This window comes from Emydura macquarii, unplaced genomic scaffold (assembly GCF_026122565.2).
Source record: "Emydura macquarii macquarii isolate MOO-44397 ecotype Brisbane River unplaced genomic scaffold, CSIRO-AGI_Emac_v2 contig_2734, whole genome shotgun sequence".
In the NCBI taxonomy this organism is placed as follows: Eukaryota; Metazoa; Chordata; order Testudines; family Chelidae; genus Emydura; species Emydura macquarii.
In genome coordinates, this window is record NW_027132871.1 from 4,054,835 (window position 1) to 4,126,923 (window position 72,089).

Genomic DNA, 72,089 nt, shown 5'->3' on the forward strand with positions numbered 1-72,089 from the left:
CTGAAGTGCAACTCAATCTTGAAGGAATCATCCTAGGGAATTCTAGCCTTGGGAGATTGATTTGTTGGCTGGCTGAATCTCAAGTGAAACATACATGTAGCCTGTTATATATGTGCTGGCTAGGGGGTGTGTTCCGCTCTCCTGCCAAATAGCATGTCTGCTGTGGCACTCCAGCCAGGAGCTCATCCAGTAAGAAGGAACAGTTCCGGGCATGCCCCTATGCCTGCCTCATGGAATCCCGCTTGAACAGTGGATGATGTATCTGTCAACATCTCTGCTCTCCTAAAAGCATTGACCAGAAATGTGTGCAACCTGCAGGTTTTATAGGCCAGAGATTCAGTTGATGTAAGTCAGCATTGCTTCATCAAAATCAGTGAGTTCCTATGAGATTTCCTGCTTCTGGAAATATAAGTATTAATTATTTGTATTACAGTAGCATCTAGCAGCCCCCGTTGTGCTAGGCACTGTATATATACAGAGTGAACAACAGTGTAGCCCCTGAAGAGCTTACAGTTTAAATAGAAAAGACCAAGAAGGGACGGGGAAAGAGAGGTGAAGAGACACACCCAAGGTCACACAGTTGGTCAGTAGAAGAGCCAGGAATAGAATTCAGGCCACCTGCCTCTCAGGCCAGTGCCATATCCACTGGACCACATGGCCTCCCTGAGAAACGGCTCTACAACAGCCTCTTTTCTTCTGTTTCTGCGTTTCTTCTTCCACTTACATCTAGGACCAGGAAGTGCAGAGACAAGCAAAGATAACAAATGCGAGACGTGTCATTTGAATGTTTTGGAATCTCAAAAAATGGTTCAATGCAAGATGTTTCAGTTCAGATGCAGTTAGAATCTGGATGCAGGGATACTTTTGTTTTATCCAAGTCAGCTAGCCATCTTTAGTCTTAGCACACTTTGTATTACAGTCGATCTTCCTGGGGAAAGTAGATTTGCGTTCCTGGAGCAGGGGACAGTCAACTCTAAAAACTAATAGTTTCCTCACCGTTATTGCCTCCTTCGGGGGCCCAGATAACAAACAAGACTTAATGTACAGTAATGCTTGCTGTGAACCGGGTTTAATTGGGGGGGGGGGGCGGGGGGGCGGATGGCGTAGCTTTGGAAGTTATTTTCAGGCAACATCTGCACCTATCAGGAGTTCTTTATTAGCAAAAACAATTAAGAAAGGCCCCGGCAGAGGAGGCTCAATCATACAGATGGAACATAAATGGGAATGTAAGGTCCAGAGGAACAAAAGGGAAGTGTGCTCTTTTAATGGAAGTGAGTTAGTTGACACAGTACATTTATCACATACGGTCACCATGGCGGGGGAAGGAATAAGTGATCAAAAAGAAGATTACAAATGGCAAATACTTTCAGATGTGAAAAGTGGTTAGCTAAGAAATGTAGCCATGCTAGTGCAGGAGTAATTTTTCCATAGGTATATGCAGTATGTTTTTTTAATGATTCTAGATGAGGTCAATGTGCATATTGCTGTTGTTCAATGAAATTTCATCCCTAAGGCTATCTGTGGGGAACCAGGAATGCCCTAGTGAGGCTGCTGGCTCAGGGCCAGGAGACCTGCGTGACAGTGGAAAAAACTGCTTCTGCTTCAAAAATGCTCTAGGTAGAAAGACTGTTCCCAGCGCTTCATCCAATTATAAAACCAGACAGCAGAAAGACCTTTCCCCCTTGGGATACCGTTACTGAAACCAGGCACAGTGAGTGAAGTGTGTGACTATTGCATTTCAAAGGGAAGTTTTACGTGCAAGGGTAGGAGAGCAACCCCAGGGCCTCCAGGTGCAGGGCTGTTCCAAGGTCAAATGAGCCGCTGCAAACATCAGGCCCAGGCGCTGCCTCAGAACACACAGACTCTGCACACATTAGGTCTCCTGCCAGTGAGAGCTCACGGAGTGCTGGGAGGGCTTGCTGCAGTTCCAGGGGCCAGAGTTGACTAGTCCAGGTAAATTAGAAACCACAGTGAATAAAGTGAAGTGTTTGGACTCTGTGATCTTGTTTGTGTTGTTGTATTTGACACACTATTCTAGGCGAATTCGACTAGTCTCCTGATACATATGGAAGAATTAATTAACAAAAATATTTTGTCTGTGACAGTCACAGGCAAAATCTAAATTAGATTTGTGAGTGACTTGAACAGACTCTAAGAACATACCATCTTATTATAGTTCCTATACAGAAATACTACGATTTTACGAGAAAATAGGAGAGATGAATACATGAAGACTGACTTTAAGGATGTAATTGAAATATAGCTGATACTCTGTATGATAATTAAGGTCCTTTGTATCCCATGATTCTGTGGCTATGGAATTTGCTACAGATCCAGGTGAAGACAGCCTGAAAAGACAGCTCTGAGAGCTGTGAACTGTCCAATGCATCTTGATGGGATTAACTCTTAAACCTAAATATATCAGTTTAAATTGAAACATATTTAACTACTTCAGTGCTGTTTATTTTAACAGAAGCATCCAGCTTATCTAAAGTGATCAGATGTCTTGATTTTATAGGGACAGTCCCGGTATTCAGGGCTTTGCCTTATGTAGGCACCTATTACCCTCCACCCCCATGCTGATTATTCACACTGGCGATTTGGTCACACTAAGCTTATCCCACAATACCAAGTGCCTCTCATGTCTGCCCAGCTGTTCCTAAGCTCAGCTGCATTGACCTCCACCTGGCAACATCCACCAGGCAACTTCAATACAGCAATGTCTTGTTAATACAAAAATCTGTGGCACAATGAAAACCAAAAATGTGGGGCAGTATCGAATATGTGGACGTTAATATCAGGAAAAGTAACACAGAGGCCATGGCATTGCATTACATTTTCCTGTCTATTTGTTTTTAATGGCATCTTTACAAAGAGCAGAATTTCCATGTTGCTACTCTGCAAACATCCAGTGACCTTGCCACAGAATTTAGATCCAGCTTGGCACAGGGTACACAGAGCCTATCAACTGTAGCTAACAGATGGAGATCACAGCCTCTTCCTTCAAAGTGTTTCAGATAGGGAACTGTTCAGGGGAGTATGCCGTTGTAGTCTATGTGATCAGACCAACTGGTCATTTAAATGTAAAAAGCCATTAAAAATCAAGCAATAGCTAAGTACAGTAAATGAATATTTAACTCACTCAACATTTAATTCACTTTCTAATCAGAACATGAAATATTCTCTATAGAACAAAGAAAGCATAAAATAAATAAAAGATAACAGTGAATTTGATGGCTATAGTCCCATCAAGAGGGTCTGCCCGTCCTCCTTTTTCCTTTCTCCAACAGCTGCCTCTCCATTCTTCTTAAACTACCACTAGAATACAGTAGCTTTACTATCCTGCTTTGGCAGTATTTCCCTCACCTCTCATAATGGTGGCTCTCCTTCTCCACTGAAGTGTTCTTTAACTTCTTCAGTAACCTCTCTGCTGCTAGAACAGCTCTTGCTTTGTTCTCTAGTGGCTCTTCATTAATTGGAGGAATCACATAATTTCTGGATGAAATTACAAGTGTTTTCTCCTTGTGCTTAACAGTGTAATCCATTTATTAGGCTGTGTTTATATACTGTGCAAATTTCTAAAGCACCCTGGGATGGTTTCTGTACATGTCAGACTCGATTGCCTGAGAATCAGGTCTTCATGTTTTGCTAAAAACTTTTTCATTGTCCTGACTGAAGTGGATTTTCCTAGAATACCTTATTACAGCACGACTTCCCAGAAGCAAAGCCTAGGTATAGTAGCCCACAAAGTGGCAGTTTTGTGGATGTGAGAGTAACATTCTGGTGACAGTGTTTCTGGGACAATGTCTCAGCTCAACGTATCTATGAGTATATGCCTGGAATTTCAATCCAGTTAATAGTGATAGAAAAGCATCATGCTGGAAGACAATAAACTTCTTCTATGAAACTGTTTTCCAGGGGCAAAGCACATCCGACGGTTTGGGGAGGACCACAAGATGGGCACAATGCTTGTTGAACCAATGGAACCCCTTGCAATGGCTAATTTTATTTAGAAAGAAGAAAAACTTTATCACAGAGCTTGTCCAAACTCTAAACTGACCACTGTAAGCGTAAATATCACTTATAGCACACTGCATGTTGGACATGTGCATATTTTAATTAGGCACAATGTCACTGTATCCAGATTTAGAGATTTTCCCCTGCCATATTATTTCTTTTGTCTGTTTGCCAAAAAGCAGACAAAATTCTGCCCTGGGCTCTGAGAACACTGCCATCTATTCAGAGGGCACAGGACATACAGTTCAACGAAATTACCGCCAGATACATTTAGCAAGGGCATCCAGCAACTTCCATCTTCTACCGTATTTCAGGCGACGGAGGCAAGGGTCTGCGACTCAGGCTCCTTGGTGGCATCCATGTGCTGGGGGGTTCTCCACCGAGTTTGGCATGCAGCTCGTTGTAAAAGCGGCAGGCCTGTGGCTCAGTGCCAGATGTGTTGTTGCACACCCGTGGATCATCATTGGTGATGTTGAAATGCCAATAGTGATGCTGGGGGACCCTGCCTACCCCTTGCTCATGAAGCCATACTCCTTGACAGCACCAAGGAAAGATTCAGCTACAACCTCATCAAGTGCATTATGAGAGCTGAATGTGCTTTTGGTAGATTTAAAGGACAATGGTGTTTACTCACAAGATTAGATCTCCATGACAAAAATATCCCAATGGTTATAGCTGCCTGCTGTGGCCTGCATAATATCTGTGAGGCAAGGGGAGAAAAGTTGATGCTGGGGGTGTAACATGGTATGGCTGTCTGCTGAGTTTGAACAGCCGGACACAAGGACCATTAGAAAAGCTCCACGGGGAGCAATGTGGTTGAAGGAAGCCTTGAAAGAGCACTTCTAACATGAGCCACAATGTTGCATTGTCGTGGACTGTGCCCTACATGGCCCTTAAGTTTTGGGGCCTGTTTGGAATTGTGCAGTGCTTGGTGCACATATATGACGATAACACTGTCACTGCACTTATTAATTTTGTGGTGCTTGCTGTACATTTCTGATGATTACGCGGTGTGTGTCACTGATCCTATGGGTTCTGTCACACTATACAATAACAAGTAAATGGGTGATTTAAGTACTTGTAGGCATTCTGCAGCATATGTTGGGAAATCAAGATGAATTATTTTTTTAAAAAACCCAAAATTTTATTGAGTAACAAAACCAGTGCAAGAAATCTGACATTTAAAAGCAAATATATTAAAAACACTTAATTAATGAATGGAACAGAATTTAATGTGCGTTTTGACTGCACATACACTAGCCATGGCTCCTACAGGTCAGTGTATGTGAAACTGTGGTTGTCCTTACTGTCACCCAGCATGGAGTGGTGAGGATAAGGGCACAGCCCCTGATGTCATGTGGAATATTGAGGGGGAGATTGTAAGGAGGTGCTAAAATGGAGTTCTCCACGGACTGGAAAGGGGGGCCACTCCATGACTGTTGAACCTGTAGGTCTGAAAGAGACTGCAGCATCTGTGTTTGCTGATAGAGAATCCCCATTATGGCTGGTGCATCTCTCTCTCCTCTTCTTACTGGGACTCCTGGGCCTTTCTCCTGTCCACTCTTTCCTTCTCCATGTCGTCTGAAACATTCACCCTCCAGCCCTCTGCTCATGGTCTGATGCAGCCCTGGCTTGCACGGTCTCGGTGATATGTCATCCCAAGTCCTCCTCTTTCTCCTCCTTATCTGGGTCAGATATTCCACGGGTATGGAGAGAGAGACCCTCAAGGCTGCCATGGGAGCAGCTGCGGATAAAACACAGAGATCTTAGTACTTTGAACATGTCTCAATGCCATTTGGGGAAGCAAACACATGCACAGCTAGGTCAAAGCCAGGCTGCTTACATCAACCTAACTTTGTAGGCCTTGGATGTGTTGAAGCCATATGGCCTACCCTTGCGGGTCTGGCACACTGCAGGAGTACATCAAAGGCACTGTTTAAAAGCCAGGACATAGCACAGATCCTGTGGATCTGTGACAAATGCACTTAAAGGTAAGCCCATGTTCAATGGGTTTGCTGAATCAGCGTTCAAGAACTTCTCTCCTGAATTCCTAACATGAGGGTATAGGCCCATGAAAGCTCATTTTGTTCCCCATATTAAGTTTATCTCATGAAGGCACAAGTAGTATTGAGATTAGATAAAGATCAATGAGAGGTAGAATGTGTTGCAGGCTAGCAAGATCTGTTAGAGGGCTGCAGGGACAGTGGAAGAGCCATTTTGGGACCCTCAGTCTTTTTTCTCCTCGGTGGGGTGTATATTCATAACCAAACTCTGTCTTCAACAGACATCTAATTCAAACCACAGGAAAGGGTTCAGGTTAATTTATATTGTAGCTGAATATGTTTACCCATCCCTGATTACAAACTGCACAGCATGAATCACAGCATTGCTGAGAGCAGGATCCAGAATTTGACATTGATCAATGACAATCATCTCTTGCAGAAATGCCTATCTAATGTTTTCATGCTCCACTGGTGAGACACCTGTCACACAGTGTATCAAATGATTTCTTATGTCAGAAACATGGTTTACATAGAGAACCATTTCTCTCACACCCACAGGAAAATAGAACCAAGATCATCTGCTTTTTGTTTCTTAGGGTGTACATTAAAGAAAATCTGGGGTGCCTAGAGCCTGGGATAGGTGACTTTTTAGTTTCTTAAAAAACAAAATAATAAAAGAATTATTTAAGCTGAATGGAATGTTGAAGGAGAATTCAGTCAGCAGGATTAGTTAATATACCGTAACGGACATTAGTTCTGCACAATACATATATGCACTTCCCTATACACACCTACAGGAATTGTTTCACCCATTTAAAATATAATACGTCTGTTTGTTTTTTTCCTCCAATTCCAGCTAGCAGCAAAAATGACCTCAGATCTTTGCATTTCCTGAGAATGAAGAGCAGATATGCACGAACCAGTGGCCTCTTCAAATATGGGAGATTAGTGTCATGAAGGAAGACCTGAGGTATTATAAGACCTAGCAGCTCTTGATCCCAGCTCTTGAATTGTTAAGGCAATGAACACCTCTGCATTGCCACCCAGATGCAGCAGTAGCCACAGTTTGTGGTCCACTACCAATGACCCACTGCAGACACAGACCATGGGAAGTTCCACCTCAAGGGGTCTGACAGACAGTAGCCTCATGGCTCCTGATTGGCTCCCTGCCCTATTTAAACCCCAGGGGATTTCTAGGAAGTGTCATGCAACAGTATGGCCCTTCTGTAACTGCCATGATTATTTCTGCTCTTAAAATCCTGGCTTTCACGTTGGCTTGATTTGGACCTCACCTCCTGACCTGACCCTTGAAACCGGACTTGAACTCTGATTCTTGAACTTGACTCAGCCTGGAACTTGACTATGAACTCCTCCACTACTCTCAGCCTCAGGTTTGACCCTACTCTGGCCATTGGTCCTGACTTCCCCCATCAGGACCCTTACAGGTATATTCTCTAAAGAGCTGCCACCATAAGTAAGAGAAAAGTCCTGCAACTGGATTCAGAGGTGGTGTTGTTGTTACTTATCATTTATTTGTTTTACCCTAGAGCCCTTGTTGTGGACCCAGGACCTCATTGTGCTAGGCACTGTACAAACCAAACAAAAAGATGGTCTCTGCTCCAAAGATAGGCACAATCTAGTGGATGTAGGGAAAGGACAATATATTTCTGTAAGATATGCTTTAGTTTTAGTTCATCCACAAGTTATTGGGCTTGTTGGTGTTCACTTGTATCATAGCAAAGACTAATTCCCTCCACTGTGGGAAAGACATGGTGAATTTCTATGACTTGGAATTATGCAGTCAGACTAAATGATCATAATGGTCCCTTCTGGCCTTAAAAATCTATGACTCTGTGAACAACAGGGTGCTTTCGGTGTACACAGCACTGGAGGAGAGGCCTGGCAACTGTCAGTACAAGCTCTGGGAAAGGGACTCCAAAACTTGAGACATTCAGAAAAGCAGCTGAATTTCCAACCCCTCTGAGGGGGACCCTTCGGTTATTGCTTGTAATGTCAGTTGCTAAGCGTGTGCCCACTAGCTGAGTAAATGATTGTAGAAGGTGTATATACATGGCCACTCACTCCCCTTCCCCCATTTACAACACAAGGGAGGGAGGATCCTGAGATCAGCAGGCATGCCATTTCTTTTCTAAATATAGAAATGTTACAGACAATCAGAAAGGAGCCAGACAACTGCTTCCTTTGTAATGAACCTTAAACAATTAAACAACTAGATTAATTACTTGGGGATTTCCACAAGGCTGTTGCTAAGGTAACATGAGAAGGTGTGTTTAAGGCTGAATGTACCATATGCTCTTGGGTCTGTCTTGCGACTTAAACGGCAGCCTGCGTTGTGGGTGTCATATATTACAAAGGCTGAAAAAGTGGGGAGTGTGAGAGAGAGTAGGAACCACTGAGCACGAGGGAGTCCCTGGAGACATTCTGGTTGGCTCAGACAAAATTCTGCCTTGGATTCTGAGAACACCAATACTGCCAGCTGTTCAAAGGGTACAGGGCACACTTCTCCCCTGTCTACCCCACCCCCACCTCATAGCTGTGCTGGCTGATTTAAAATGGATTCCACCCACACCCACCACCTCTGGGGACTCTACTACCACCCCAAAGCTAGCCTCACATAGTCCTTGTGCTCTCTGTGGGAGTGTGTTCAGAGGGGTAAGATGAAAAGTCTCAATGCATATTGTCTTCCCCCTTGCACAGGTACATAGTGCCGGCCACAACCTGCCTTTACCTGCAGAGTGACAGAGTATTTGTGTGCTGATACAGTACAGTGAGCTAAGATGCTGTAAGTAGTCTTGGCTGTTCCATCCTCCATAAAGGTAACTTGTTTTCTGTTCAGAATGTGCATGACATTGAATAATACAATGCAGGACAAATTAAGAACCCATTCTGTTAAAGGCCACACATCTTCCTAGGAATCTATGGAAAAACTTTGATTGCAGGGGAGAACAATGATCTTGTGTGATTTGTAAGCCAAAGATATAATAATGTTAACATCCAAGCTGGTAAACATGTATGATGGCGGGGAGCAGGGGGAGACTTTCATCCAGTCTTCTGAGTCAATCACCTTTGGCTTTACCACTGGAGATGAGTCTGAACCAAAACAAAGCAAGCAAACAAACAAACAAACAAACAACAACAAAAAACCCTGAGTTTACAGGGCTGGTTTAGAATAGGAACCCAGATCTGGTTCTGAATTTAATGCCTGGCCCTAACTTTCATAATGGCCTGAACCATCTCGCCATCTGGGAGGTCGTAGTTTTTAGTTCTGTTGAGCTCATGTTATTTCTAGTTTCTCTTGCAGTTTCTTAGCATTCTCGTCATATATACCCACCTCTAACAAGAGACACTCTCCTGATCTCTTCAATTACTCAGCTCTAAATCTGAGTTTGACTTCTGAGTCTGTAAGGCGTCATGGTGACTTGGTTATTTTTTTTTTTTTATTTGGGGCTTTCCTTTGCCTTTTATCAGGCCCCTGACAGAGACCAGAGTACAACCCTGAATAGAAACTATCAAGTTTCCAAAAGGAACCATTCAAAACCACTAGATAAAAGCAAAATAAAAGAGAGTATAGTCTGAGAAGGGATGTTGCAATGGCAGGGAATGGACTAGATAACCTTCTACTTCCTTCTATCATTACTTTCTATGAAACAGAAGTTGCTCCAGTACTTGCTCCAGTGACATCATTGCCTGAGGAATAGGCCTCACAAGGTTCTGAGGCACGTGGGGCAGAAGTAGAAGGAGCTATTTTCTGTGAGAGTCTCCCATACTGAGACAGCTGATATCTACATGTAAGATTGTGCCTGCACTGCACAGTCAACCTGGTGATTGGCACCGGGCCTGGTGTAGTCCGGGTGTGAGTGTCTCCAGGGCAAAGCCCCACCCATGTCCTCACTGTTTCAGCACTCGCCCATGTAGGTCTGGGTGCCATGGTTCTGTGTGCTGAGACACTCTGGGATTCTTTCACAGTTGAGGAAGAACTTTTGTCTGTCCTTTATGGGGAATTGTGGGAAGTCACTGGAGGGCTATCAGTGCCCAAGTAATTTAGCCTGCATATTTCTCACAGCAAAGTGGGCAGGTTCCAGCCCAAGTTAAAATGAAGCCTGTATTCTAACCTTTCCCCGCACATGGATACAGTAGCCTGGGCTTAATCCACCTCCAAACCAGCTCAGTGATTTTTTCTGTGTGGATGGTAGGGAGATTTAAGACTAAAACCCGATTAAGAGCCTGATTTAAGTATGCAGTGTAGACATTATCTTGTCAAACACCACTAACTCCACAGAACCAGGCAATGCTACCTTTCTTAATGTGCATGGCTCCTCAGAAATCACTTTACTTGTTGGACCAGTCTCTGAAAAGCTGTCTTTGAGATAGCCCTGTTTCAGACGGTTAATGACCTGTTTAAAGGTCATTGCCTCCTCTCTTAGGCTATGTATTCACTGCCAAAAAGGTGTTTTTTAACAGCATGATGACTAACAGGAAATAGTTATCTCACTGTGAAATCCTAGTGGAGGGGCTTATCTTCATTGATAATAAAGGTGTTTTTTTTTTTTAACACAGGACACAATTTAGTTTTATTGGAAGGTAAACTAGGTGAGGTCATCCCCAGGGTGGGTACAGACTAGTGCTGACCTCACCTTGCTACCTCACACAAACACTGCAGGTGCCATGTCTCCACTTAGGATTTTACAGCAAGATAATTCTTGCATTTGCTATCTCACTGTAAACAAACAAACAAACAAAACAAAACACCTTTTAAAACACTGACAGAAAAGCCAGAGACAAGGCATCTGTCCTTCTTAGCCTCAGATAGCTAGGCAAGGTCAGTGTTATACCTCCCTACACGCACACACACGTAGGGTTGACCTCACTGTAAAACTACCACCTTGTCTCCACTAGCTTTTCTCAGTAGGGTAGCTAGTGTATGTTACACATTCTTTGGCAAAAAACAACTTTTTAGCATTGAAGACAAAAGCTTTGGCTTTGGCAGCAAGTCCAAAATGTTACTGTGGGTAAAAGTACCAGGGAAACCTGATCTGAAGAACTAAGACCTTGTCTACACAGAACATCTATACAGATTTAATTTTAGTGGTATGGTATTTATGCTGGTACAGTTAAAGTGGGACAATTCTCTGCTAGGTTGGGTGTAGTTATACCATACTGTTTGAGAAGCACATAAGGCACCCTTATCCAACATGAAGGTATTCACATTAGGGTTGTACCCATATAACTAACTTGGGTCTTGTCTACACTAGAAAGTTTTGTTGACGCAGGTTACAGAGATGATAAAAAAGCATGGTAATTTGAACTCTTGTGCCTCTTCACACAGCACACATTGTGTCATCAAAGCACATCCGCAGTTGGTGCTCTAGCATCGACACTGAGAACAGTGCACTGTGGGCAGCTATCCCACTGTGCAACTTGCTACCTTGTGCTGTGAGGAATTGTGAGAAGGCAGAGAGGATCGCAGTGTATCATGGGTGCAGGCTTAACGTCCCATGATGCAGTGATTTCTGTCCTGTCATTCCATGTGTTTCTGACTGCGTTTCACAGCATTTTCCAATGGCCCCAGTTTCCTGAGCACCCAGTTTCTCTATCTGAAAGGATGGATCCTGCACTGCTTGCCATTTTTGTTGTCAGTGTTCTGAACACACTGATGTTTACTGCCTAAACTTTAGCCCTGGAGAGTATCCCATATGATCTTAGCCCTATTGGGTTGCTTGAGTGCCGCTCGTTGAGTTGGGTTGGCGGGGATGGATTGCGGTGTGTAGACCACCATTGTTTTGGTGCAAAAAGTTGACTTTGGTCAACAAAAGTCTCTAGTGTAGACCAGGCTTTACTTGACAAACAAGAATAATTGGCCAGAATCCAAAGAATCAATTGGATGGAATTGAGAAATTGCTTTCTTTTGGTTTGCTCATAGAGCATCACCTTTTCTTCATGAACCCCTTGAAATCCTCCACTTTTCATTTAAAGTACAAATAAATGTCCAGCCATTCCAGTTGTGTCTATGAAGTGAGGTAGCACTGTCTTCCTGTGTCTAGGTTAAACAATGACTCAAAGGGCAAATGCTGCCTTGGTTTGTGTGGACAGTTACTATGATGAGCACAGTCAGAGCCGGATTTACCTTATATGCCCCTAGGCACAGCATTTTCAGCACCTCCCGTGCCTATTGCTTACCTTCATGTTTTCCATGTGTGAGGGGGAGAGGGTGGCAGGGGAGAAAGGGACTGGCTGGACAAGCTCCGGGAGGAGGGCGGGGTCTGGGGTGACTGGCTCAGCTAGCTCTGGGCAGGGGGAATATGCTCACCCCTGCTCCAGCTTTTGGCCTGACCAGGAGGCAAGACCTCAGGGAGAAGAGAGGGAGCAGGGCAGTGGGGTCCTGGGAGAGAAGAGGAGGAGCATGAGGTGGGGCCAGAGTTCCGGCGCTTGTGCAGGGCACCCAAATAGGCTGGAGTGGACCCCTGGGCACGGGTCCCATTGGCCCATGTGATAATTTTACTGTTTAGGTGCTCCTAGACATGTGCCTACTGTGCCAGTTTGGAAATCCGACCCTGAGCACAGTTTAAAAAAATATCATGCCCCTAACCTAGACTGGGCCTTACATGATGTGAAACATGTCTGGGAAGGAGTGGAGACGCAGGGAGAAGAGAGATCTCTGGAGGCAGTGAAGAAATGTTCTCTCGCTCACTGGAGTCAGCTTGGAGTTGGAACCCTGGCAGTAGAGTTGGAACCAGAGTCTGGGGTTTTTTGGAACATGTACACGTTTCCTTTCTATAACTTAAACTAGGCAAGGCAGTCTCCACTTATTTTATGCAAACTGGGGATTTTTTTTTGTTGGTTTGTTTTTACTCCATTTTCTCTCTACTTTTAATTAACATTTTTATTAAGAAATCTGCTGTGGATGTGGGGAAGGCTCACCCAGTCTGTCCTCAAAGAAGGAAAGGCACTCTGCAACCCTCTCTGTCAATAAGTTATGAGCAAAAGTGCCCTCTCCCAACGTTGCAAAGACTGTGGCAGCCAAACTCCTTGTGAGACACCAACAAGACCAAGGAAGAGAAGAGAGTTGACAGTGAGGTCAGGTACATAATTTTCAACATTAAAAGTATGTAACTTAAGTAACTTTAGGACTAAAATAGGTGTCTCTCAAAATGAGAAACAGTTAAGAGAGATGTTAGGCTGATGTTTACTGTTTAAGCTTTACCCCTACAGAATATCCCGTATGACCTTTGCCCTGTTGGGTTACTTGAGACCAAAAAGGAGAGAGAGGAGGGCATTTTTGTGTTGGTGCAGCAGCAGAAAATTCAAACAAGCAGACTGATACGCCACTTTGTATGCAATTATTTTGTTTGTTTTCATTTATTCAGGATTTATTTTTGTGCTCTATGAATTAACTTCCTTGGGAATTGACAAATAACTTCCTGGAATATTTTTCATCCCTTCAAGAACTTGTCTTACTGTAATAAGCTCCCAGAGAACTCAAGATGGTCAGAAGGACTTTTTTTTTTCTTCCTATCCTCCCACAGAGAATATCTTGGATTTGGATCATGACCAGAAAATCTAATAAGAGGCTAAATGAAGGAGGAAGAAAAGTAGAATTGCTCTTCCTTAGAAAGATGTCTTTTTATAGCCCATGAATATAGCACTGCTACAAGTCACAGCTTACCAGGAGAAACAGAAAACAGTCTAACCATTTGACTGCTGCTGGAATTTTCACCCAAATCTAGGGACATACAGCTGATTATATCAGGTGCATCCCAATGTCCCACTGATTTTAAAGGGAAATTGATGGGCAAAGGTAGCACAACAGCAGCAAAAGAGCTAAGCCAGGAACTACTTGTAGTGCTGCTTCTGAGGCTACTTCATGACTTTTAATAACCTTGTAAACTGAAAATCAAGATCTATAACTAAAATTATAGATGGAAAATCATTGCTGCAAACAGTAATAAATATGGATTTTTCTTTGATTTGTGCAGAACTGATTCAGTACTCTTCAATTATTACTCTCTATTCCACCCCCTCTCCCTGCATTTCTCTCTCTCTCTCATAATTGGCTTTCAAATGTTCTTCATAGAATTAAGATGAAAAATAATGAAAATGATCTTGGTAAAGGATAATTTCTATAGCCTTTCATTTTTGGAAATAAAATGTATTAACTTCAATAGGTTAGTGCTAACCTCATAGATTTATCAGACTCTGGACAGTTCTTTCACTATTTCATCTGTGTCAGAACATTCACTTTCAAATATTGATATTAGATACTATTATTGCAATTGGCAGCAATCTAGACCCATATATATGGTTTTTTAAAAAAAAACCTGTTTTCTTTATGGTAGAAACTATGAAGAGAATTGATAAGAGGAGGTATCATAAAGTCTGAACTGATGGATGAGCAAGAGCAGCAATGGCCATGCAGGTTTCTTCCTATTGATCCCACCAATGTGCCTCAATTCTGACCTGGAGGGACTTCAGTGATAGGTCAGCATTAATCTGTCAATAACTCATATTAGAGAGACAAGGGGGTGAAGCGGTATCTTACCGGACCATCTTCTGTTGCTAAGAGAGAAAAGCTTTTGACAAGCTGTCTATCTCACCATCAGAAGTTGGTCCAATGAAAAATATTACCTCACCCACCTTGCCTCTCTAAACATTCTGGTATCGACGTGGCTACAAGAACACTGCAATAAGTGACATGAGCTAGAGTAGGATTAAATTGAGGGATTTACAAGAAAAATTATAATGTCTGTCTTTCTTTGAAGGCAGACTGAGCCAGATTCAGGTTGATACCCCCTGCCAGAACAATTAATATGCCCAAGCATGGTCATTGGGATAGAACAAAGAGCAGATAACCCATGGCATGAATGACATTGAGAAAATAGGTAGTGGACGTATCAGGCGGACACAGGGCAATCTTCTCCCCTGCAAAGGCACGAGAGTACACCAGTGGTGGGGATGGTACTGTTGCTTTGTGAAGGCTGGATGGTCACTGGTAAACCCACCATCATAGCCCTTGGGAGAGAAAAGGACAGTAATTGCTGAACTAAACTCAGGCTGCTTGCTAAAGTGATCACAGTGAGTTGTAGGAAGAAGTTGCAGTCAAAACCCCTGGCTTGATGATAAACTTCCTTTTAATTTAACATAAGTGATGTTGAATGTAGTAACTGTAACCCACTGTTACCCACCGTTGACTACCTGTGTGGCGTAACTAAACTTGCACCTGTGTAGACATGGCTAGGTCGATGGAAGAATTCTTCCGTTAACCTATCTTCCGTCAACCTAGCTACTGCCTCTTGGAGAGGTGGATTTACTACAGTGGTGTAGACTGTGAAATTCAAGCTAGGCTGGGCCTACTTATAAAATTAAGTTACCAAATATTACTAATAAGAAGCATTTTGAAAAAGTACGGTAGTGGCTGGAATCCCATTTTGAAAAGAAGTGATTACTTCTTATTGCATCATACATGTGCTGTTTTCCTCTTTAATCACATCTGGTATTTCATCAGGGTAATTGCCTTTCCTATGATTAATGGCTCCTGTTGACTGATCAGCCTCCTTAATTAAATTATCTTCTGTAATTAATTAATCATCTATAAGTCAGTAGCTCTGTATTTTTCAAAGATACCCTTTGATCCTATCTTTTGAGGGGTACCACCCTCAGGTATACTCAGATTTCATCTGAGCAAACCGCAAACCCCTTTTGTTAGGAAAGGGTGAAACTTTGTGACAAACAAGTGCTGGATTGTTGATTAAACAAAATTCAGGTGGCTAACACCTTCTTATAAACATGTACGTCTTTCCCCTGTTGTTTTTGTTTGGATTTCCTTTGTTCTCTCATGTAATTACCAAAAATGCTTTGAAAAAATAAACTTAAGAGTATAAAAAGGGAAGCAATCCCACTAGCAAGGGCGCTTCAAGACTGAGAAATCATTCCAGATGAAGAACTGTCATCTTGCCCAGCTTTCTTCTGAGTCTACGGATCCAAGCTCTTGGAGAAGCTGTCAAGAATTGAAACCACCACCTCTTGCCTGTCAGGGCTGAAAGTATAGAAATAGAGGTCTGAACATGTGATCACAGGTAACAAGGATTGTGATTACTTGCTCAAATGGTGCTGGGAGGAAGCTGGCCAAAGCCATTGTGGTCATGGGGAAAGCCAAACTAACTAATAATGCTCTGCTTGATTACAAAGAATATGGAGAAGGCTGCATCTTACTTCACAAATAGTGCTAGAAAACAGCTTGTGTTGCCACTGACGGTACTGAGAGAATCTACTGAACTGGAAGGTACCAGACTCTATCACATCCTTATCATTGTCTTGTTGCTTTTATCCATTTAAATGGCTACCCTTTTCATATTCTCTAACTTATTTTATTTTATTTTATTTTATTATTCTGATAGCATACAAAGGCCTCAATCATTATCAGAATCCTTTTGTGCTAGGTACTGTACAAACACATCTGAGGACACAGACTCTTCCCCAAAGAGCCTGCAGTCTAGTTTAAGACCACACAAAACATGTGAGTGTATCAGACAGGGAACAGAAATAAGAACACATTTCCACAGACTATGTGTAAGCTTTGTTCAGAATTATTTAATATATTTCAGTGATCGACACAGTCATTATCAGCTGGCCTCTTCCTGTAGTTGCCATGACAGAGGTAAGAGTTGAGGAGAGCTTTAAAAAAGGAGTGGATATTGGTTATACAAACTAGTTGGGGGAAGATATTCTATGCCTAATGGATGAAGTAGGAGGAATCATGAAAATGCTTGTGAAAGTAGACATGTGAGTGGGGTTTGTGCATGTTAAGTAGAAACCTTCAAAAATGGTGGTCACAAATATTCATTCATTTGAATGTTCAATAGATTTTTGGTTGAACCATGATTGTGCCTCCTTGTTTTCACTGTTCGAGTGGATGGGTTTTAATTCCCTTGGGTGGCTGAAGAATGGCTATTCTTCATATCAATATCTATATTCACATGTGAGCAAGCATATATGCAAGTAAAGGAGGAGTATCTGCTATTTCTCACTTGCTGTTTATTCGTTTTCCTGTTCAAAATATTAAGCATCCAGTCAGGGAACAGAAACAATTCTATGAGACTCGTATCGCAAATGAGCAAATAGTCAAATAGCAACAATGGTCAAAGTGAAAAGTGTATGAGCAGCCAATAGGCTGAAGACAGTTCATTTAAAATATTAGGAAAATATATATGAGTAACAAATACATTTGGATAAATCAAAGTCTAAGCATGAACATAAAAAAGGTCAAAATCTGTTGGATGGTTCATATTTGATGAAAATTTGAACCAAGAATAAAGTTAGGAGTGAAATTCACCAAAAAATGTGCACAAATTGTGTACTCATAATTATATATACAGGTATTACAATTGCCTGGGCAAATGGGGTAAGAGCATGGCAAATGATTAATTAGGCATCTAAATAGCAATTTTCATGCTATTGAATCTAGGCTGAGCAGGAAGTTTTGGTAATTTCATGTGTACATTGTGAGTATACTTTTGCATCCATTGTGTGTGGACCTTGGACTTCAAATATTGGCACATTTATTTTGATCAGTTAATAAATACTGAGTTATTCAGCCTTATGCTGAAATATCAAGAGTGTATCTCTGCTGGCAAGGAATACAGCAGCTCCATTGGACAAAGTATAAGTATTGTACTGGAAGAGCTATCTAATGAAATGGCACATGAATAGGATATTCTCTTCAATGTATTTGGCTACTCCAACACATCCTGTTTATGTTTTAATCACTTTCTCTGGCAGCAAATTGACACTCCCTCTTGCTGGCTTTCTTCCAGACAGATTTTAATAACCAATTGTTGCATCTGTAAGCACTTTCCTGGCTCTTAGTAATTGCTCTTTGTAATACTTAAACATGTGACAATGTCAAATCCTCATCTGCTTAGAAATTATTTTTAAATAGAACTGACCTTTTGAGGTTTCTCTTAACTTGCTATCTTCTTTGCACCCCAATTTTTTTCTTGTTCATTTCAAACCCTCCTTCCTTTATATGCAACAGGCTTTATCTTCTGGCCCTTACTTATCTCTTCCCAACCCCAGGATAGGCTTACACCAAGGCAGAAAAGATATAAGTAAAATGAGAATCAGAAATATTGGGCTAAATCTTAATAGGCCCTAGAGGACTGGCATACTGGAACTCTACCCCACTACCTGCCTGCCCCGACACATCCCCTCCCACTCTCAACTCACCTACTATACTGGGAGGGGCAGGTTAGAAACACAGGACATGCTCTTGCACACTTGTGCAAGCTGGGTGTTTCCCCCCCGTGGAATTCTCTACTGGACAAGATTATGACCCTTTTATGCCTACTGAGTGGCAAAAGGGCTTCAAACTGTGTAGAAAATATGGCCTATTGACTTCAGGCTCTGATTCCTCTGGAATAGAGAATGGATGAGATTATAGATCTTGGTGTTAAGGAAACTGGCAGTCTTTACTTTGGTGCCTTTACTGATTTTTGTTTCAATAGGATGCTGCCATCACAGGTCTAGCATTCCTTCTGCATTCATTTGCTAAGTGATATTCAGAAATTTCCACCTGCTTTCACTGGCATTTAGAGTGGTATACCGAGAGGATACTCAATAATTCCCCTGATACACAAATCTTCAATCTCCTTATACAGAATGGTGCTGTATCCTCCAGAGCCAGTATAAACCAGCTTGATTCCCATCATAGCCTATCAATTTTTATGCCAGTATAACAATATATTTAATCTTTCATAATAAAATAAAATCAATCCCCAGAATTAACCTAAATTACCCAAACCTATTACCAATCCAATTTTTATAATAACTTATTTACAAAGGCCTCTGTTTTTTATTATGCTATTACATGACATTATCGTCACACATTAAAGTGCTGCTAGTATTTTAACAGATTACCACGACAACCAAGAGGGAAGGAAACATCATATGGCAAACAGACATATATTACACTGCGGTTTGCTGAAAATTGTGATGCTGTTCAAGAAAGTTATACTAAGTAGATAGTATAGCACAGTGTTCAGCCTGAATAATCTGAAAGAGACAGACTGAAGTCTTTGTAGGGTTATAAGAGGAAATAATTTTGAAATACCCCTCTATTTTAGGGTTTTTTTTCTAGCACCCATTTTGGTAGTATATAACCATTGTTATATTCTCCAGCTTGCTCCCGTGGAGAGGCAAACAATTTGTCCTCCAGAAAAAATTTTGAGCCCCAGAGATACGTTCTTTCTGGCAGAGATGATTCAGTATTTTCCAGAGATGGAATGACTCCATCAGAGGTAAGGAAATCACCCCCAACATTCCCTTAATTTTGGTGGCAGAATTTTTAAGGCCACTTTAGCACACCACTGATTTCCAGAAATATAAGACCACCTCTGACTAGTAAGAGTTGGAAAATGAACTTCAGTTGTTGGCTACTGAGGAAAGAGCAGCCTCTTCTAAAAAAACATATAAAACCCTGTCCCTTTACCAACCACTCTAAAATGAGTATATTCTCAGAGAATGTTCCACCAATGAGAGCATGCTCCTAGCTTGTCATGCTCCTAGCTTGCTTGGTATTGGCTGAGTAGGTGACTCAATGTCCTGCTTAGAATTTTCATGCAGAGATTTCTAAAAATTAGCCCAGCTTTCATGTTTATTTGTAGTTTGAATGAAATATTCCTGAACTGAAGTTATACTCTAAAGAGTAACTGCAGAAATGGCATAGTGTGGTTCCATGTTTTCAAATTTACAAAACCAACCTGGGAGCTGAAAGTCAAGCTTTAGCTTACCATTGGGCTACAATCCAATAGTAAAAGTTCTGTAATCAAAACTTTTTTAATTGTGAGTGAGTCAAAATGTGATCCAGCATAATCTCCTGTACTGCGGCTCTGCTAGCACTTGAGTATCAGCTGAAGTGAAACAGGAGGGAAGACTTATTTTTTGTCCTTTAAGTCAGCAGGGAGTGATTCTGAATACAAACAGGGAATACTGTTGTTGAGGATAATGATGCCATTTTGGTCCAATAAAAGATATTACGAAACCTACCTTGTCTCTCATATCCCGGGAACAGCATAACTACAACACACTGCAAACCACTTTTTTTTTTTTTTGGCCTAATCACTTTTCTGTTCATAACATCTCTTTAATAAACACAGTTATTTGTTTATTACATTTTTACACAAAGCTTATCAAGTAATTGATAAAATTGGATATTTGACAGTATTATTTTTGTCTACACACCAGTACTTGCTGTTAGCTGTGTTAGCAAATATAAGAATATATCAGCATAACATATCATTGTAATACTTCAGTTGGGTTGTTTTCCTTTCTTGGTTGCATTCGAAACTGTTTCCAAGCTATTATCTACAGATGTTTTCTTGCACACAGTTTTGCTTATTCCATTCAATCCTTTATTTTCTATGGGCAACATGTTGTTCCTGGGCATTTGTAAGTATTTTGGTTTCTTCTCTTTCAGCATCCACAGCTGTGGAGCTTTTCTACACCCCAGGAGTTTCCCCTCTAAATCCGTGCAGAGGTGATGATGTGTTTATGGAGAACATCTGAAAGCTAATTTAATTATTTTCAGTGACAGCCAAGAATTTCACATCATATCTGATGGGGGAATTTTCAACACATTAGTGACATGTAGGTGTAAATTGTGTGAATGATGCCCAAGGTATGCCTGGTATGCAGCTCAGTTCACAGTACAACGTCTGTATATATCTCTCTTCCTCCTTGGCTCCAGTGTTTACATATATATGCTTGGCCTCACTTCAGTTCTTCCCTTTATTTGAAGCCGTGGAGGAGGACTCAGAAAATCTGCATGTATTAAAATACTAGGGCCAAGTCCTTAGCTGGTGTAATGCAGCATAGGAGCACATGAAGTCAATGATTTATACCAGCCAAAGATCTGGCTCTTCAATGTCTCTGGGACCCCTTGAAATTCACTTCCAGTAAGTCACAAGAAGAGCAGTATGAAAGTTGGTGGCTTGTTTTTCACAGGGTTTTGGCAAGTATTTTCTTTGGCTTAGATCCATGGTGTAGTTGCTGAGTCTCGCCCTAAAAAGAGCGGAAATGATGCCCGAAAGCACAACTCTGACAGGCTGCTGGCAAAGCACTGAGGGTTAAGCCACTGGAGCCCTAATTAAATGAGGAATGGAGCCAGCTGAGTGAGCCTGCAGGGAATGGGCTAACGAGGAGCAGCTGGGAGGCTCACTAGACAGGCCCTAGAAAAGCTTGCAGGAAGAAGCTCAGGGGGCTGACTAGAGGCTTACTGAAGTGAGGAAGTAGGAGTTGAAGCCGGAAGGGGTAAGCGGTCAGCCGGAAAGGGAGAAACCTCAGTGGGAGGTGAACTGCCCTGATCTGGTAGCTGAGACTGAGTGGCCCCAGACCAGAGACTGTACCTGTAAATAGTTGGAGGTGGGAAGAAAGTCTGTAAATAAAAAGCACTAGTGGGAGCACAAAGCTGCATCTGTGTGTGGTTTGTGGGGGAAGAAGCCTGGAGCAGCAAGGGGGAAGCTCGGACCCCTTTACAGCAATCAAACAAGCCCAATTTGGTTTCTGGAACAAAGATGGCGGATTGTGTATTTCTGCAACTGCAGAAAGGCTGAATGGAGCCCAAGCACCTGTGACTCTCGCAGGATAACAAGCAACTCGCTTGCAAAACAAGCCCAGATCTGCTTAACGTGCTACCTTGGCAACTAACCCAATAACCCAGATTTTGTGCTGAGTTTCAGGTTTAAACAAATTTCCCAAATCAGTCAAAATCATCAAGTTTCACCTGGTTTTGTTATGAGACAGCATGCAAGTGCAGGTTTCAGTTTCTTTAGAAGAGAAAGCACACCCTGACTCAAGATCATTCTAAGGGTCTGTGCATCCTCACCAATCTTTCATTGAATCTGCTTTGAGCTTTCAGATTGTAATGGAGACCAACAAAGAGTGAGTTATGAGTTTGGGGGATTTAATACAAACACTTCCTACAAAACATGGTCCTAAATAGCTTTATTATTGGATTGTGCTTTTACGTAACTCCAGTGCTACTTGTGATGCAACAAACAACCATCTATTTAGCTGTCTACTTCCAGTACTCCTGGTACCAGCTGGGTCACGTGCATAAACCTCTCTTGCCATATTGTGATACTTCTACTGCAAGTTCCAGTTACAACCAAGAAACAGAGCAGCTTTTAAATTGGAAAAGAACTTTGTCAAACTTCAAAAGAGTTTAAGATTGATTTGAGCTTTGTGGATCTTGAACTTTTGGCTGTGGAGGTAGTCAAAATGTATACCTCTGTCTAGGTCAGAATTATGTAAATGACTCTTATATTGACCTCACATATTTATTAATAAAATAAATCCACTCTCTAACCAAAAACTGTGGAGTTAACATGACAAATCTAATGTTGCCATGTGCTTTTTTGATTGCTGTATCCCAGTGGTTCTCAAGCAGGATACTCATACCCCTGGGGGTACACAAGTCTTCCAGGGGGTACATCAACTCATCTACATATTTGCCTAGTTTTACAACAGGCTACATAAAAAGCACTAGCAAGGTCAGTACAAGTTAAAATTTCATACAGACAATGACTGGTTTATACTGCTGTATATACTATACACTGAAATATAAGTACAATATTTATATACCAGTCAATTTATTTTATAATTCTATGGTAAAAATGAGAAAGTAAGCAATTTTTCAGTAGTAGTGTGCTGTGACTGTTTTGTATTTTTATATCTGATTTTGTAAGCAAATAGTTTTTAAGTGAGGTGAAACTTGGGGTAGGCAAGACAAATCAGGTTCCTGAAAGGGGTACAGTATTCTGGAAAGCTTGAGAATCACTGCTGTATCCTATCTTCCATCCTTCATTTATCTGATGTCTATCGAGCTCTTCAAGACAGGTATTGAGGGTCTGATCTGAAATCGACCGTAGACAATGGGGAAAGGCTTCCACTGGCTTCAATAGGTTTTGAACTAGGTCCTTATTCCGCATATTTATCTCTAAGGTCCAAGGATGGTAAATGATATTTATAATGGCCCTAACCAAACACCTCCCCCAGACAGTGGTGACTTTTTTGGTTTTGATATCTGGACCCAGATTTTTCAGCTTGAATCTATCTATAGTTTTGTGTGAAGGTTCATGTCAGTTGTGTGAATGAATCCATTTTCACAGCCAAATCATCGATATTCCTTACTTATGGACTGCATTTTATTTCATTCTCTAACTCAGTTGGATTATTTTTTTAGATTTTTCTTTTTCTCCCCCAGTCTTTGTGTTCGCTTGACTCTAGCAGACAGTGTGTTGTACAATGTTATCTTCCCCGAGTTAGTGGGAATTGTCTCTTTGTTATGGCCTTTTTTGGCTCACCTAGTGATTCTAGCCTATTTTTACCAAGGAAGTTTATTTTCCCTGAGGTCAGAGTTCTGATGTTGTGTCTGAGGTGAAACCTAATTCCAAACACCCAGCAAGTTTATGTGCACCTTTAGTTGGATGAGCATGAACCTTATTTAAAAATTCACAATAAGGTTCAAATATGGGAAAATGGTTTGTTCAAACGGGAACCTCTAAGGCCTGTTCTCTGAACCGGTGCAAACCAGCTATCACCCACACTAATCTCCAGCTGGTTCTACCTATATTTGGATGGGTTCCCACTGCTCTATTTTTCATTATCTGCCAACTCTTCTATTTTACTGGAATTGTGGTTTGTTTTTCTCCTTTAAGTAAATTGTTACAGCATGAAAATAAAATAGTATTAATCCATAATAATTCCATCCTCTGTGCAGACCTACTCCACCTCCTTTCCCTAACACACCTTGCTAAAGTAATAAATAAAACATACTTTGAAGAACTTAATTCTCTAGCAAAAGAGAGGGACTCTTCAGAAATCTGGATACTTTTGTATAAATTAAAAGATTAAGAGATTAATAAATGTCCTTTAATTAGTCTCTATGAGTTCTGGACAAATGGAGTAGGGAAATGGAAAGCCACTTTCAAGGAAAATAATCATTAGTAAGGTCTAAGAGGGTATTCTTTTTGTGAAAACATATATATTAAAGATAATACTTTTGAAGAACAGAGTTAACAGAAGTCTGGGCCATTCTAAATAAAAGAACCATGGGTCTGCGTTGCCCACAGATGGATTCTCTACTTCGAGGGGGTCACTACTTCCCAAATGACACCCTGCAAAGTACAGCATTAAATCTTAATGAGTACAAACGATCATTCTTCATACAGACAACTTTGGTTAAAAAAAATTTTTTTTTTAATCTAGAATTTTTCTTTGAGTCTGAGTTATAAACAATAAGTAAAACCAAAGCTGCTAAAATTGTTATACCTTCATAGGAAACATCCTTTTAACTCATTAGCTGGTTTTATTCCAATATAAGATAAAATAAGCCCTGATAGTAGGTGGTGGGTGTTTGATTTTTAAGTGTGCTGGATACTAGAAATGCAGGAACAGCACTGTTGCTGAGATAAAAGAACCTTGCAATGGTATGCCATCCTAGAGGTCTGTAGGGTCACTGCCCTCTCCTTCAACTCCCATCTCTGCAGTAATAGCTTTGAGAAAATGGTTAATCTATAAAGGCTAGATTTAGGAGCATATTTTTTTAAATTGTGTATATTTGATTACTTAACTATCCCAACAACACTTCATACATCACTTGTCTATTTAGCCTCAATCCTTCAAAGATGTAAGCACATACTTAATTCTGAGCACATAATTAGTCCCATTGTCTTTGAACATGTGCATAAGTCTTTGTAGAATGAGGGCATTAGGCTGTAAGCTCTCAAGGCAGAGACTCTCTTACTCTACACTCGGAAATTAGGTTGGTATAATTACGTTGCTCCAGGATGTGAAAAATTCACACCCCTGAGTGATGTAGTTAAACCAACCTAACCCACGAGAAGTTTCCCATCAACCTAGCTACTGCCTATTGGGAAGGTGGAAAGATGCACTAATTATCGGCATAGATAGCATCTTCACTGAAGCACTACAGCGGTGCAGCTGCAGTGTTTTAAGTGTAGACAAGCCCTAACTGTTTGTACCGGGTCTAGCACAATGAAGGTTCAATCCTGATAGTGATTGGGGTCTTTGAGTGCTAATAGAAAATAAATATTATATAACAATTACAGGAATTATGATGTTTTGAGTAGAGATGGCTCCACATCCTTTTGTCGCAGTGTATGGAACAACTGTGAACATTAGGTAGCCATTGGGATTACAAACATTTTTACAGCATGGACTACAATTGAGGGAGAGAGTCTCATGCCACCTCTTCTAGCAGTCAGAATTGCATGAGTCATTTTCCCCTCTAATTACAATTGCATAGTCTGCCTCTCCTTCCAGTCACAACTGTACAGCACACCACCATGCCCATTCACAAACACACATAGTCCCTATGTAACTGCAGCAATTGTTTACATGGGAAAGTGCTATTAAGAAAGTACTTAGTTTTAGCTTTTAGCTTTTATTACTGTAATTCAGCAGTTGGAAACAAAAAATAAAACTATGTGATGAGCCAAATCTCCACAGACCAACAAATGGGAACCACTGAAATAGTGAGATTCATTACACAGTGTGCTCATGTGACACACCTTTTACTTCCCTTGAAGTCTCAAGACTATTAATTTCTTAAAATAAACTTTAGCAATAGCAACAAATATGGTTTGGGGGTTTGTTTTTATGCTGATTTTTAAAGGGCCCCTGAGAGTCTTCTATAGTTGGCAAAAATATTAAAATGTGCTCGCATCAGAAAGCAGTGAGTACACAACAGATGTTTCATGCCAACACATCTCAGGTAAATGAAATGCTTTCATAATATACATTTTCTGTCAGGAAGTAACATATTTTTTTTCATTTGATGCATCATCTATCTTTTGCATTGCTAGATGTGCCATGCTCCCAATTCTGGCCAGTTTTTTTAAAGTAATAAACATGTGTTTTCATCTTGGGAAGCAGCTCTGAGATTATATTGCTCCTCTTCCCAGTTTTAATGAAGACACAAACTGGCACAGGGTGATCCATCATCCATTGCATTAAAATAGTGTGTTTGGCAAAAAGTTCATTCTTCTACAGTATCAATGGATAAGCAGGGATCACTGTGTAGGCTCAGTAACACAAAAAACAAGACAGACAAACCAACTATTTTTTAGCCCCTTCAATATTTTGCAGTGTATCAGATTATATCCACTCATGATTCCTGGCAATCAATTACCCTGGTCAAATACATGATTTAAATGTTGGAAATCTGAGGTGCCGTCTTCAGTAACAATAGCACTGATTCAAAACTAAAGTAGAACTGGTGATCGGAGCTGACTTTCCCGCTTCTATTAACCTTCTCTTAATTACTCTTTATCCTAATACTGTAAATACCTTCTGTACCTATGTTCCTTCAAAAGGCATTTTAAGGATTTTTTTTCTTGTTGGTCAGACATTTTCAAAATCTGCAAAGGGTTATGTTTAGTGCTCAAATCTCAGCAGGAATCCCATGCCAGATAAGATATTGATAGCAATCAGAATGCAAAATTGGTCTCCAGTCCTGCATCTGGATGTGCTGTGTACAGCCAATAAATTCCAGAGGGCTTCCATGTGGATCCAAGGCTTTGCCTATGCAGATCTGATTGCAAGATTGAGGATTTAAGGGAAGCACATTCAGAGTGAAAGTTAATTAACCTAATTTTATTCTTAATAAAGTCTTTGGATTGCATGGGTTTAACTGAGAGGAGAATTTGGTCTATTGTTGCCACTGTAGATAAAAACATTTAAACAAAAATAACTGCAAAATATTCCTCTCAGGGCCATATGGCAGTATACATCTGGCAATCTCTTGTTCCATGTGCTTTCACCTGCATGGAAACCCACAGGTCCACGATCAGACCCAGCATAAAGCTTTAACAACCTTGAGAAAAACCAACAATTTAAGGCACAAGTATCTGAAACAGAAATTTATTAAAAGCAGGAAGCTCTATAAAAAGGGCTGGGAACTTCCCCTGTTCAAAAAGCTTCAAAGTTACAAAGTCATTGGACTAGAAAATAAAAGTTTCAGTCAAGCCTGCAGATGAATCATTTATCTCCTCCTCACTTTTTACAATCCTTGCTGAGTAGAGAGAAAAAGAAGAGGAAACACAAATGGTGTATTGTTATGGTGCTTTCCTTATGTCTGCAAACTGTGCAATGTAGTTTATGACTAACTCATCTCACTTTATTTACATATCACAGCAAAACAGTGCAAACTAACAGAGTATCCATCTGCAGTTCCAAGCTTTTAGCTGTCCCATCTCTGCCTCTTGTTCTTTTCTCACACTCTGACACTCAGGCTATGTCTACACTGTGAAGTGAAGTCGATTTATTTTAAATTGACCTTCACCCACTGAATTTTAGAAGTCGCAGGAGTGTGATCACACCACACTCGTTGCGTCGCGGGATTGCATCCCCGCTAGCTGCACTTGGGTTGACAATCAAAGCAGTGCACTGTGGGTAGATATCCCACATTGCAACTAGCCGCAGAGACTTTTGGGAAGGTTGTCGTCCTCCCATGATGCAATGTCTCCCTCCCCCTTCCTTTTTGTCCCAAACAGACTAACACTTTTTCCCACCATTTTTCTAAACACTTTGGTCTCTCTGCTGCACTCATGCCATTGCCATAGAGGCATGGAGCCCACTCAGCTCTGCACTATCATTGTGAGCATCACAAACACTTCACGCCTTATCTTGCAGTGTTTTCAAGGGTGAGACTGGGGCCACAGCCCTGAAAATTGTGATGTTATTCAAGATGCCCTGCTACAAGCCATAGAACTAAACAACTCCCATTTGCTGCTGGATGTCACGCACCATCTGCAGTTGGTGGAGCACTGCTTCTGGTCCTTGGAAACAAGCACTGACTGGTGGGATCGCATCGTTATGAAGGTGTGGGATGATGAGCAGCAGCTGCAGAACTTTCATATGCAATCGTATATCCCTATCTTAGCACCGGACCACCTAGCCACAGTGTACGTTAATCGAAAGGGATACTTCTCAGTGGTATTGCAGGCCCTTGTGGATCACAAGGTATTCTTCACCGACGTCAATGTGGGGTGGTCTGGAAAGGTGCATGATGCACACATCTTTAGGAACTCAGGTCTGTTCAAAAGATGCAACCAGGGACTTTTTTCGCTGACCAAAAAATAAATATTGGTGATGTTGAAATGCCAATAGTGATCCTGGGGTATCCTGCCTAGCCCTTGCTCCGCTGGCTAATGAAGCCGTACACTGGGCACCTGGATAGCAAAAAGGAGTGTTTCAATAATAGACTCAGCAAGTGCAGAATGGTCGTGGAATGTGCATTTGGACATTTAAAGGCTTGCTGGCGCAGTTTACTCACTAGGCTAGACCTCAGTGGAAAAAAAATCCCAGCAGTTATCTCTGCCTGCTGTGTGCTCCATTATGTATGTGAGACAAAGGGGGAGAAGTTCCCATTGGCTTGGGTTGTGGAAGCAGATAGTCTGGCTGCTAGTTTTGAGCAGCCAGACAGCAGTGCAATGCTGAGAGCCAACCATAGAGCGCTGCGCCTCAGGGAAGCCTTGAAAAATCGGTTTTGCAGTGAGACCTAATGTTTCTGAAAAACCTGTGTTCTGTCTTCCCTTACCATCCTCCACTCATTCCCCAGCACCACAGCACTGTGCTAGCCCCACCGTAACAGTAATCCCTGCAGTCCCAATAAAGAAAGAGTAATGATCTTTAAAGCAGTACATTTTTATTGTTGATCATTAACAGTGGAGTGAAAGGAAGTTATTTCAACACTTTGCATGCATTGTAATGGGGCGGTGAGGGGAGAGAGAGCAAAGTTCACTGTGCAAACAGCAAACAACACATTCCCATTTCTTAAAGAGGCAGGTGCCTTTTTCTACTCCCCTCACCCAGCATGGAGTAGAGCATGTACTGCATCCTGCTCAACCTCCTCCTAGATTGCTTGGGGGAGGTGGGAGCTAGGAAAGAGTGTGTGAGTTGAGAGTTTTGCAGGGGCTGCCGAGGGAGTCTGTCCTGCCACTGCTTTTCTTGAAGCTCAACCAAATGCCTCAACATGTCTGACTGATCCCTCATTATGTGCATCATCTCATCCTGCGTTGCATACTCACATTCTTGGGTCGCCTTCCTTTTCTCCATGTCCATGTTCATTTTCTCTGATAATGAAATCCTCCAGGCTCTTAGCTCTGTGTCAGCAGCCTTGGAGGTGCTCATTATCTCGGTGAACATGTCATCCCGAGTTCTTTTTTTCGCCTTCTAATCTGTGGCAGGCGGTCAGCAGGAGTAGTAGATGCTGAGCCAAAGGCTGCGCTGTCCACTGAAAGGCAAGCAAATCACAAGGCATCCATTGTTTCCTGGTCCCATGAACGAAAAGCAATGTTACAATGTAAAAATAACTCCTCTTTATATTCCCAAGGGAACGGCAGACCCGCATTCCAATCTCTGCCTATTGCAGGAGGTTATAGTGCCTTTCCAAACATGGTAAGTAAGAGGCTGGTGCATCCATTTCAGGGAAATCCCCATAGTGCATGCTGCATAAGTCCATAGTTCCCCAACCAACAGGATTGTTGTGCCTCCCTGAACCTCCCAAAAATTTGAAAAGGTGGTACAGAGAGTGTGTGGGGTGGTGGTGGTGAAATTCCCCCAGGCGAAACCATATGTGGGCACCCATCTTGTGACTCCTAAGACTCGCGTAACCACATGCTGTCTTGTAACTTGCGGTTTACATACCCCCATGGCAGAGGAAAAGAACCTCCCATGGCAGAGGAAAAGAAAACCAATTGTATGGAGCGGGTAGTTCAAATTTGCGCCATCTTCCCTAGGTGATATCATGAGTGATATCAGTCTCCTGAAGGTAACAGAAGTGGAAAGGGAGGATTTACTGCAAGCATCTGGGTAGAGGCCTGGCTCTTATGCTGCTATGCTGTGTTCCGCGATGATGCCTGCACAATTAATAAGAGAGTGGCGGGGGAAAGTGCCCTATCACAGTGGAAGAAATAAGACTGCTCTTCCCAGAAACCTTCTGTAAAGGATCACAGAGTACTTAAATGAAAGTCTCCTGGAGATATCCATGGAGGATTTTTGGAGCATCCCCGTGCACATAAACATTATTTTCCGGGGGGAACTAACAACAAGGAAGCCCATCCCCACCACCACACTTAGTTTTTCTTTCGCTATCACAAGAAGCTGGACTGGAGAGAGAACCATAGAAATTAGATTTGCAGTACATACTCACCACATGTGTCTTCCCCAGCATCTCAGTCACTCACGCTGTCTTGTGTCTGGCTGGGCTATTCTGGGGTTACAGACAGCTCATGGATTTCAGGGCGAATGGATTCCCCAGTCACCTGGCTCCTGTTCTCCTCCTCCTCCTTATCCACAGAGTCCTTCTCATTCATCCTGGATTCCCCTGAGGTATCTATGCTGCATGCTAGTACAGTGATGGGGTCACCACTGAGAATCGCATGCAGCTCCTCATAAATGTGGCATGTCTTTGGTGATGAGCCAGAATGACTGTTTGCCTCCCGAGTTTTCTGATACACCTGCCTCAAAACTCTTTGATTTTAACACGGCACTGCTACACGTCCTCCTGTACCCCTTTTCCAACATGCCATGCGATATCTTTTCATAAATATCTCAATTCCTTTTTGCTGACTCAGAGCTGAGTTAGAACAGACACTTCACCCCACAGACTGATGAGATCCAAAACCTCAGGTCAACTCCAGGCTGGAGCACATTTGGGGCGTGCAGTCACCATGATCAGTTCTGCTGGCAAGCTCTCTCCAAGCTGCCAAAACAGGAAGTGGAAATTCAAAATTTCCCGGGGCTTATGGGGAGGCGCTGTTTCCTGTGTATGTGGCTGCAGTGCAGCAGAGTGTGAAAATGCAGAGTGGTCACAACAGAGCATTATGGGATACCTCCCAGAAGCCAATTACATCGATTTACACTGCGCTCTGCCTACGCTGCTGCTCATTCAACCCAAACAATTCGATTTCAGCACTACGCCACTTGCAGAGGTGGTTTTATTAAGTTGAATTTTCCCATGACTTAAGTCAACTGAACTGACCAGCCAGTGAAGACGCATACATTATGTGGTCGATGCAAACCACATTTTGTCGACCTACCTTCTCAGTGTAGACCAGGCCTCATTCTCCTTTTAAAGCAACAATGTCCAAAACACTGAAACACATAAGAACTTGGTTGATTGATTATATGTCTCCATCATAAACTCTGTGCGAATATTGCAAGAGTTAATATTCACAATAACCAGAAATTTATATTTGACTGCTCAAATCCACTGCCCTGACTATCTGATTCAGATCTTATCCTAAATTTTACCATCTCATGTCAACAAATAACTGTCCTGTCTTCATCCCAGCAAATGGCTTAGTGCGCAAGATCAGCTTTGCAGGGTTTGTAAGGTTAAAAAGTCAGACTTTGGTGGACTAAAGGTGTAAGTGAATTCCAGAGTTTAAGAGAATTAACAAGAAATGTGCAGGGAGCAGCTCCTGCTCTTGCATTAAAAGGACACCCAACTTGAGCATCTCTGTTGATCTCAGCTGCAGTACGGTGGCACAGCAAGAGCAAAGCTCCAATATGGAAAGAGGCCAGGTGAGCCAACAGACGATTCAGAAACTGAAGCTAATCTAGAATACAACAACCCATGTTTTAAGTAGCGTTTTACATTGGGAACAAAACACTGGTCCTCCAGAACTGCTCCGCCTGCCTGTAAGTTTCTGGAGGGTGGAGAATACCAGGTGCTAGTACTGACCTTTAACGCTGTTAGTGCTTGGGGGACTAGCTTACCCAAGAGATCACCTCTTGCTGTGCCACCATGCTGCTGTTGAGATCAACAGAGATGCTGGCGTTGGAACTCCTTTAATATAAGAGCAGGAGCTACCCACTGCACATGTCTTGCTAACTTCCTCAGCCTCTGGAATACTTCCATATTCAGTCCACCAAAGCCTTTTAATTTGTAACCTTACTAACCTTACAAAGCTAATCTTTTTTTCACAGTGTGGTGACTCAGGCATTTGCTGTGAGGCAGCTGGACTGGGTTATCAATTGACACGAGACAGTACATTTTAGGATCAGATCTGAGTCAGGTGGTCAGGACAGTCAGTGGCAGTGGACTTGAGCAGTTGAATGTAAGTTCCTGGTTATCGTGAATATTAACTCTTGCAAAGGTTGCTGAGAGTTTGTCATGGAGACGTCTATATATCTAAATACTTTCAAGGTTTTTTGATGTAAGTCAGGTCTGGGTGTCTGAGTGGCATTCCCCTTCTCAGCAGCTAAAAGGGGGGCACTTTATTTGCATGGGCTTTGTATTTGCATGAGTACAATTAAGTACTTAGCATATTGCATAAGCACACTAGGTGCTGAGCATGATGGGAAATGGTCAATATGTCTGGTATTGGGTTACAAATCACTTTTGTGGTAACTGCAGGAGTAACGAAATGTTGTCCTTCGATTTTCTGAACAAATGGCAGCAGATCTGTGTTTAGCCTGTTCTGTTGAAAAATTCATTCTCATCTAAACAGAGCCCAACAAGGGTGGCAGACAGATGTTTCAGCATTGTAAGGGCAGCAGAGAGGGGGTGAGAGTCTCCTGTTGAGAATGCAAAGGGCTACTCTCAGGCATGAATTGACTATCTCCTCCTGCTATTAAAAGGTAGAATTAATTATTCCTCTTGTGTCAGTACAAGGTTTTCCCATGAGCTGAAAGCTGAAATTCACTAAGAGCAGAAATCACTAGAGGAACTGGGAAACCTTGACTGAGAACCAGCAGAGAGGAGCCAAGAGGGTCAGCACCTGCAGACAGCAGGAGCCAAGAGAGGTGAATGCCTGCAGACAGCGGGAGCCAAGAGAGGTCGGCATCTGCAGATGGCAGAAGCCAGTAGCAGGGACTCGGTGAGGCCCAGAGGTGGCAGGAGGCAGCAGCAGAGAGGGCCTGGTCAAGCCCACGTCGGGCAGGAGCCTGCAGAAGGGGACTGGCTGATCTCCCAACCGAGAGGTGAACACTGCAACTACAATGGTCAGTACAGGGGAAAGCAAGAAGGAATAGGTGAAGGACATGCCCCTGTACCCTGAGGTGGGTTTGGCTCACTGAGTTCATGAATTCTGTTTGCACTGGTTCCAAACCCAGTGCTGTGTCTCTTCCTTCCTCTTATTAAAAGGTTTACTTTCTACACTCAGACTCTGTGCTTGCGAGAGGGGAAGTATTGCCTTTTGGGGGCGCCCAGGGGATAGTGTATGAATTCCAAGGTGATCGGGTGGGGGATTGAGCAGGTTTGGTGTTGTATCATTGACAGGGACCCCTCTATATAGAACCCGGCCCTTTGCTGCTGCTGGCTCTGCATTCCTAAGATGTGCTAGCCAGCTCAAACTGCCAGTGGTAAAGAGGATATACCACTGTGCCCCTGCTTATAATGGACAAAATGCCTGGGGCTCACAGCTTGGGGTGTGTCGGCAGATGTAAACTTAGACATCACTGTTGCCATCTCTCCTGATATTATTGCAGGTCTTGTGATATCTGATGGCTTTCTTAGCCTCAATTCTTGAACAGACAAGAACAGAGAGGCAAGAAAGCCAAGCAGTTAAGCCAAACACTGTAAGCACGGAGCAATCCTGGAAAAAGCTAGAGGGAGAGCTTTTGAGTCTGGTGTTCACTAAAGAGGCTACAAAACTGCTCCTTTTTGTTCCTTTTGAATTCAGAGACACAGGACGTTGTACATTCTTTGTAAATAAACAAGATTGCATCAAAGAAAATAACTGACTCCAACAACTTTTACTTCCAGCTGGAACATGCCCAGGGCCCCAAACTTTGACAAGTCACTCAGGTCAAAAAGGGCTAACAGAAAGTTAAATCCACTGCCAATAGGCACCGGAGAGAGGAGAATCACTCTCAACATCAATAGGAATTCTGTGTTTCATTTATAGTTTTGCTCCCTGTTACTCTGTACAGGAGCTGGCTTGAAAAGTGCTTAGTATTGGAGCTTCTTTGAAGGCCCAGGAGCACGTCGATTAAGCGATGAAGCCTGCACACCAAGAAAAATGCGTGTGTAAGCTATCAACTTTCTCAGAATTTGTTTGTGACTGTAGGAATAGTTCATATCTTACTTGGGTCTCTTCCAGGACAAAAGTAATTTTTAGGGACTTTTCCTAAACACAGAGTAATATACAGGATGCATACCGGTAACTGCTAAATTAATAATGTGACTAACTCAGCGGTTATCAGCAGCCAGATGCTTTCATAGATAAGACTTTTTTGTTTTTGAACTTGAATGTGTTTTATAGACATACCTAGCCTCTTCTGTTTTACCTACCACTGGGTTTTTAACTTGATGTTTACTAAGGGCTAGAGTCAACACTATGCATAGCTGTGCCACTCTAGGTGGAGCACCAGGAGGAAGAAATTCTGACTTCCAATTCCTCTCTTGCTGCCCCTTGCTCCAAGGAGGAGTAAATTACTACAGCGTCTTACCAGGTGTAGCAAACTTCCTGCCTTTATGCCACATCACATCACAGCCAGAGAATCAGCGGGTGGAATTAAGCAGATGGGTGGGGAGTAGTGGCCATGCAGAACTTGCTCTCCTCTCTGAGGTTTGGAGGGGTACCCAAAAGGAGAGGGGGGGAGGTGGTGGTATCGTTCTCCCTGATACTTTCCTGTGCAAGAGCATTCTAAAGGAGCAAGGATCATCTTTTTACCTTTCCATAATCTCTGTAGATCTCTCATATACCAGGGAGATGAATATGATATAAACGCATAGACACACAGTTAGGTGGAGTTAAACGTTCTCAGATCTTTGATCCTTTCAGGCTTTCAAGAATGACACTGCCCCTTGGTTTAATGTAAGTAAACAGTTTTTTCGAGATTGTTGTTTCCTAGTTACATAGATTGTTAACTCTAAAAGTACCAAAGGTAAAGAAACAATTTGTCGCTATGTACAGCACTCTGACTCCTGCCTAGAGGTGTATTATTATAGCATCATTGTTGCACCAATAAAAGAAGTGTCTCTGTTTCTACTATAGTCCTGTGTTTCTGGACATTATACATTCAACTGTAATTTGCCATAGCAGATCTAGAAATGGGGCAAGATGCAAAATTAAGATCCAGATTTCATAGCTTCCAAGGTCAGAAAGGACCACTGTGATCAGCTAGTCTGTCCTCGTGTATATCATAGGCCATAGCACCTCCCCAAAATAATTCTTAGAACATATCTTTTAGAAAAACAGCCAATCTTGATTTTAAAATTGGTGATGAAGAATCCCCTACAACCCTTGTTACATTGTTCCAGTGGTTAAGTACTCTCACTGGTAAAAATTTACACCTAATTTCTAGTCTGAATATGTCTAACTTCAACTTCCAGCTGTTGGATCATTTCTCTGCTAGATTGAATAGTCCATTATCAAATATTTATTCCCTGTCTAGGTATTTATAGACTGTAATCATGTCACCCCTTATCCTCTCTGTTAAGCTCAAGAGTGGGCTCCCCGTGTCTATCACTAAAGGCAGGTTTTCTAATCCTTTAATCATTTTCATGGCTCTTTTCTGAACCCTCTTCAATTTATCAACATACTTCTTGCAGTGTGGGCAGCAGAACTAGACACAGTATTCCAGCATCAATTGCACAAGTGCAAAATACAGAGGTAAAATATCCTCTCAGCTCCTACTCAAGATTCCCTTGTTCATTCAGCCAAGGAATGCATTAACCCTTTTGGCCACAGCGTTGCACTGGTAGCTCATGTTCTACTGATTATGCACCATGACGCACAAATCTTTTTCAGAGTTGCTGCTTCCTAGGATAGAGTCCCCCATCTTGTAAGTATCGGCTACATTCTTTGTTTCTAGATGTATACATTTACATTTAGCTATATTAAAACACACATATTGTTTGCTTGCATCCAGTTTACCATGCAATCCAGAGCACTTTGTATCATGACCTGTCTTCTTCATTATTTACCACTCCCAATTTTTGTGTCCTCTTCAAACTTTATCGGTGATATTTTTTCCAGGTCATTAATAAAAATGTTGACTGCAGGGTCAAGAACCAATCCCTGTGGAAACCCCACTTGAAACACACCTGCTTGATGATGATGATTCCCCATTTACAATTACATTTTAAGGCCTATAAATTAGCCAGCTTTTAATCCATTTAATACGTGCTGTGTTAATTTTATAGTCTAGTTTTTAAACAAAATGTGATGCGGTACTAAGTCAAACATTTTATAGAAGTTGAAATATATTACATCAATATTATTATCTTTATCTGCCAAACTTGTCATCTTATCAAAAAAAAGATATCAGGTTAGTTTGACAGGATCTATTTTTCTTAAACCCATGTAGATTGGCATTAAACGTATTATCCTTCTTCATCTTTATTAATCGAGTCCCATTTCACTGCTGCATTATCTTGCCCGGGATTAATATCAGACTGATAGACCTACGATTACCAGCATCATCCTGTTCACTCTTTTCAAATACTGGCACAACATTAGCTTTCTTCTAGTCTTCTGCAATTTCCCTGTTGTTCCAAGACCTATTGAAAATCAACATTAATGGTCTAGTGAGCTCTTCAGCCATCTCTTTTAAAACTCTTGGATGCAAGTTATCTGGACTTGCTGATTTAAAAATGTCTAATATTAGTACCTGCTGTTATCATCCTGAGATACTAGCGGAATGGAAAGTGTGTTATCATATGGTATGACTACATCATCTGTTTTTTCTCAAATGCCTTTTCTGCATTATTATTGATAATTCTACAATTTCTATCTATGACCAACACCATAATTAGGATTCTTTTTGTTCCTAATATATTTTTAAAAACCCTCCTTCTTATTGTTTTTAACTCTGCTGGCCATAGATTTCTCCTTGTGTCCTTTTGGTTTCCTTATCAATTTTCTACAATCCCTAGATTTTATATTCATTACTATCAATTTCTCTTTTCTTCCATTTATATTTCAAAACTCTCTTCCTGCTCAATAGGCACAATTGTGACTTGAGTTACATACTACCCATACTGTGGATCATTGTGTGAGAGGAACAGAAGAGCAGTCTCTGTAGGTTACTTCTTTTTCCTGCACAAATTAGCGGGAGTTAGTGGGACCTTAATTCTACCTCCACAACTCACTAGCTAGAGCAGCTGAGTTGGCAAGAAGGGGAGTCCCTCCTATAGCTGGTACAGATCACTTCCCCCAGATCTGTAACTGTAGTAGCCCAACTACACAGTGCCTCTTACTTGGACTTATTTAGGTAAAGTCACAATTTAGCCTCAAGTTTAATGTGAGGTTCAGATCTGGGATTTTTTTATCTGTCCATTATAGAGATAAGCATCAGATACAAAATTGGAATACTGAGCAGAGTTTCGATGTTTAATTCAAATAGCCCCAAAATTTGAATCAGGATTTTGGTTCAGGCCTTCCAATACAACCTTAGCACAAAGCAATTTTTTCCCCTAAACTCTGAAGGTGATTTGGACATTTTTCACTTGCAAAACAAAAATATAATTGTTTAGAATGTTTGCATTTGTACAACTGAAAAAATGGCTTTGTTTTTAAACTGAAATTCAGTAGACCCACAAATCCATAATATGGATTTAGTCCCTTTAGGTATTTGGAGCAAAATCACAATATTGTATTTGGAAATGCAATGTATTGACTTTGCTCCTCATTTTTTTCTAAATATAATCTCTTAGATTTTTAGCATGTGCATTTTAGTGTTTGTGGCAGGCAGCTGGACTGACAGAATAGACAGTATCATTATAGAGTATCTGATGAGTAATTTATGTGAAGGATTTATGTGAAAGACCATTACAGCTTAAGCTCCAGTAAATAACACATAACATGGGACATATAACAGACATTCTCTAAATAAGAACATGGTCAAAATATGATCATCCATAACAGTAGCCTTCCATTACAGTATTCTGTTGGGAAAATAATACCTGTAATGTCCAACCCATAGTACCTATTTAACTAGCTAAACAAAAATCCTTTGAAATGCAGCTAAATAAATATTAAATTGATCCTAAGTACATATTTGCATGAATTACATTTAGCTGACTGACATATCAGAACAAAAGGTGCCTTTCTACAGTATGCCTATGTCATGCTGGCTGGATAAGGGGGGCCCTTGAGGTGTATTCAGGAGCTCTGATTACTCCCTTCTACACCAGTGTCATGTTGGGGGTATCATGCTGGCTGGATGGGGGGGGGGGGGGGGGGGGGGGGAGACATTTAGTATATTGTTTGACATCAGTATGTCAAAATCATAATAATTCATGTGAGATATGCCATGTCAGGTACTGTTAGAAAGGCTATAATGTGCTAAGATGATAATGTTTATTCTTATATGTTATATGTATAATGGAAGTTATGGATATGTTTGATATATCTGTATTTCAAATTGTGCTGTGTCTGGGTAATGCCCCAGACAGGATGGCTGCAGGGATGGCTTGCTTAATGGCCCATTAAGACATTCACAGGTGCAAGGGTCCCAAGGGGAGAAGCCAGGGATATACCTGATGAGTCACCAGGACTTACTCATGTGACTCTGGACTCCATTTTGGTTCCTGTAAAATTGCACAAGCAGCATGGAAAAAGGTCAGAGGACATAAAAGGGAGAGGCCCAGGATCCATTTTGTCTTTAATCTGTCTTTCAGTCATCACCTACCTCTGGATCAACTCATCTACAAACAAACAAAGTGAAACAAAGGACTGAGACCCATCTAGTTTTGGATGTATACCAGAGGGACTATACAAGCCTGCAAACTCCACAATTCTTCTAGAAATCTGATACATATGGACTTTCATATCATTTGTATGTATCTGATTGCTTTAATCCTTTAACATTTCTCTTACAGTTTGTTTCTTTCTTTTTATAATAAACCTTTAGTTTTAGTTACTAAAGGATTGGCTGGCAGCGTGGTATTTTGGGTAAGATCTAAACTTATATTGATCTGGTACTGTGACTGACCCTTTGGGTTCAGGAGAAACCTTTTGGGTAAAGAGCATAGAGTTTAAATAACTGGTCTCTTTACTGGACCTAGTGGCTGATTGGGAGCCGGAGACTGAAATGCAGTAAAGGGCGGGGTGTATATTTGTATATTGGCTTCTTGATAACTGATGTGGGGAATCAGAAGCATTGTTTGTGGCTGGTTGGGAAGCATGACTTCAGTGTCACCCACCAGTGCTGGGAGAATCTGCTCTCCTTTTACAGCCTGCCCTGACCTTGGCATTTTCAGGTGGCTACCCTAGGCATGGAAGGGTCACACCTATTTTCCATGATAAAAAAGCTTTCTTTTTCTCTTCCCTTTTTGAAGTTTAAATCACAACCCCCAAAAGGAATTCACAGAGGAAGAAAACCCTCTATATTTAAATATTTTAAAAGCCAAGAAATTCAAAAGATAGACTTAAGCCAATACTCCTTTCTAATTCTTGTCATTATGCCCCCCTTGCGTTGTGTGTCTGCTTTTCACAGATGTAGCATCATTCTAAGCTTTGACTATCCTGGCTTTCACGGTTTGTATCAAGATGTAAATGTGATCCTAACTCCTTTCTTTGCCTCTGAGATGCAGGCACCAGTAGCTTTGATTTCCTTAATTTCACTCATCATTCTGGAAAAGTGATTTTCTATTCTTGCTTAGTACACCGGCAACGGTGGACTAGTTTTGAGTTCATCAAATATAATCACAATTCAATGAAGCTTTCTTCTTCTTCTTTTTTTTTTTTTTTTGGCCAATAACAGTTCTATTCTCAAGAGCTTTGACCAACATGTCTTAGCCAGGTAACAGAACATTATTTTCAGTTTGATTTTTAATTACTCTCTCTATATACATTGTTCTATTTCTGCACTATGCATCCAAAGAGTTCAGTCCTGTGAATTGCTAAACTCCCTGGCCATAATCCAGCAAAGTATTTAAGCAAGTGCTTAACGTTAAACACCTGAGTAGTCCTGTGCACATCAGTGCAAAAGGGTTTTGCTGAATCAGACCCAGAGCACTCAGCACCTTACAAGATTAAATCCCCATGTAAGGCTCGGGTAGTTTTACAGGGGAAAATATGGAAGAAAATCGTCCTCCTCTGTAATGTTTTGTAAGCAGTCAGAAGGCAGGCGCAGCACTTCTGTTAATTGTTGGCCTGATTCAATGCCCACTGACGTCAGAAGAAGGACTCCCTTTCACTTAGTGGGGTTTGAATCTGGCCCTGTATAATTAGCTAGGCAATCCTGTGACTTCTCAGGCTTCAGGAAATAGGCAAGGTGAGATCCTCATCTGATGTAAATCAGTGTCGCGCCACTGACTTTTTTTGACTGAGCTGCCCCAATTTACACCAGCTGAGGATCTTGATCAGCTTGCAGTGAATATATTCAGAGGTGTAACAAAGGCAGTATCATAGAAACACCCATCTGTGCAACCTTATGTCTCGTGTGTTAGCATCTTTAATCCTTCTCAGACAATGCCTCGAACTTTGAAATAGTATTAAACTGGGAATACTTTTTAAAAAATTATTTTCTTACTCATCTGTGGTTTATTTCAGCCCTGTGTGTATCTGGTCTTCTTAGGATATGGCCACTAATGTAACTCACTCCAGGATGTTTATGTTGCCGTTTTAACCAGCTGCTACTTGGATTTGGAAGCTTTGGTAAGGCTTGTGTCTGTAATAATTCTGCACTTGGTAACCTAGGTGATGCAAGTATATTCAGTGATTCTTCTGGCATGGGTACAGATTCTTTTCCCCTTATCTATTCCCTGAGGAATTGAGTTTTCACCTTTTTCTCCTGTACCAGCAGCTGGCTTGTCACATCTCTGATATTTCAAGTAAATCTTGATGATTTCTTCAGTTTCCCTAACTGTTCATTTCTACAGTATAGGATTGTGGTCCTGCCATAAAATGACACTTACTGGTGTCCAGTTCTTGTTGTCACTTGCCCTATGGACTGCGTTCCAAGCTGTCAGTCTGAACTGTGGTTTTTTGTCTGTCTTTCAAAGTAACATTTTTGTTACTTTGCCTTTCTTCCAGTCCTTGTAAGTCTGGTGTTTATTCAGGTCAACTAGTTCTTAGGGAAAGTAAAGTGCTTATTTGTGTGTCCATTAATATCTGGGCTGGAGAAGCTACTCCTCCTGGCAACATCTGAAATCCAACAGAGCTAGAAATGGATCTTTGTCATGTTTAGCCTCCTTTAAGATATTTTTCACTTTCAACCATCCTGCTCCTCTGGAGATGTTTCAGTGAGGCAAGTTACACTCAAACTTCCTTAGCAAATTCCTAAAATTCTCCACTTGAGAACTGGGGTATGTTGTCAGTAACCAGAACCTCTGTTATTCCATTCTTTGTTTGTTATCATTTGATAATCACCATTAAATAGGGTTCAGGCTAGGCAGAGTCCCTTCTGCCTCTTCTGTCTCCAGTCAATCCCGTTTACATGTGGTGATAATCTGCCCCCATGCTCAGAGAAGCACCCCTCACCCTTAAATACAATCTCTTCCCTTTTGTCATGTGCCCAGGCTGAGAAGATGCAGGTGTATCAGCCATGCTGAAACTCCTGTGTAGAAAATGCATTGTTCCACGGGGGTGTCTGTTGAGAGACAATCCAAGTTGATGACTCCAGATTACTTTGTGGTGGCTTCTCTGTGATGGGTCCTTCCACAAGGTATCAAGCCTTTCTCAAGCACAGCAGTCTGGAATCATTGCAATATACTCCCTTGGGGGAAGTTAGACTTTGTTCAGTACATAACACAAAATGGAATTCCTGAAGCAAAATGGAGTTCATAATTTGACAGACATATTCCACTGTGTTACACCAGGTCACTTACGAGGTGTTCCAAAGCCCTTTGAAGTCAATGGTAAGATTCACATTTATTTCAATGACCTTTGGACAGGGCCTTAGAGTCTGAATTTGCATTTTACTAATTTCACTGGGTCTTCCAGTCAGTCTTTATGCACTGTTTTTTTTCCATAAAATTTCCCACTGTTGCTATCACAGGTGCAGCTCCAAAGGTGATGGCAACAGCAGGAGTTCTAATGCTGTCAAATGACCAGCATTTTATCCACCAAAAAGAAAAAAAAATCCAAACTCATTCCATTTTCCCAGTAGATTCTGGAAAAAGTGCAGCACACAGAATTGTTTTGCTCATATTATCAAAAATCTACTCTGTATAGACTCCGTAGGGGATTTCAGATGAAATGATTTAACCATACCAGTTAGGAAGCTTATATAAGGCAAATTAACAAGTGTGGGTCCAATTGCCCCAGCCAGATCTATGCTCAGGTGGAGACCTCTGCACGTAGATTTCTCCCCCCACCCCGCTGCCCACACATAGGGGTGACAGCCACTCACTTCCCTGGCACCAGCCATATGAAAGGGGTTCCAGGCCAATGGTGAATAGTCTCTGTGGAGGGAAAGATCTGTTTGTTCTTTGTGCATTGTCCCCCATCAATGCCGAGGAGAATACTCTGAAAAGCAGGCCCGCCACTGGGGTGGAGCAAAAGGGACAATTGCCCAGGGGCCTGGCAATTTAAACGGGCCCGGGCCTCTTCTGCCCACGGCTACAGCCGCGCTCCACCACAGGCCTTGCCTGGTCACGCCACTCGCCCTGTCGCTCCTTCCCCCACACTCGGCCTCGCAGCAGTCGCTTGACACTTGTGTCCCTCTTCTTCTCCTCCGCTCACCAGTCCCCGGCCACTGCTCCTTGCATCCCTCCCCTCCTCCTCAGGCCCCCTGGCTCTCCTCACTGCCTGGGGGAAGAGGGAGCGTGGAAGAGAGAAGGGGGACCGAATTTGGGAGTGGGGGAGGAAAGGATGCAGTGGTGAGCAGGCCGAGCGAGGAAGGGGGTAGGGCCTGGGGTGGAATGGGAGTGGACTGTGGGTGTGGATGGAAGGCGCTGGACAGGTCGGGACTGTTCTGCTCTTGGGCCTGGAATTGCTGTTGGTGCGCCTGCTGAAAAGTTAATATTACCTCGAATGGTGTGGCAAGGAGATGGGGGGCAGGGTTTCCCATGGGCAATGCAGAAGCACAGGGCTAATCACTATTCATTATTTGAATGATGTGAGAGAAACCTTATGGGGCTTGTGACACTAGGCCCAAAAAAGCCAAGCAACTGTGCAAGTTACATGGCCCAACTCTGACCTTTTGAGATATATTATAGGAAAATACAATGATAGTGAGAGTCATTCCTTATAAGTAGACTAGAGCTTTGATATGCAAGTGTATTGTTGATAGTTATTTGATGTTATTTACGTATCTCTTGTTAGAGGTTAGCAATGTAGACAAACTGCTTTCCTGTCTGTCACTGTTCTATTGATTAAGAGTTCAAAAGGAATATATGAACATTTAGATGGCACTTTGAATGTAACAACATTATTGTTTGTATTTCTCTTTGAGGTTTAAGTAGTAAATACCTGTGAATGGGTGTAAATGGCCAATTACCTTGTGCTAATGTAACTAGTTACTGGTATGCTTAGGACATAGGAGATGGTACTTCAGATTTCCAAGTAATCATCTATTAATTGTTCAAGGAGATACCTGCTGTCAAGAAAATATCGGTCAGCCTTCACGGATCTACAAAAGACACTAGTGGACTGATCCTTTTTATTTCAAATCTGTCCAAGCTTGGCAGGGAAAGTTTCAATCGCAAGATTGAGATCCCAGCACCATCTCGGAATCACCCTGCTAATTCTCATGGGAGAATTTGAACAAACTCTGCACATGGACTATTTAGTCTTCATTCCTCTGGATCAGTTCATCTACAATTGAAGCTGTGAATCAAAGGACTGAGACCCATCCAGGTACTGGATGTACACCAGAGGGACTATACAAGTCTGCAGACTCCACAATTCTACTGGAAACCTGATACATATGGACTTTCATATCATTTGTATGTATCTGATTGCTTTAATCCTTTAACATTTATCTTATAGTTTGTTTCTTTCTTTTTATAATAAACCTTTAGTTTTAGTTATTAAAGGACCGGCTGGCAACGTGGTATTTTGGGTAAAATCCGAACCTATATTGATCTGGTACTGTGGCTGACCCTTTGGGTCAGGAGAACCTTTTTGGTAAAGAGCATAGAATTTAAATAACTTACCTCTTTACTGGACCTAATGGCTGATTGGGAGCCAGAGACTGAAATGTAGCAAAGGGGGCTGTTTATATTTTTGGTTTAGCTTCTTCATAACCAGTGTGGGGAGTCAGAAGCACTGTTTGTGGCTGGTTGGGAAGTCTGACTTCAGTGTCACCCACCAGTGCTGGGAGAATCCGCTCTCCTTTTGCAGCCTGCCCTGACCTTGGCATTTTCAGGTAGCTATCCCCGTAGGCACGGACCGGTCACAGGGCTTTCCTTCCTTGCTCCTCTCACAGATTTCCCTTAGATAGGGAAGGCAGAGCCTTGTTCATATCCTAACTGAGATCTGACCGTACAGGAAGGACTGAGGTTTTTCAATGTAAAGGGAGGGTGTAATGTAGCCCATTTACCTCAAAGTAGCAAAGGATTCACCCTGTTTGAATCTGATGGTATAAAAATGCCTGAGTCTGAGCAGAGAATGCTGCTGGATATACCTAGGCATGTTTTATGCCTACGGTAGCGTTCATTGGGGCCAGCATTTCAGATGGCCCAGGTTGGGGACTATTTATTAAAAAAAAAAAAGGAAAGAGTCAGTTATGTAATTTCAAACAATTTGCCGCATGTGGTGAGTGTAGCCACGCAGAGCTGTCGCCAATAAGAATTCTGAGTCTGATGGCCCAGAAAAATGAACAGCATTTATTTATTTATTTTATTTTTATTTTTGTGAACTTGATGTTAAGAAAAGGACCAGGGAATACCAGATACCAAGCCTGGAGCTGGTGGAAGTTAAGGAGGTGATAGCAGGCTTGATTCTCCACTCACCCACATCAGCATAACTCCATTGACTTTAGTCACATGACATCTCTGTTTACATTGGAAAAAGAGAGGAGGTGGAGGAGGAGAATCAGCCCCTTTGTCTTCAGTGGGGCTGCAGTCAGCTATTGAATGAATCTGAGCATTTGGCCAAAGAACCACACTGACATTTACTACAACGGAAAATCTGCCTGGCTCACATTCTCTTTCCCTTGCTAAAGGAAAGAGGATGCCTGTGTGGAAGAGACATTTAAGAAGGAAAACAATCAAATTTTTCTCCTTGAGTTTCTATTTTGCTTGTTTCAATAATGATCCTTCTGTATTTCCCCAGAAGGGATATCACTTTCATAGGGATGTTCTCGCCAAATATCTATCTTAAATGTTGCACACCTCCCAGAGCAGAACACACATAAACAGAGCACCGGATATGAAGTGGTGCTGATAGCCAGAAGCTGATAATGAAACCATTCTTTCAGGATCTTATATAAGCTGTGGTGTTCGGCTGAACCATTTTCCACTGAGATATTTGAGTGTGCCTCTGTTGTTATGGCCCTAAATAATGATATACATTGAAATCATTCATATTTTATAAAGGATAGGATTTTAGGAGAATCAGTAATATTAGCTGACAGAATTAATTCTTATATTTTTGTATTTTCTGAATAGTGTATTGTTAGTCATCTCCATCCAGTGACTATTTCAGCTGACTACAGCAATAGAACACTTTTATAATAGCTAATCCCCACTCCTTGCTTTAGCTAAATACAATTAACCCCTGGCTTACAAGTGACCCTTCCCAAAATTTGTGTTGTGATACTGCTGAAATCAAATTCATTTTCACCTGATCATCACATGTTATGCTGCATCAAACTCCAATACACTATGAAGATAATGGATGGTCCTGTAGGCATGCTGCCAAGTTCCACTTTTCTAGATATGTGCCATTTCTGCTGCTGCTTCTATAAGAATTATGAATGGTTGTGATCAAAGAATTAAGATCTCATTCTGCTAGATACCATGTAAAGAGAAATAGATATGGGGCCAAGATTTCAAAGGTATTTAGGTGCTTAAATACTTTTAAAAATCTGACCCATAGTCCCTCCCCTAAAGAGCTGACAAGCTAAAGACCCCATTCTGGACTGAGAATCTTGCAGACAGTTCACTGACACCATCTAGGAAATAAGTTTTGCAGATATAAAACACACTATAGCCAGAAGGTTTTTCATCAGAAATCAGTGGGTTGCCATGAGGGTGCAAGGGTCTGCCTGCACAATGCTCAGCCCTGGTCTACACGCTACCTGGAGATTTAGCAGCAGTTAATGGAGTTACGCAAGCTACGCAGAGTTACGACTGCTATGCTTTCCTTCTGCACAGCATCTTCACTGCACTGCGCCGATGGGAACCGCGTTCCCGTCGAGGGAATGCCATGCCACTTGAGGGGGTGTTTTTACAGCGTCGACTTCTGGATCGATTAATCAGGTCTTCACTGACCACTCAATCAAACCAAAAAGGTCGATCTGATGGCGGAAACTTTGCTGCTGTCCGTGTAGACATACCCTCAGTGAAGGCGTGGGACTAGGCCCTGAGAAGACAAGGAACATACTGGTGGGGGGGAGTAGGACAAGGGAAACACGCAAATACATAAAACAGATTTTTTTATATACATTTGCTATTAAAAAATTGTAAACACATAATCTTCTTTGCCCAGTTACCCTTTAGCTGCCTGCTCCAACTGCCTATCATCTTGACAATTAAACGTTAGATGATTCAGAGAAAAGAAGGGGTTAATAGCCTCTATGTATCCTGTTAAGGAGCGTGAGATTGTATTTCATCTGATCACAACACGTCTGGCTTTTGTGTGTCCAATATTTTCAGTAATTATTACAGCATAAATTCCTAACTGTCAGAGCAAAAGAGGAAAATATCATTCCAGAGGAAAATGAGGAAGAGGAATATTTATCATTTCAAAGAAAATGTTTTTCCCCCCCAATTTCATTGTAAGAGGATTCCTAAATAATAATAAGTCTTCAGGTTTGGTTTACTTCTTGTCATAACTTTTCTAAGAGAAACTAAAAATTGGACGAAAACACCAGGTTTTGCGATTTTTACTAAAATGTCACTGGTACTTGATATTTGACAACCCCCTATCCCTAATTTCCCAGATCTTTTTATCCTTATGTAATTGTAGAAACTGCATTACGTGAGAAATAATCTTGTGATTAAATGCAGTCGACATAAGCCAAGAAAATAAAATAGGTAACATTTATTGTTGTGGTACTACCTAGAGACCCCATTCAAGGACCAATAGCCCCACTACACTAGACACTGTGGACGCAGAGATGAGAAGGTGGTCTCTGCCCAGCAGAAAACAAAATGTTTTGCCTTTTCACTTTTAATTAATCACCACAGAAAGAGAGGCAGATTTTTAACAGATTTTTTGCATCAGGAAGTGTCTCTGTTTGTCTTTTCTGACAGTTTAACTCTAGTCATGTTTAGGCAGGACAAACAATCCACCTAGTCTGGTGAGTAGCTTAAGCCAGGTTTAAACATGATTGTAACCGAACTGGTTTGATCGGTCACAGTGTTTAATAAGTTAGATTGCAACCTAACCATGGATTGACTGGCCATTGTGCATGAGATCAGACCTCTTTACAACCACGGTCTCGACTCTTACAGTCCAGTTTTGCCACAGCTAAAGATGAATGAACAAGGAAGATAAAAAATCTTCAAATGTTTGTTTGAATTTGTAAATTAATTCACTTCAATCATGTTCACAAGTTTTACTGGCACAGATGTTCATGGAAATCAAATTTGCATTCATGAATATTCAGGGATGCTTAACTTTAAATTCACACGTGAATATTTCGCCATAAAAGTTTACATTCTCTTCCAATCAAGGGACAGAAATAATATTATGTGACTTACATGATCAATCACTGCTAAGTAATAGCTTAAATTGCAAATGTAGATGGTGAATCTATAGAGTAAAAAAAATTAAATATAGATATTCTGCGAGCTAAAATAACCTAAGTTTAGTTGCTGAATAATGTTTTTGTGAATTAATCACTCAACTCCAGCTGCAACAGCATTTATACTGTCCTTAAAGATAGCTCTTAAACATGGTTACTTATCCTGTGTAGACTTTCTATGTCATAAAGGCTGAGGTAGATACAAAACTAGAGAGAGATCTGTAATCAATTATACAGTTCTCCTTTGAGCATTTGTAAAAGTGTCTATAAAGCATTTCCTTATCAACTTCCAGATGTCTTTACTCTACACCAACTAGGCCGATTCTACATGATGCAATTAATAAACATATCCAGGCATTTTCAGTACTTGGCATTTCCTAATATAAAAAATTTGGGCTCTAATTAGACTTGAGCAAAGATTAGCAAAATGCTATCTGAACACGTAGAGCTATTCAATGTTTATCTGATGCTCAAAACCGTCTTGTGAAATTCATTTCTAAAAGTAGTGTGAGTGCTTCTCAAATGCTTGTGAAATGCATTTGTGTGAGAGACATGGGTAATCTTTTATGTCTCTGTGGACTGTAGAATTCCCACATAATGTTATACTAAAAACATTTGTATCTCAGCACAAAAAAGGGCCAGGATTCTTTGAACCTACAAATCTAGAATCTATCTTTTATGTTTAAACATAGATTTAAGCTCTTTCATGTTTCCTAAAATAAGAGCTAATATACATATGGTAAAACATTTGTTTCCCTGTGCTGTCTTTCTAATCTCAGCCCTCTGTCTGACTATCTCTTTGTATTTGTGTGTGAAAAGAGAGCAAATATGAATCTGAAAAGCTACAAAGGGTCTCAGCTGTTGTGGTTTGTTGGTTTAGATCTACATTCCCTAATGAAAAACATAATCCCCTTCCACATGCCCCACTTTTTACAATCTTTTATTTACAGGCTTTTAAAGATTTTCATGTTCCTGTTTGTGTCAACTTAAATTCCTTCATTTGTAAACAGAATTATTTTTGGTGGAATGAATTTGGAGCAGGAAAAACAAAAAAACCTCTGTCATGATTGTCATGATGTTTGGAAAAATATCTATCAAGAGTATAAACTATTTCCATTTCCATCACATCAGATACTGTGTAATAATTCCAAGAGAGTGAGCCAGATGGAACTGGTTGCTAGTTTTGATTGATTAGCAGCCAGACTGACCTACAACTGGCTCCTAGACTCTAGCAGCAACAGCATCTGTGTATTGCAAACACATTTTAGCTGGAAACCACCATCTCACTAAATTGAGATGTAGAGTATTCCTTACTAGTTGTTCTAGTTAGCATTGGCAAGAACCCCAACCTCCTCTACCTCAGGGCATGTAGATAGTACAACACAGAATCTACATATCTACTAGCACTACAGCCATGCTTTTTACTGAAGTACATGTTATCTTTGACATCATTCATCCAGGAACAATATGACACCCAGGCTAACAGTTTAAAAAATGTTCCTTTTTTTTTTTTTGCATGCCTTGATTTGTGGGTCATCCGATTTGAGACATATTAGATTTGACACTCATGTTAGGGTTATAGTACAATTAATATTGTATCTCATGTTCACCACTGTGTATGACTTTTTTAGTTTGCCTTTCTTCCTGTCATTATAAAATCATATCCAGCCAGATCAACCTTGGAAGATCTATGGCGTCAGCACAAAGCTGACTTTTGAGCTCTGTCTTATTCTTTTGTTAGGCTTGTGGCATGCGTGAATCTTAGCTCCCTGCAGTCTGCATTTTGGAATTGTCTCTGAAGTCTTGGATTCTTCTCCCTAATTAGAGACGAGAATGAGAATGAGCAAGCTGCTATGAAAACATTTGTGACCACACGAGATGTGTGAAAAAAGACAAGAGGTCTGTCTCCCAAGAACTATGTTATAATGCAATGAAATGTGATGGAGCCGACTGGAATTCAAGCATAACAAGTTTCTAATATTGGGGTCAACTGGGCTGCGTATCTGTTTTTTGCTGCCAGTGTTCTCTGGGTTTACTCTTGTCCTGGGTTTGGAGTATCGGAAATACTTGCTACCTCAGAGTATTCCATTCATCGTGTGGTTCTGCAATTTTCCCAGCCACATGCTGTGCTGATTTCGCAGTCTACTCTGTATATGAGATGTGGGCGGGGGTACAGTCAGAAGTACTGTCTATGACTTATCTGAAATGTGTTACTTTAGGAGTAACTATCCCCTTTTTTTTGCGCGGCATAGCTATACTGCCATGGATCTGCCTTTGGAGCTCCTGGCATGGGGTATAAAAATCAGTGGTGGGATATAACCCAAAAGTGATACTGGAAGGGTATAGGGCAAGATCCTCAAAGGTATTTAGGCTCCTAACTTCCATTGATTTCAGTGAAAGTTAGGAGCCTAAATACATTTGACGATCTGGCCCATAGCTGCTACTAAAGTTCCTATTAGTGGGTATGTCCAGGCAAATTTTGAAAACAACCTCCAAAACTCACCCTCAAAATCCATGAGTGCACTTCTCTGCCAGTGCCAAATGAAGGAGTCCACACGTTTTGACAGTGCATCTTTGGGGAACTGCTTTGAAAATGTAACCCTTGAAGTACTACCCAGTGTTGACCTGGATCTATAATGCCTTATGTGGCTGGGGCCCCCACCCTGAGCCTGATCTAAAGGGTATGTCTACACAGCAAACAGAAACCTGTGGCAGCAAGTCTCAGAGCCCTGATCTGTAGACTCTGGCTCACGCTACCGCACTTAAAATAGCTTTGTAGCTCCTCCCTGGGTTTCAGACCAAGGACGGAGACCAAACATCTATAGAGCTACTTTTAGCACGAGCCCAAGTCTATAGGCCCAGTCTCTGAGACTCGCTGCTGTGGGTTCCTGCTTGTTATGTAGCCATACCGTAAGTGACTGTGCATGGGAGTAGGAGGGAATAGGGATCCATCCCCTTGCATGGTTTGTGAGATCCCATCACAGAAGCAGCTCCAGAGTTTTCCTAGAGTAAGTGAGGAGGGGAAAAGACTAGGCAAAGCCAGCAAAGATGGCTGGCTGCCTGGGAGGAGGGGAATGAGAGGAAGTATCAGATACACCCTGTAAAGGGCTGTAGTCAATTACTCCCTTCTCCCCCCTCCATCACAGCCAGGGAGACTGGGAGGGAGGGCGGGCACTCTCTGAACAATGCCTCCTGGTGCTCCCCCTGGAGAAGTGTGCCTATTATATCCCTCACTATGGGCTTCATGCAAATAGCATGACCTAGCTTCTTTCTCTCCCCATGTGGCATGCGGAGGTCAGCTAAGGGGCCTGAGCTGGCATTCAGAGACGGTAGCAGGGTGCTCAGTGGTATTTCTTAGATCAAACTTCACTTCTTCCACTGGTCTGACGGAGCTAGAGTTTATCGGCCATTAGGGCTCACCTCTTCTTAGGAAAGGGCTAAAAATCTGTGCATATATAACCATCCAGGTATCCTGAAGCAGGTTGACAGGGTGCATTTTTATAAGTCTAAGTACAAATAATGATTGGAAACCAAAAAAGAGAAATAGTTTAATGTTGTTTTATGTATGATATAATAACAACAACTTCCAGCTGTGGGATGCTGAGTATGGCCAGAAAGAAGCTGCAGTTTGGTTCACCTGCTGCCAGGACTGGCCCTAGGCGTTTTGCCATCCAGGGTAGAAAATATTTTCAGCCCTTTTCCCCACGTCCCTTCTCACAGTAGCTGAAGGACGGGGGAGGGAAGTGGAGGAGGGCAGGGAATGGCCAAGTGGCACAACTGTATGGCAATTTCTGGAAGTTGGCATCCAGAGAAACCTCTCTGCTTGCCTACCCCTAGAACTAGCACTGCCTGTGGACAAAAAGTGGTCTTGGTTCGAGGCTTGGCTGCAATAATGTGCAGGATGGATGCCCGGTAGGCTAAATTTCTGCTCTCAGCTTACACCACAGCATAATTTGGTCCATCAAGTGTAGATGTCAGATGGGGTGTTCAGCTAACTGGTTTCCTCTGGAACTGGCCATCACTTGGCAGACACAACTCTTTCTCAATTAATAGGCTAAATAAAGTGAATTCAAAGTTCTAAATGTTAAAAAAAAAAAAAAATTCTAAATAACCTCAGCCCTTGTTCCAACAGACTTGTTGGTGAGAGGTTTTCTACAGCTCTTTCTGGAATTGATCTACCAGAACTAACAAGAACCAAGCAACCCTGGAAACTTTGCTCATTAGGGGACTGATCCAGAGCTTGCTAAAGTCTGTGGGCTTCTTTTCATTGATTTTCATTACCTCTGAAGGACCAGAGCCTATCTGTGTGAAAAAGTTCACTACAAACAGTTCTCTAAAACTTGAGTTAAAAAGAATGAGAACTTAGTTGCCAAAACAAACTGGGCATGCTTTTGTTTTGTTCTCTCCTTTCTCCCACTCCTCTTCCTTTTACCTGAAAGTTTGGTGAGGAACTGGAAGAGTGTTCCTTGCAAACAGATTAAGAAGGGAACCATCAGGATAACCAACAGGTTCATCTGTACTTGAGAATTGCACTGCTGCAATTTGTGCTTATGTGTTTGAACTGGGGCAAGTTGCAACAGGATAGTGGGTCCACACTAGACACCTTGTCCACATGGTCCACATGGTGCAAGTGTTGATGGGCCTGCGGAATGCTAGACATCACTGGCTCATCTCCCTTGAGCAGGAACACAATGCCTATGGTAGGTAGTGTACATCTGCCCTTGCCCACTCTTCTGGTTTGAGCTACTGGGCTGCATGAAGAGCAAAGCATGCTTTGTGCTCGCACTTGCATATGCCAGACCAGAGAGTCACCAGACTCTCTCCAAGTCACTGCTGAGGTAACTCAGGGCTTGATTCTGCTCTACTTGCAGTCAGTGAAAGCTTCGCATTTGAACTCAAGGGGCGCAGGATCAGATCTTCTGTCTCTAGCTGCACACACAGAAATTGCCAGATATTCTGATTTACACTTTCAGTGTGTTCATGTGGCCTGATCCAAAAGCTTTCCATTGATTTCAGTGGACATTTGATCTGGCCCATTTTGAACCATGAATGTGTCTGAGAGCAATAGTAATAAAAAATTGCCCAACCAAGGAAAAAAACAGTTAAACAAAACTCCTGTGAAATTATGAATTAGCTCAATGTGACTATACAAATGGTTAAACCAAGGATTTAATAGTCCTGCACTATGCATTTTAAAGTGAGGATGGTTTTTCTTCCAGAATTTATTCCTTTGTATTCCATCAGGAAGGAAATGGTTTTATGAATTTGGATCTGGGCCCAGGATATTTGCCTTTCCCTAGCCCTCAGTACACGGATATGGGAAATAATGTCGGAGGACCATTCCACATGCTTCTTTCCCTTTTTATTCATATTTAATCTTAAGCTTCATTGTTTTAAAATGTTGCTATTGCTTTTTCCCCTCAGAAAATGAAAACAAATACAACTGTTTCTTTAGTCATCATTCATTCTTTACTGCCCAATTTGCATATACACATCTATGCTGCCGTTCTGACTAGGAAGCATAAACTCAAAAACAAAAACATTTTAACCAGTCTGTGCAGTACGCTGAAAACAGCGGCCTCTTAATTCCCAGAGTGACCATAAACTTTACTGCAAATTCTAACTACTTGTTTTCAAACAGATGTTTTAAAAAGTTAACTCTGGTCAGGTGACCTTCCAAGGTCATTTATTGGACAGCAGAATCATGGCTAGTTTGTTTTTCAATACCCAGCGCATAAATGAGAGGTTATTTTCTCTAGCATTGAGACCTGGTCTACACTAGAGAATTTTGTTGACCAAAAAAACAATCTTGGTGTACACACTGCAATGACCCTTTTGTTGACAAGATAAAACCAACTTGACGAGAGGCATAGAGCTTTTTGCGACAAACTTTTAGTGACAAAGTGTCAGTGTAGACACTGCTGTATGTTTTTGTCATGGTAAACGGCCTCCGGAAATGTTCCACAATGCCCATCCTGACCACTCTGCACATCTGTTTGCACTCTGCTGCTCTGCAGCCACTTGTCCCTTCCCCTTTTACAGTCACTGGAAGTTTGAAATTTTTATTCCACTTCCTGCTTGGTCGGCGTGGAGAGCTTGAGTCTCATCTTCCCAGCTGACCAAGTAGCAAACGCTCTCCCACTTGGAGCACACCAGAGCTGCTGGACCTGATCAGCATTGGGGGGAGTCTGCCATGCAGTCCCAGCTCTGCTCTAGCCAAAGGAACTTTGATACCTACAGCCAGATTTTCCCTGGCGGAGAAGGGCTATGAGCAGGATACGCTGCAGTGCCGAGCTAAAATCAAGGAGCTGCGGCAGAGCTACCACAAGGTCAGGGAGGCAAACCATTGCCCTGGTGTGGAGCCAACGAGCTGCTGCTTCTACAAAGAGCTGGAAGCCATCTTCAAGGGTGACCCCACAGTTACCTCCAAGATGCTCGTAGACACCTCCGCGGCTCCGGGGCCACCAGATACTGGACTGAACCCCAATGAAGAGGTCATCAATGAGGAAGTAGAGCTGGAGGATGACCTGGAGCTGGGGAACAGTTTAGTTGTTGAGGATGGGAGTCAGAAGCTATTCTTGACCCCAGAAGACTACAGCCAGCCCCAGCCCTTCAGCTCAGGCGGTCAGGATGCAGGAGAGGGGAGCTCAGGTAAGTGTTTGGAAGCTGATGCTGCTTGTGTTCTGGAGGCATGGAGTCCTTAGCTTGGCTAAAACATGCAGGTAGTTGAAGGGATAGACATGCCCAGGAGTAGCTGTGTTTGCATGTGCTTTCCCATTCCCTTGCGCATCTAGGCAGTACGGCTGAGAAGCACATTCATGCACACTGAGATTTTGTGGGTATCCTCCGGTGTGATCTCTAGGAAACCTCTCGGTAGTCCCTGATTCTCTGCCTCAGATTCCTGGGTGGAGCAGCTGTGTTTCTGCTCCTGTTGTAGGTCACTTTCCCATGCCAATTGGCAATCACTTGAGCGGGGACCAAAGCAGCGCACAGTCGTGCAGCATAGGGACTCAGTCTGAAGCTGTTCGCGTGGAGGAGATGCATCCTAGCATCCTTGCTGACTCTAAGGAGCAAGATATCTGTTTCTATGGCTCCTGCCTGTGGAGAACAGTGGCACAATTTGACATTTGTATTCCCTGTGTACCTGCATTTATGCCCCAAGTGAGCACCCACCCAGAACCCAGAGCCTAGACCTACTTGGATGGTCTTGACCCCCTCCCCACAAACTCACCATTCTCAGGCTGATCAAGGAGCTGTACCCTGTGCAGGGGGACAGTAAGAATGAGGTGTGTACTGTTAAGGCACTCACAATAATGGTTTTGTTCATTGTTTTTTGTTTTTACACAGATGTGACCTTCACAGCCTAGGCCCCTACACCAGTGGATCGCCTACGACTGATAAGGAAGCGACCCTGGAGAAACAAGGACATGTTCCAGGAACTCCTCCTGTCCTCTGAGGTGTCCAAAAGAGAGAAAAGGGCAGGGAGACAATCGATGTCAGAATCTCAGAAGATGGACAGACAGGAATGGAAGGAAAACCAGGAGAGAATTTTAGCTGGCCATGAGCGCATGATCAAAGCCATGGAGGATCAGACAGAGCTTCTAAAGATTTGTCATTGCAAACACAGTTCACGCAAACTTGGCTCCCCCTTCAGCCACAACAGAACTTCTTTCCCTGCACTCCACCAATTCCTCCTAAACATTCCTACCAAAGTCACCGACCATCTCGCTACCCCTTCATTGCACGCCCTAGACAGCTATAAGAACAACAGCTGGACTTACATGCTGGCACTGTCCCCCCCTACTTTCTCCCCTCTAGGATTTGTTTGTGTTGTGTGCTGTTTTGTGTTTCATACTAAAAGTAAACGCTCAAAACAAGAAGCACTCTTTATTTATATGTTGAATATGATATGTGTACCTACCACCGACACACATGTACAGCTGTATACTAGTCATAGAATGTCACTGCGCAGTTTCAAAAAATACCGGTTCTCATTGTCAAAATGGGCCCTCAATGCATCCCTTATCTGTATGCCCCCCGTTGTATCTCCCTAATACCTCTGGCATCTGTCTGCTCGGATTCAGATGCAAAGCGCTCTGCCTCTGTAGTCCACCCAGGGGCAAACGTTTCTCCCTGAGTGTCACATAAATTATGGAACACACAGCAGGTGGCTATAACCACAGGAATATTGTCCTCATTTAAGTCCAGCCTGCCATAAAGGCATCTCCAGCATGCCTTTAACCTGCCAAATGCACATTCAACTGTCATTCGGCACCTGCTCAGCCTGTTATTGAAGTGTTCCTTGCTGCTCTCCAAGTGGCTGTGTAAGGCTTCTTGAGTCATGGCATTAATAGGTAGGCTGGGTCTCCCAGGATCACTATGGGCATCTCAACATCCCCTATTGGAATCTTTTCGTCTGGAAAAAAAAGTCCCTGCTTGTAGCTTCCAGTACAGGCCAGTGTTCCTGAAGATACGAGCATCATGAGCCTTCCCTGACCAACCTGCGTTAATATAAGTGAAATGCCCACAATGATCCACAAGCGTCTGGAGTACCATAGTGAAATACCCCTTCCTACTGACATACTCCATCGCAAGATGGTCCAGTGCCAAAATTGGAATATGTGTGTAATCTATTGCCCCACCACAGTTAGGGAATCCCATTGCTGCAAATCCATCCACTATTTCATGCACATTGCCCAGAGTCACAATCCTTCGTAGCAGAATGCGATTAATGGCCCTGCACACTTGCAATAACACAGTGCCAATGGTGGACTTGCCAATGCCAAACTGATTAGCGACTGACTGGTAGCACTCTGGAGTTGCCAGCTTCCACACAGCAATTGCCATATGCTGCTCCACCAAGAGGCCAGCTATCATTCTGGTGTCCTTGCAGCGCAGGGCAGGGGCTAGCTCCACACAGAGTTTCATGAAGGTGGCTTTGTGCATTCAAACGTTCTGTAGCCACTGCTCGTCATCCCCAACCTGCATAATGATGCAATCCCACCACTCAGTGCAGTGGGTCTCCGTGTGCAGATACTCCATGAATGACAACAGTAAGATGCGATGATGTTTGTCTGCATGTCACTCAGCAGGTCAAGCTACGTGGATTCCTGTTCTAATTCAGAGCTCATGATATACTGTGCGACAGCCGTGATGTGTTCAGAATGTTGAAAGCAACAGTGGAGAGTAGTGTAGGATCCATCTTTTCAGACAGAGATGGCAGGCACATAGTAAACGGTGGGGAGCTGTTGAAAAAATGGCAATGCAAAGAATGACAGTACAGAAACGCAATTCACCATGGGACATTGAGCCACCACCCATGATGATCCGTACTCCTCCCCCCCCATCCCAGAATTCCTAGCAACAGAAGCTGCCGAGTTGCACAGTGGGATAGCTGCCCACGATGCACTGCTCTCACTGTCAATACTACAGCAATACTACAGTGTGAATGCGTTTTTGCAACAAAATGAGTGCTGTGTGGATGGGCGCAAGTGCTGTAATTATAGTGCTTTTTAATCATCGAAAAAACTACTGTTGACAAAACTTTCTGGTGTAGACAAGGCCTTAGAGTCCTTGAAATAAAACTTAAATAAAGCCCAGCTCTTGTGCTGGCTTTTTGCACAGGGGGAAATTTTAATTACTGAAAATACTTTTAGAGTCTTATAAAACTTAACTAGTTTCAAACCATTATTTAGGAACTGTTTTTCAGCACTCAGGTAGATATGTGCGTAACTGGAGGCACTTGTGCAAATCTCCTAGGAAGATGCTTTGGGACATGAAATGAGTGCTAGCTTCCTGTCTGGGGCCCACAGATGGTGCTTCCCAGAGAGGGAGGGGGAAAATCCCCCTTCGTTCCCCTCAAGCAATGAGGGAGACATTGCCCAGACACCTGAAGGAGGGCCGTGGACTAGAAAAGGGGAAGAATAGCTTGTTGGAACTCTTGGGTTTTTGGACTTTTGTTACCCCCCAGAAGGAGTGGAGTTTTCCTAATTCAGCCAGAGGACTGTCTTAAGCTTGTCTGTCAGACAGCAGCTGCATCACTAAAAGACAAGAGATCCATCACAGGCTCACTGACTCAAAGCTAGTGCAATGTACATGTTGAGGGGGGTCAGAAAAGCAATTAACAGGATGAGATGAGTTGGTGTAGGCTATGCCTTATTTTTTACATACCCTTGAATTAATATATCTTCTTTTGGTTCCTCAGAGTAGACAATGTCGTGGTCAAAAGAAGTCGGGATAGAAGTAAGGATTTGGTACTGCAACCACCGCATGCTGAAGAATCAGAGAAAGCAGTGCAGAGAGGACTGAAGAATGGGGAAAAAAATTGGCAGTGTGTGACTTCCAAAAGAAGAAAGAGGAAAAACCATATATCCCCCCCCCCCCCACCCACCCAATACAGATAAAGGTAAGCAACCATTTTCAGGCTCTCTGCACAGGTACTATTGCGGAAAATGGTTTGGAAGGGTCATCTGAAGGAAGGGCTCAGAAGGAGGCCCCATCGATCGGAAGGAATGGGATGCATTGTCCTAGGGATGGGAGTTCCACAACCACCACTCCCAAGAGGAGGAGATGGGTGGTGGTCAGGGACTCCCTCCTAAGGGGAACAGAGTCATCCATCTGCCGTCCAGACTATGAAACTCGATAAGTATGCTGCTTGCCTGAAGCTAGAATTCAGGATGTGACAGAGAGTCTGTCGAAACTCATCAAATCCTTGGACCATTACCCCTTCCTACTTCTCCATGTGGGCACCAATGACCCTGCCAAGAACACTGAGCAGATCACTGCAGACTACGTGACTCTGTGAAGGATAAAGGAGTTTGAGGAACAAGTGGTGTTCTCATCCATTCTCCCTGTTGAAGAAAAAGGCCCAGATAGGGACCATCAAAATGTGGAAGTAAATATGTAGTTACACAGGTGGTGTTGGAGAGAGGGCTTTGGATTCTTTGACTATGGGATGTTGTTCCATGAAAGATCACTAGGAAGAGACGAGATCCACCTAAAGAAGAGAGGGAAGAGCATCTTCACAGGCAGGCTGGCTTACCTAGTAAGAAGGGCTTTAAACTAGGTTTGCCAGAGGATGGAGGTAAGTGGAGAAGTGGGATACCAGGAGGAAGCACAAGAAGGAGTGCACAACAGAGGAGACCACCTGATTCATACCGAGAAAGTAGGGCAATCGGCGAGTTATCTTAGGTGCCTGTGCACAAATGCAAGAAGCCTGGGAAACACGCAGGAAGAATTGGAAGTCCTGCAACAGTCAAGGAACTATGATGTCACTGGAATAACAGAGACTTGGTGGGGTAACTCACATCACTGGAGCATTGTCATGGATTGATGTAAACTGTTCAGGAAGGACAGGCAGGGGAGAAAAGGTGGAGGATTTGCACTGTATGTAAGAGAGCAGCATGACTGCTCAGAGCTCCAGTATGAAACTGGAGAAAAGCCTGTTGAGAGTCTCTGGGTTAAGTTTAGAGGCAAGAGCAACAAGGGTGATGTTGTGGTGGGTGTCTGCCATAAACCACCAGACCAGGAGGATGAGGTAAACGAGGCTTTCTTCAGTCAACCAACGGAAGTTTCCAGTTCACAGGCCCTAGTTCTCACGGGAGATTTCAATCACCCTGACATCTGCTGGGAGAGCAATATAGCAGCACACAGACAATCCACAAAGTTTTTGGAGAGTGTTTTGGACAACTTCCTGGTACAAGTGCTGGAGGAACCAACAAGGGGCTGTGGTCCTCTTGACCTGCTGCTCACAAACAGGGAAGAATTGGTAGGGGAAGTAGAAGTGGGTGTCAATCTGGGCAGCAGTGACCATGGGATGGTCGAGTTAAGGATTCTGACAAAAGGAAGAAAGGAGAGCAGCAGAATATGGACACTGAATGTCAGAAAAGCAGATTTTGACTCCCTCAGGGAACTGATGAGCAGGATCCTCTGGGAGGCTAATTTGAGGGGGAAAGGAGTCCAGGAGAGCTGTCTGTATTTAAAGAAACCTTATTTAGGGTGTGACCCGTCCATGCCTAGGGTAGACACCTGAAAATGCCAAGGTCAGGGCAGGCTGTTTTGGGCCTAGCATCACACCCCCAATGTGAGATTGATGTAGGAGGGAGTAATCAGAGCTCCTGAATACACCTCAAGGGTCCTCCAGTCTTGACAAGGCATTAGTTACAAATTAATTACAAGAGTTAACATCATCATTAAAATTTACATTAAATTAGTACAAGTGTGTGCTTACAATCATTTTTGTTATACCATGCCTTTAATACAGATAGTTTGTTATTGGGGAAGTTTGTTTAATACCCTTTTGGATTTTTGAACACTTAACCAGTTGCCTTTATTTTACCTTAGTATTCTTTGTAGCACAGGTTTTTAATTACATCCTTTGGGTTTTGATATTTTAGGGTTAACCTGTGCCTTACATTCACAGGATAAAGTTTTTCCCTCCCCCCCCCCCTTCCCTGGAGGTTTGAAACGTGGGCTCTCTGGTTTAACAGAATCCATTGTTCAGCTAGGCGTGTTTCCCTTGCTAACAGCTCTGGGTCTGGGCAAATCTTTCCAGTCAGTCAGGTAAATCACATTAACGTACACACTAGCTTGTTTATTAATTCTTACATTTTCAATTATGGCTAATTTCAAAGCTGGGCTCTGTCTCAAAGAGGTACCAACCATTCTCACTAGCATTTCATAAACAGGGTTCTGATGTTTTTCCATTGCCAATCTCTGACTCCACATAGCATCAGATGTACCTGAGTCCACTAAGAGACTACAAGATATATCCAAAGCATTCAGAGGTGAGAGTTTGCCTGCCACCCCCTCTTTTCCCAAGAGATTAATTACACATCTGTCCTGCTGTGTAGCTCCAGCTGCCCAGTCTTCCCTCTGAGCCTGAGACACTGTCTGTTCACTTACAGAGTTAGCATGGAAACAGTCATGTTCCAACATCATTTTCTCCCCAATATACTGACCAAGCACAGCCACTTGGTTACAGGGCTTTTTAAGCTTCCTAATAATTTCCACTCCACCTGGAACCTTTTCCAATGTATCCACACTGGATCTTTCTAAAATAAAGTCAGTGAATCCATCCACATGTGAAAAACTCTGGCAGTTAGAAACTGAACCACGTTTCTTAACATATAAACTGTTGCTTTTTGCTACAGTCAGGGATTCATCCTGAGCTAACTTAATCAATTCACTTTCATACCCTTCAGTTTCAGCAAACTGCTTGCAAAAGCTACTATGAGGTTTTATTCCTTCAGGAGCATTGTTAAGCAACAAACCATTTTTCACAGAAATTCTGCCTGTACCCTTTTTAATCCAGGGCCTGCTTTAAAGAAACATCTTTCTGAGCCCTAACAGACCCTTCCTGGGTTTCAGTTAAGTCCAGAATCAACTCTGAGACAACTGTCACATCCTCAGTCAGCATAAGCTGAGAATCATATTCTGTCTGTTTTTTAGACAGTAGATTGGAGACAAGCTCTCCCTCAGCAGATGAACTGCTATTCTTAACGCTCAAACAGTTTGAAATATCCTCCCCTTTGTCCCAGCCCACAGGGCTGTTCCCAGACAAACTTTTGGAGATTGGGGTAGCTTCTTCCATGGGCAAGTCATTATCCCCAACAGACACAGGCTTAGGAACACTTCTTTTCTGGGTTTTAGTTGAATCCAGAACCACCTCTGGTACAACTGACAAATCCTCAATCAGCATAAGCTGAGAGGTACTTTCTGCTTGCTTCACAGACAGTACACTGGAGACCAACTCTCCCCCAGCAGATAAACTTCTATTTTTACCAGATGAATACTTCAAAATCTCCTCCCCCTTGTCCCAGCTTTCATGGCAGTTCACAGACAAACACTGGGAGAGTCGGATGGCTTCATTAACAGGCAAAGTGCCACTCCCAACAGACAAGCACTTGGAGACAGTTTCTCCCACAGCAGATAAACTTTTTTTCTGAACAGACAAGCTGCTATTTTTCACAATCCAAAGACTAGAGACACTCTCTTCCTTGTCACAGTATACTTGGCTAAATACAGACAACTGCTTATATTCATGCACCCCCCTTCACAAATTTCCCTGTTGATTACAGGTAACACATGAGATTTACATTTATACTCTCTCTCGGACTAGGTGATATTAACCTGATTACATATATTTGCCATAATATTATCAAACATATCAAAATTGTTATAAACTGGAAAGATTCTCTCCCAACTACTGTTAAGAGGAGCTGGACTTTCAGAAAGATACAGTTTCTGCTTTTCTTCTATTGCTTGGAGGGCAATGAAAATGATTGGGAGAGGGCACATGACTTATGAGGAGAAGCTGAGGGAACTGGGCCTACTTAGTCTGCAGAAGAGAAGAATGAGGGGAGATTTGATAGCAGCCTTTAACTACCTGAAGTGATTTCAAACAGGATGGAGGTAGGCTGTTCTCAGTAGTAGTAGGTGACAGAACAAGGAGCAATGGTCTCAAGGTGCAGCAGGGGAGGTCTAGTTTGGATATGAGGGAAACCTTTTTCACTTAGAGGGTGGTGAAGCAGTGGAATGGGTTACCTAGATAGGAGGTGGAATCTCCATCCTTAGAGGTTTGTCAAGGCCCAGCTTGACAAAGTCCTGGTTAGCATGATTTAGTTGGGGTTGGTTCTGGTTTGAGCAGGGGGTTAGACTACATGACCTTTTGAGGTCCCTTCCACCCCTGATCTTTTATGATTCTATGAAAAATCCTGGCATGTGATCTATACTAGTACTCCCACCTTTGCTACCCTTGGTGGATCTGCTTCAGTGATAGCAACTGTAGGAGATTGTCCTGGAAGAAGTCTTAGACTCTCCTACGCTCTCCTACGCTCATTGTGGGCAACTTACACCACCTTACACATCAGCTCTAAATGTGATCCTACTTCAGTGCTGTTACGGGGCCTTGAGTGGGAAGAGGCCAATTTTTATCTCATAAATAGTTATGGTGAAACAGAAAATGTTTACCAAAATCATAGTTATATGGAAATCCAGCCTAGCAGTTAATTTGTGAAGTACTAACATGCTAGCTGAAACTTCCACACCATTTTTGCAAGATTCTTGGTGGGTTTTGTTTTTCTTATCCTTATCATTCGGTATTTTGTGCAACTCTGAATATCAGCCAAAGCATGAAATAACTAGTGATGGGCAAACCTCAAAAATAGGGCTAGGCTCAAGTTGCAAAAATCAGGGCATTGGGAGGGTTAAAACTTGGATCAAAGAAGAGGCAGTTCACTCATCTGGGGATTAGCAAGTCCCAGGATTCAGCATGTGATCTTTTTTCTCCAGATCTGCCATGCCAGAAGAGAGATAGTCCTGTAGGTGTGGGGGAGCTCAATAAAGAATGTGTCCAGAACTGGCATGTGTATTTGGAGGCTTACGTTACCACTGCACAACACTCAATCAACATGGAGTGGTTTGTAACCCACACCAGGTGACACTGACGCATGAGTAGTAAACATCCCACAGTCCCTTCGTGGGCTGGCAGTGGCACCCCAATCAGCCAGGAGCCCTCTTTACCTGCAGGTTTGGCGACATTGTGTGAACCAGTCCTACTCCAAAGTTCAGTGCTGTTCATATTCAGGGTTTGAATTCAACTTATTGTAGAGCAAGCAGCCAGACAATGAAATTCAGGTGCAGAGTTGGGTTTAGATCCCAACCCTCACTTCCTACAAAGCTCAGGGGAGTCTGGATCTCAGGTTTGGATTTGGACCCATCTCTACTCAAAAGCTCTGGAAAGTAACAGATGGGTAAGTTATTTACCCAGACTTCTTTGGCCTGGAAGTGAGACTGTCCCTTCCTCTCATCAGTATGCCTCAGACTTATTAGAGTTCATTACATTCTAAATTTTAAAAGGTGTAAAGCAGTGATGGGACTCCTGGTGGGAAGTGGGTGAGGGGGAAAAATAGTTAAAATTCTGCAATGAAATTGACAAGAGAGGAGTTAGAATGGTTTCCCTGCCTGAGATAACAACCTCCTCTCTGAATACTCTCCCAATTCCAGCTGCTTTGACCAAACCTGTGATGAGGTGATTTATCTGAGGACTCAGAAAACTAGAGCTGGGCAAAATTTTTTTGCTCAAACCTTTTGGTGAAAAATGCAGTTTTGGTGACCCCATACATTTATGAAATTTGTGTGCATTCTGCCAAATTATCTTTGTTAAAAAACCAAAACCAAAACAAAACCAAACATTTGTATTTTGCTTTGAAATTTCCTTTCATTTTATTTTTTTTTTTAAATTAAAGTTAAATAAATGCTCCAGATCTAAATGAAAGTTTTGTTGGTTACAAAATGCATTGTTTTTTGGAGGTAGCATGTTGGAATTTCCAGTAAACAGAAAAATCCATCATTCACACAGCTCTACATAAAAGTACTTCTGAAAAGTTATGATTTTGGGATGGGGGGAATGGACCAAATAGCAGATATTAAAAAAAAAACATTCCCAAGAAGCCCCCTGCACCCCACTCCCATCTTCAAATTAATAATAATACCTAGCTCTTATATAGCTCTTTATAACCACAAATCTCAAAGCACTTTACAAAAGAGGTCAGCATCAGCTCCATTTTTAAAGATGGGGAAACAGGCACAGAGTGGTGACATGACGTGCCCCAGGTCACCCAAGTGGCAGAGCTGAGAATAAAACGGAGGTCTCTCATGTCCCAGTCAACTGCTTTATCCAATAGGTCACACTGCCTCTCCATTTACTCTGATTGAACAATATACTCAGTACATGTTCAAGAACCACGCAAAGTAAAAATATAAATTCACTGCCTCCAACTTAGTTATGATACTGAAACAGCATTGTGTTGTTGAAATGGATAGATTTCCCCATTCTTTCCTCTCTTTCTTCTGTGAGAGCATGCACCCCGGAGTCATAGGGTTTATCAGTAGCTAAGGGAGGTAAGTGTTTTAGGACCCTCTTATTAAAATATTGACTGCCCACCACTGTGGTAAGGGCTTTGTATCTGCTGTAAAAGCTACAAGGTCTGAGAGCTTTGACCAGTTAAACAATTAACACTTCAAAGAGTTTACTGGTCAGAGCTAACGGATAACCTGAATATGCAGGGATTTGCTAGTTTATTATTCAAATTAAGTTTGTAAAAGGAATTCAGATTGGGCAATCAAGCCTTTGAAGCCATGCAGAGACATCAATTTAAGGTTACTGTTTCAAAGAGGTTTTTACAAGAACAAAAACACAGAACAATTTTGGTGATGATCAGATAAATTCCCAAACTGACTAAGCTGAAAAGAACTCAAGCAAGGCTAACTGAAACAATGCAGTAGCTACTCTATGAGCTGTTATTATGTGAGGCCCTTACAAAGTTTTCTTTTTTTTTTTTTTTAACCCAGGAATGGAGCGTAGGTGTGGCAGAGTTTCAGGTAGTTGAGAGTTTGTCAATTTCTTCTGGTGACAGTTGAAAGGTGATCAGAAACCAGCTCAGGAGGAGAGAGTTGCATCAGAAAACCAACAAAAAGTAAGGAGAACACAGATGGATGCAAAGACATCCAAAGGGACCAAAAGATTTCCTTAGGTTATGGCTACACTAGAGAGCTTATAGTGGTGCAGCTGCATGACTGTAAACTCTCTAGTGGAGCCTCTCTAAGCCAACAAGAGAGAGGTCTCCCACTGACTTGCTCAGCAGTGGCATATTCACATGCCTGAGTGACATGTTATACCTACATAAGTGGTAGTGTAGACATAGCCTTAGAAAGAGAAATTATTTCTGCATGTGTACCATAAGGACTCACAATTAGGTAGTGCCTTTCGTCCCCCAACTACTTCACAAACTTCACATGAGTAACTGACATGCAGTATTGCTAGCTTCAAGTGTTCAAAAATCATGAGTCAGGCTCCTGGGAATTAAAGTAGGAAGGAACTGGAATTTAGCCAGGATTCCAGGATTTATTCTCCCACTCTTGTGCATGCTCTTTAAAAGAAAAGCCATTGATTGAGTCTTTTGGGTCACATACATTTGCACAATTTGTTGGCATTTTTGGTAAATAAAATCAAATTGTTTTTGTAGCATTTCTGATATTTTTACCTGAAATCTGTACGGTACCCACTGTGCCTCATTGTTTTACCCACAGTACACCTATATTTAAAATAATGTCTCATGTCTCCTGATTTAACATATTGTCATATATATATTGGGCCTGATCTTTCCCCCACTGAAGTTTATGGGAGATTTTCCAGTTGGATATATGGGAGCAAAACTGGGCCATTAGGTATGTGATACCTTTCATGAAACAATAAGAAACTGAACGACAGAAAGGTGCAGGCAAGGTGTTTTTATTTGACTAACTAAAAATACAGTCCAGATCCTCGGTCGATGTAAGTCCGCATAATTACATGTAAATCAAGCACCACTGAATTGGAGATATACTTTTGGTCTTGAAAGTATTAAGGAGGAGGCTTTTGAGAATTTGTTTCTTCATCAGGCCATCAGGAAGCAGATCAAAGAGGAAAGAGAAAGTTTTCTGTCATGGTGGTGCATCACATTTCATTCAGAGATTAAAGGAGAAACACAAGAGACTAGGAGTTGTAGTTAGGAGTATATCCACTTAATAACCCCACCGGAATTAAATGACATGATTTATCATTCAGCGTAAAAACTAAAGGGAAGGATAAAATAAAAGGATATAGTAGCAGGAAAACCTCCTGAAGTTAATTGACCCCTCTGGAGCTACAATTGACAGGCAGCTGATCAACAGAATCTCACCCTAAAAATATAAAAAGGCTTTTGAGAATACTGACTTGTCTACACAAGAAAGTTGCACTGGTATAACATAAAGTGAATTTACACCAATATAGTTAGTTAAACCAATGCAAAAGGCTGCCTGGATGCTTAATTCAGTAGGAGCATTTTATTTAGGTTAAATTTAAGTAGATTTGGAACAGGATTAGCTAAACCAAAATAAGCCACTCCTCTACTGAACTAGCTGGTTGCGCTGATTTAACAATATTGGTTGAAAAACCAATTCAAATTATACCAACGCAATCTTTTCATGTGGACAACAAGCTCTTAGGCCTAGTCTACACATAGGTTTTGTATCACTGTAACTGTTGCTTTTGGCAGTGCAATTTCTTTTTACCAATATCGTTGTACTGGTACAACTTCTAGTGTGGATACAGTTATACTGGTATGAAAGTGCGTTACACCAGGAGTTATAAACCAATGTGAGGCTTAATCTATGCTACAAAGTTTTGCCAGCCTAGCGATGTTGGCGAGGAGTGGGGGAAAAATCACACTCCATAGCTGACACAACTATAACAGCGGAAGCCCTAGTGTAGACACAGCTATGCCAGCAAAAGAGTACAGCAGGTATAACTTACGATGTTCGTGAAGGTGGTTTAACTATGCCAGAAAAGGAACACTTTTTGTGCTTCTCCACTAGGGGGCTTTGCTGGCATAGCTATACTGGTATATCTATGCTGGCAAAGCATTTGTGGTGTGGACAAGCCCTAACAGAATGTAAAGCATAGTTAAAAACAGTAAAACTTTTGTAATGTAGACAAGGCCCAGAAAGTCTCTTTGTAAGGCTACAGTGATAGAGACTGATTTTTAAGTTTTATTTCTTTGTTTTCTTTTAAGGAAGAAAATTTCACCCCATTGGTGGGCTCCCACAAACTGCCTGCTGTGACTAATCATTCCAGCATTTGCTGAGACAAGGTGGGTGAAGTAATATCTTTTATTGCATCAGCTTCTTTTGATGAGAGAGAGAGACAAGCTCTTAAGTCACACAGAGTTCTTCTCTCTCACCAACAGAATTGGGTCCAATTAAAAATATTACCTCACCCTCCCCGTCTCTCAAATAGCTTGGGACTGACACAGCTACAACTACATAACACTTGCTGCTTGTTGTGCATGCTGTAGGAATGGCAGTCGCAGGGTGTCTGATTCTCCATCCATTTGGGGTTTTTTTTCACCATTGCAACTGTGTTGGCTTCATTGGGAGTGAAAAACAGTGTAAGAGAGTGGAGAACTAGGCCCAGGATGTGGTTTCTGTTCTCAGGCTGCATGATTGAACTTTTATAAATAGGAAAGACTGAACAAGTCATTTCCAGGTTGATCTTTCACAAAGAAATATGTTCATCACTCTAGTATTTGTAAGACAGTTTCTTTTAATGAACATTCTTGTGAACAAAATTCCCTTGTATACATTTCTGTAGTAAAACAAAGGAAAAGGGATGAGAAAAGTATCAGAACAACAGAGCTCTTATTTGAGCAAATGTTGATGAATAATTTCCGGTAGTATCTGCCTACATGAATCTTCTTTGAAGAAGTCTCACGCGAGATCCAAACTTCATGGCTTGGGCAAAGTTCTCAAATTAAACATGCAAAAATATACAACTAACTGGAACTGTATCTGTAAGTGTGAAATATTTGTATAGAGCTCTGGTTTTAATTACAGCATTTATTGCATGCTCATATTCTCTGTTGGCTTGCATCAAGCTTATTAGTTAATAAGCAAGAGACACTGAATAGAGCTGGATGGAAAATGAGTAGGACGTGTAATGGTTTTTGGATGGTACATATATGACCCCATTATTGTAGTATCTGAGCACCTCACAATCGTTAACATATTATCTGCACAAAATCATTGTGAGGTAGGAAGCGATATTATTTACAAATGGGGAACTGAGGCATAGGGAGGCTGAGGCCCAGATTTGGGCCTAAGAACCGGTTTTTTAAAAGTACATAGGTGCCTTCTTTTAAAAAATTGGCACTAGGTGACTTGCCCACAGGAACTCTGTTGCAAAGCAGGAACTTGATTAGCTCCAAAACTGAGTACGACTTGCATCCTGGCAATAGAACCTTTGCTTGCACTGCTTTCCTGCTTCCTTATTATGGCATTTGGGTCCTGACCCTAAGCTCACTCAAGTAAATGGGAGTCTTTTCATTTACTTCTATGGCTTTAGCTTAAGGCCCAAAGAGAGCAGTTTGGCTTATTGTCTTGTCCTGCTTGTGAGTTACACTGTGCTTAAGGGAAAGCTACAACCATTTTCAAGATGCGCAAACTAAACAGCAGATAATGCGCTGTAAAATGTGAATGTCTTTGAGAAGAATATAACTGGTTTTCGGATAGTCTGCATTATATTTATCATTATAAGCATACCTGTACTTAGTAGAGGAAGGAATTTGTCCCAAAAGGAGCAGATATTCAGGAAATCCCTTTTTATTCAGTATAAAATATGTTTTTATAACAAGGGAATAAACAGAGATTGAGTTTAGAAAACTGAGTACATGCTACAATTAGGAGAACTAATTAGTATCTGTCCAGTGGTTTGAACTTGTACATCTTTGAAGTTATTTCCTTTTTTATCTCAACAGAAAATTTCCCCAGCCCCTAACACACACTCTAGTATTTGCGATGATCTTCAGTAGTACTTGCTGATTCTAAGATGTGCAGAGACCAACTGAGTACAAGAATTGGGTTGCCCAAGGAGAAGCTACTTTTTGATTTGTCTATTCTATTCTAGTTCTTATACTTTATCCTTAACTGTGATATCTGGCAGAGTTGTTCCCTTAAGGTACCAAGAAGGTCCTCATTTGAAGGGCATCTAAAATAATAGAATCATAGGACTGGAAGGGACCTCGAGAGATCATCTAGTCTGGTCCCCTGCACTTATGGCAGGACTAAGTAATATCTAGACCAGCCCTGACAGGTGTTTGTCAAACCTGCTCTTAAAAATCTCCAATGATGGACATTCCACAACCTCCGTAGGCAATTTATTGCAGTGCTTAACTACCCTGACAGTTAGGAAGCTTTTCCTAACGTCCAATCTAAACTCCCTGGCTGCAATTTAAACCCATTGCTTCTTGTCCTATCCTCAGAGGTTAAGGAGAACAATTCTTCTCCCTCCTCCTTGTAACAACCTTTTATGTACTTGAAAACTGTTATCATGTCCCTTCTAAATGATATATAGGGCACACAAAAAGTGGATCAAATTCATCCTTGGTGTAATTCTATTGAATTCTCCACTGGATGGGTGATTCTGCTGTAGCAGTGGCAGCATCTCTTTCAGAAAGAGGGTTTCTTTTGTTAAAAGAAGGAAAGGTTTATTTTAGGACATACTGGAATTGGAGAGTTTCTTATTAGGTTTTCCTCATGCCTGCTTTCAAACTAAAAAGCTCTAGAGGCCTATGGACCTTAAGGCTGATGGTCGCAAGATGTTTCAGTATCTGACAAACCCTTTTCACGCTGGTCTTCTTTTCAGCCACCACATTCCTGTGACTCTTAGCAAATATTTTTCAGGGTAATGGTCCAAAAATAAATCGCAGCGTGGCTGAGGCTTCAGAAATCCAGACTCATTTCCTGGATCAGTTTCCCCATTCAGAAGTGAAACTAATGCAGAGCTATTAAAATTAAACTGAAAATGTAATCATTACAAATTTGTACAAATGGATCTGAAAGTAAATAATTCTCTCTGACTGATCACTCTGGGCCTACAAGATACTGAACAGTGGCTATTCCCATTCACGTCAGTGGGAAGAGTGGGTGGTCTGATTGCTTTTAGAATATGTTTTTGTCTTTCGGCACACTCAGCATGATCAAATTTGAAATTGTGTTGTTACTTAAAATTCGGGCAGGTGCTAGCCTTCCAACGGAGAACTGTCCCTAATGACCTTCAAATTATATCCCCAAGAGCTTTACTAAGTCAAATACACTTAATGTTAATTAATGCGTAATAGGAGAGGGTGAGAGAACTCCAAAGGTAACTGGTCATTTTAAAGGTGACAGGGTCCCAGAGCTCAGACTGCAACCCAAGCCCAAGTGTCTACACAGCAACGAAACAGCCCCTTAGCCCTAGCCCTGCAAACCTGAGACGGCTGGAATGGGCCAGCCGCGGGTGTCTAATTGTAGTGTAGACACACCCAGAGAGTCAGTGGGAAGATTTGACAGATTTGGTAAGGTCACTGAAGGAGAGTGCTCTTGCAAGAGCAAGAGTGAGATTATGTGATCAGAGCACTAATTCCCACTGTTCACAGAAATCCATTCTCTTCCTGCTGCAAATAATCTCATGGGCTTTTGGAACTAGACAGGGGTGACAACAAAATGTTATTTATTTGTTGACTACATTTAAAATAATAATTCACACCTTGAACTTCTATGTAAAGAAATATTCTAAGTGTATGTTAATCAGACATAAAAGAAATCTCTATTAAACAAGTTATCAGATTATTAAATAATTATCATAGCTATTTACAATTCAATAGGAGAACTCAAGGATTGGAGGAACATGTTCTACAAATGCAATAGTTCTTGATTCAGTCATACAGTGCTTAGATCCTACAGTAATGGGCTTAAACATTGTTTTAACACGCATAGTTGTAAAGAGAAGGGTGGTGTAGAGATGGTCTATGCTGGACATGACTCTAGTAACTCGTTTTTCATGGTGATTTGTTCTGACCCTATTCTCTGGGCTGCCAGGAGTTGTACCTCTAGCAATAGTTCTTCTGGATGGCTTTTATAGTTCCCCTGACCCGGTGAGACTATGGTTTCACTTTGGCTCCTTGCTCTGCCTTTAGTCAAAAAAAGTTATCATGAAAAATTGTAGTAGGGCATGTTTTTCAAACTGCAGTCCACTATACTGAGCACATGTGCACATCTAACCTCAGTCTATCTCACAGGAACTTTGTCTACAGGCAATCAGCTCATTGATTCTTCCCAGAATGGAACTTGCTGAGATTTTTTGTTGCTGTGCTTTTGCCAAAGCTTTAGCAACAGAAAGGAGGACATTTTCTGTCCCTTGGATACCCATCAAACTTACTCAGGTGACAGAGAATCTTCAGGGAAGTCCTTCTTGTTCAGTCCTTGCCTGTTGTGTTATCCTGCATCCTTCAATCCCATCAAACCCATGATTTTGTAATTGGTTTGTTATAAGATAAGCAGTTTGGTTGGTGTCCACAATACAACATTTCTGCCATCACAACTGTGGCTTTGTGCCCACATCCATAGCCATATTGCTATCGATGCATTCTAGGATAATCTAGGCAATTATCACATAGGGCCTCAGCAACAGCTGTTTGTACCAGGGTCCCTGAACGTTCTCTCAGAATCCCTATCTCTTCTCTTCATAGGTTTATGGGATTTCTATGCTAGTTGCCAGAGTCCTTGTTAGAGTCCTTCATCTGAGTATATTGCAGCTACACATCATCTTTCCTGCTGCTGTACAGCAGCCTGCTGACTCCATTCTGATGCATTTTCTGA

The 72,089-nt window shown here is 42.0% G+C and overlaps 2 long non-coding RNA genes across 2 annotated transcripts; both read left to right on the top strand.

The window, feature by feature from the left end:
* Positions 1-8,758: 8,758 nt before the first annotated feature.
* LOC137165059 (uncharacterized) lies at positions 8,759-13,988 on the top strand. The gene is made up of 3 exons (XR_010923279.1): positions 8,759-8,823; positions 12,930-13,120; positions 13,406-13,988. It is a non-coding gene; the product is annotated as an uncharacterized lncRNA (long non-coding RNA).
* A 19,055-nt stretch (positions 13,989-33,043) lies between these two features.
* LOC137165060 (uncharacterized) lies at positions 33,044-43,961 on the top strand. Its single transcript, XR_010923280.1, has 3 exons — positions 33,044-33,122; positions 38,692-38,849; positions 43,547-43,961. It is a non-coding gene; the product is annotated as an uncharacterized lncRNA (long non-coding RNA).
* Positions 43,962-72,089: the final 28,128 nt, after the last annotated feature.